At 44.5% G+C, this 72,089-nt stretch overlaps 3 protein-coding genes and 1 non-coding gene across 4 annotated transcripts; 2 read left to right on the top strand and 2 right to left on the bottom strand.

Annotated features, from left to right (window-relative positions):
* Positions 1-16,462: 16,462 nt before the first annotated feature.
* LOC123401020 (dolichyl-diphosphooligosaccharide--protein glycosyltransferase subunit 4C-like) lies at positions 16,463-16,675 on the bottom strand. The gene has a single exon (XM_045094735.1). The coding sequence runs from the start codon at positions 16,606-16,608 to the stop codon at positions 16,498-16,500; it is 111 nt and encodes a 36-aa protein (XP_044950670.1). The 5' UTR covers positions 16,609-16,675; the 3' UTR covers positions 16,463-16,497.
* A 1,379-nt stretch (positions 16,676-18,054) lies between these two features.
* On the bottom strand, positions 18,055-49,952 carry LOC123405597. The gene is made up of 5 exons (XM_045099229.1): positions 49,773-49,952; positions 19,875-20,190; positions 18,889-19,193; positions 18,735-18,807; positions 18,055-18,635 (listed from the first exon to the last, which is right to left on the bottom strand). The coding sequence occupies exons 1-5, from the start codon at positions 49,950-49,952 to the stop codon at positions 18,055-18,057; spliced, it is 1,455 nt and encodes a 484-aa protein (XP_044955164.1).
* Positions 49,953-52,905: 2,953 nt separating this feature from the next.
* On the top strand, positions 52,906-60,129 carry LOC123401725 (DNA topoisomerase 2). Its single transcript, XM_045095581.1, has 21 exons — positions 52,906-53,560; positions 54,116-54,405; positions 54,495-54,561; positions 54,644-54,914; positions 55,007-55,206; positions 55,287-55,496; positions 55,581-55,694; positions 55,863-55,970; positions 56,082-56,249; positions 56,329-56,514; positions 56,589-56,744; positions 56,832-56,965; positions 57,061-57,229; positions 57,336-57,605; positions 57,819-58,005; positions 58,091-58,140; positions 58,216-58,629; positions 58,735-58,857; positions 58,951-59,037; positions 59,122-59,218; positions 59,307-60,129. Exons 1-21 carry the CDS (start codon positions 52,994-52,996, stop codon positions 59,888-59,890), a joined length of 4,452 nt encoding a protein of 1,483 aa, XP_044951516.1. The 5' UTR covers positions 52,906-52,993; the 3' UTR covers positions 59,891-60,129.
* An 8,180-nt stretch (positions 60,130-68,309) lies between these two features.
* LOC123406431 lies at positions 68,310-68,471 on the top strand. The gene has a single exon (XR_006612136.1). It is a non-coding gene; the product is annotated as a U1 spliceosomal RNA (small nuclear RNA).
* The last annotated feature ends 3,618 nt before the right edge of the window (positions 68,472-72,089 follow it).

Here is a 72,089-nt window from a genome sequence, read left to right as displayed (position 1 = left end):
TCTGCACATGCTAGGCTCGTCAAGTTTAACCCGAGTGTTCCGCGTATGCAACTGTTTTGCACCTGTTGTATGTGAACGTTGAGTCTATCACACCCGATCATCACGTGGTGTCTCGAAACAACAAATTGTCGCAATGGTGCACAGTCGGGGAGAACACAATTTCATCTTGAAATTTTAGTTAGGGATCACCTTATAATGCTACCGTTGTTCTAAGCAAGATAAGGTGCATAAAAGGATTAACATCACATGCGATTCATAAGTGACATGATATGGCAATGATCTTGTGCTTCTTGATCTCCATCACCAAAGCACCGGCATGATCTTCATTGTCACCGGAGCCACACCATGATCCCCATCATCATGATCTCCATCATCGTGCCGCCATCGAGGTTGTCTTGTTATTTATGCTATTACTACTAAAGCTACAACCTAGCAATATAGTAAACGCATGTGCAAACACAAACGTTAGTTTGAAGAAAACCATATGGCTCCTGTCGGTTGCCGTAGCATCGACGTGCAAGTCGATATTAACTATTACAACATGATCATCTCATACATCCATTATATCACATCATGTCTTTGGCCATATCATATCACAAGCATACCCTGCAAAAACAAGTTAGACGTCCTCTAATTTGTTGTTGCATGTTTTACGTGGCTGCTATGGGTATCTAGTATGATTGCATCTTACTTACGCAAAAACCATAACGGAGATGTGCAAATTGCTATTTAACCTCTCTCCAAGGACCACCTCGGTCAAATCCAGTTCAACTAAAGTTGAAGAAACTGACACCCGCTAGTCATCTTTATGCAACGAGTTGCATGTTGGTCGATGAAACCAGTCTCTCGTAAGCGTACGAGTAATGTCGGTCCAGGCCGCTTCAATCCAACAATACCGCCGAATCGAGAAAATACTAAGGAGGGCAGCAAATCAAACATCAACACCCACAAAAACTTTTGTGTTCTACTCGAGATAACATCTACGCATGAACCTAGCTCAGGATGCCACTGTTGGGGAACGTTGCATGGGAAACAAAAACTTTCCTACGCACACGAAGACCTATCATGGTGATGTTCATCTACGAGAGGGAGATTAGATCCACATACCCTTGTAGATCACTAAGCGGGAAGCGTTAATAAACATGGTTGATGTAGTGGTACAGCTTCGTGGTTCAAATCACCGTCGTCCCACGATCCGTCCCATGGTCCGTTCTGATCTAGCGCCGAACGGACAACACCTCCGTGTTCAGCACACATACAGCTCGATGACGATCTCTGCCTTCTTGATCCAGCAAGAGAGATGGGGAAGTGGATGAGTTCTCTGGCAGCGTGACGTCGCGCCGGTGGTGGTGATGATCTACTCCTGCAGGGCTCCGCCCGAGCTCCGCGAAAATCTGATCTAGAGGAAGAATTACGTGGTATAGGTTTGAGTTGCACGTGGCAAAGTTGTGTCTCAAAAGCCCTAAAACCACCAATATATATAGGAGGAGGGGAGGGGCTAGCCTTGGGGATCAAGGGAGCCCCAAGGGCGCCGGCCGATGGGAGGAGGTGGACTCCCACCCCAATTCGATTTGGGGGGAGGAGTCCACTCCTTCTTTCCAACCTCCCTTTTTCCTTGTTTTTTCTTTTCCTTTGGCTTTTTCTGCTTGTGGCGCCATAGCCCACTTGGGCTTGAGCTTGCGTTGGTTTCTCCCTTGAAGAGGAAAGGGTGATGCAACAAAGTAGAGATAAGTATTTCCCTCAGTTTGAGAACCAAGGTATCAATCCAGTAGGAGTATCAAGATGAGGCACCAATGAACCTGCGCAAAAACAAACAAACTTGCACCCAACGCGATAAAGGGGTTGCCAATCCCTTTACAATTACTTGCAAGGTGAGATCTGATTGTGATGAAAGGTAAATAGATAAAAGTGCAGCAAGGTATTTTTGGTATTTTCGTATGTAGATCTAAATATATGATGTGTAAAATAGACCCGGGGGCATAGTGTTCACTAGAGGCTTCTCTCATGATAGCAAGTATTACGGTGGGTGAACGAATTACTATCGAGCAATTGATAGAATCACGCAAACTCATGACGGTATCTAAGGCAATGATCATACATATAGGCATCACGTCCGAGACAAGTAGACCGATACTTTCTGCATTTACTACTATTACTCCACACATCGACCGCTATCCAGCATGCATCTAGTGTATTAAGTTCATAACAAACGGAGTAACGCCTTAAGCAAGATGACATGATGTAGAGGGATAAATTAATGCAATATGATATAAACCCCATCTTTTTACCCTTGATGGCCACAACACGGTATGAACCCAAAACCAAGCACTTCTCCCATTGCAAGAATTATAGATCAACTTGGCAAAATGAAACCAATAACTCTAAGAGATTACAAGGATACGAAATCATGCATATAAGAAATCAGAGGAGACTCATATAATATTCATAGATAATCTAATCATAAATCCACAATTCATCGGATCTCGACAAACACACCGCAAAAGAAAGTTACATCGGATAGATCTCCATGAAGATCATGGAGAACTTTGTATTGAAGATCCAAGAGAGAGAAGAAGCCATCTAGCTACTAACTATGAACCCGAAGGTCTGTGGTGAACTACTCACGCATCATCGGAGAGGCAATGTTGTTGATGAAGAAGCCCTCCGTGTCCGAATCCCCCTCCGGCAGGGCACCAGAACGGTCCCGAGATGGGATCTCGCAGAGACAGAAGCTTGCAACGGCGGAAAAGTATTTTTGTGGCTCTCTTTGGAGGTTTTGGGATTTTTGGAATTTATAGGCTAAAGAAGTAGGACAGAGGAGGCAAGGGGGGCCCACGAGCCTGCTAGGTGCCCCCCTAGGGCGTGCCTAGGGGGCTCGTGACCTCCCACGAGACCTCCTGCCTTGGTTGTCAAGTCCTCTGCGTATCTTCTGTTATGGAAAAAATCATCCCGCAGGTTTTATTCCATTTGGACTCCGTTTAATATTCTTTTCTGAAAAAGGTCAAAAACACGGAAAAAAGAAACTGGCACTAGGCACTGAGTTAATAGGTTAGTCCCAAAAATGATATAAAATGGCATATAAATGCATATAAGTCATCCCAAGTTGATAATATAATAGCATGGAACAATCAAAAATTATAGATACGTTGGAGACGTATCAAGCATCCCCAAGCTTAACTCCTGCTCGTCCTCGAGTAGGGAAGTGATAAAGACCAAATTTTTGATGTGGAATGCTACCTAACATATTTGTTGTTTGTAACTTCTTCATTGTGGCTTGAATGTTCAGATCCATAAGATTCAAAACAATAGTTTAATATTGACATGAAAACAATAATACTTCAAGCATACTAGCAAAGTAATCATGAACTTTTGAAATAACAAGGCCAAAGAAAGTTATCCCTACAAAATCATATAGTCTGGCTATGCTCCATCATCCCCACACAATGAATTTAAATCATGCACAACCCCGGTATTGGCCAAGTAATTGTTTTCGCGCTCTTACTTTCTCAAGTTTTTCAACTCTCACGCAATACATGAGCGTGAGTCATGGATATAGTACTATGGGTGGAATAGAGTGTGGTGGAGGTTCTGAGGCAAAAAAGGAGGAGATGGTCACATCGACTCGGCGTATCAATGGGCTATGGAAATGCACATCAATAGATATCAATGTGAATGAGTAGGGATGGCCATGCAACGGATGCACTAGAGCTATAAGTGTATGAAAGCTCAAAAATAAAACTAGTGGGTGTGCACCCAACTTGCTTGCTCATGAAGACTTAGGGCAATTTTGAGGAAGCCCAACATTGGAATATACAAGCCAAGTTATATAATGAAAATTCCCACTAGTATATGAAAGTGACAAAACAAGAGACTCTCTATCGTGAAAAACATGGTGCTATTTTCAAGCACAAGTGTGGTAAAAGATAGTAGCATTGTCCCTTCTCTCTTTTTCTCTCATCATTTATTTGTTTGGGCTCTTTGGCCTCTCTTTTATTTTATTTTATTTTTTGGTGGGCATCTTTGGCCTCTTTTTTTTTATTTACTCACATGGGACAATGCTCTAATAATGATGATCATCACACTTATATTTACTTACAACTCGAAACTTAGAACAATAATGACTCTATATGAAATGCCTCCGGCCGTGTACCGGGATGTGCAACGATCTAGCTTAGCGTATGACGTTGAAACATATAGCTAGCTATCTTACGATCATGCAATGGCAATATGAAAGTGATGGCACATGTCATGAGACGGCACGGTGGAAGTTGTATGGCAATATATCTCGGAATGGCTATGAAAATGCCATAATATGTGGGTATGGTGGCTGTTTTGAGGAAGGTATATGGTGGGTTTGTGCACCGGCGAAAGTTGTGCGGCGCTAGAGAGGCTAGCAAAGGTGGAAAGTGAGAGTGCATCTATACCATGGACTCACATTAGTCATGAAGAACTCATATACTTATTGTGAAAGTTTTAATAGTAATCGAAACAAAGTGCTAAACGCATACTCCTAGGGGAAGGGTTGGTAGGTGTTAACTATCGCGCGATCCCGACCGCCACACAAAGGATGACAATCAATAAATCAATTATGCTCCGACTTCCTAACGTAGCGGTTCACCATACGTGCATGCTACGGGAATCACTAACCTCAACACAAGTATTTCTAGATTCACGACACTCTACTAACATAACTCTAATATTACCATATCTATATCTCAAAACTAATTGTGAGGAATCAAACTTCTCTTACTAATAAATGCACTTGAATATCAAAGTTTTATTATATCCTCTTTGGATGCGTATCATATTTAGGACTAATTTCATAGCACACGCCAATTACCAAGTTACTTAGAGAGAGCTCTCTCAAAATGATATAAGTGAAGATCGAGAGTTTTTATTTCCACAAAATATGACACCGCCGTGCTCTAAAAAGATTTAAGTGAAGCACTAGAGCAAAATTATCTAGCTCAAAAGATATAAGTGAAGCTCATGGGAGCTAAATTGCCTAGCTCAAAAGATATAAGTGAAGCTCATTGAGTATTCTAACAAATTCATGATGAGTGCATGTCCCTCTCAAAAAGGTGTGCAGCAAGGATGATTGTGGTAAAACAAAAAGCAAAGCCTCCTATAATACACGACGCTCCAAGAAAAACATATATCATGTGGTGAATCAAAATATAGCTCCAAGTAACGTTACCGATGGATTGAAGACGAAAGAGGGGATGCCTTCCCGGGGCATCCCCAAGCTTATGCTTTTTGGTTTCCTTGGATTTGGCTTGGGATGACTTGGGCATCCCCAAGATTAAGCTCTTTCCACTCTTTATTCCATTGTCCATAAGAACATCACCCAAAACTTGAAAACTTCACAACACAAAACTTAAACAGAAACTCGTGATATCATTAGCATAAGAAAACAAACTACCAACTTTTTAGGTACTGTAGAAAACTTGATTTCTATTTATATTAATGTTATATTACTGTATTCTCACTTTTCCATGGCTCATACCCCCCCGATACTAACCATAGTTTCATCAAAATACGTAATCAACACAACAGAAACAGAATCTGTCAAAAACAGAACAGTCTGTAGTAATCTGTATATTTCGTATACCTCTGGTTTCCCAAAAATTCTGAAAAATTATGACAATTAGGAAAATTTGCATATCAATCAAAAGAAAAAAGAATCACCTCAAAAACTCTGTCTGGATAGGAATTAAAAATAATTTCGTGAGCACAAAGTTTCTGTCTTTTTCACCATGATTAAGCAACTATCACCAAAACTAATCATAAAGGTTCTACTTGGCATAAGCGCTAATTAAAACATAAAAACACAGTCATAACAGAATCATGATGGTGTGGACTCAACAAAACAGAAAGTGAAAAGCAAAAATAAATTTATTCATTGGGTTGCCTCCCAACAAGCGTTATCGTTTAACGCCCTTAGCTAGACATAAGGCAATAGAATCAAGTATCGTCATCCTTAGTGCTCAAACCATAAGTAGCTCTCATCATGGATTCATAAGGCAATCTTATTTTCTTTCTAGGAAAGTGTTCCATGCCCTTATTTAATGGAAAATAAATCTAATATTCCCTTCCTTCGTATCAATAACAGCACCAATAGTCCTAAGGAAAGGTCTACCAAGAATAATGGGACATGTAGGATTGCAATCAATATCAAGCACAATGAAATCTATGGGCACATAGTTCCTATTTTCAATAATAAGAACATCATTGATCCTTCCCATAGGTTTCTTAATAGTAGAATCTGCAAGATGCAAATTAAGAGAGCACTCATCAATCTCATTGAAACCTAGAACATCACATAAAGATTTTGGAATTGTGGAAACGCTAGCACCCAAATCACACAAAGCATGGCATTCATAACTTTTAATCTTGATTTTTATAGTAGGTTCCCACTCATCACGAAGTTTTCTAAGAATAGATATCTCCAACTCAAGTTTCTCTTCAAGAGACTTCATCATAGCATCAACGATATGATCGGTAAAAGCCTTATTTTCGCTATAAGCATGTGGAGAGTTTAGCATGGATTGCATCAAGGAAATACATTCAATCAAAGAGCAACTATCATAATTAAATTCCTTGAAATCCAAAGTAGTAATTTCATCACTATTCAAAGCTTTGATATCCCCTACTCCACTTTCAGTATTTTTAGCATCAAGATAAGTAGACTCCGAATCATTGGGGCGTTTCTCAACCAAAGTGGATTCACATCTAGCCCCATAATCATTAGGATTGACATTAGAAAACAAGGATTCAATAGGAGTCACACTAAGCACTTAAAATCTTCGTGATTCTCATCACGTATTTCAGGTTTAGCAGCCATTTTATTGACTAAGGTAGCTTCTTTATCAGAAATCTGGCCTACCAATTTTTCAAGGAGAGAAAATTGAGAATTTAACGCAAGGAATTCTTTGGCAATATCATCAACCTCTTTATTCATATAAGCCATAAAAGAATTTTGCTCCCTTAGTTCTCTACGAAAGTAACTATTATGATCAAATTGTGTAGACATGAAGCTTTTAGCACTAGTTTCAATCTCTTCCGACCTTTTATAGTAAGCATCATAATCATTTGGTTGGGACATGAGGACTTAGCAAGCAGACAAACACACAAGAAAACAGAAAGCAAGCGAAAGAAAAGGGCGAACGAAAAAGGAAAATATTTTTGTAAATTTTGTTTTTTTAGAAGTGGGGGAAAGGAAAACGAGAGGCAAAAGGCAAAGAATGTAAATGCAAGAGATGAGTTTGCGATAGGTACCTGGTAGATATGCTTCACTTGAATACTCCCCGACAACGGTGCTAGAAATTCTTCGTGCTACTTCTTGAGCTTGCGTTGGTTTTTCCCTTGAAGATGAAAGGGTGATGCAGCAAAGTAGAGATAAGTATTTCCCTCAGTTTGAGAATCAAGGTATCAATCCAGTAGGAGTATCAAGATGAGGCACCAATGAACCTGCGCAAAAACAAACAAACTTGCACCCAACGCGATAAAGGGGTTGTCAATCCCTTTACGATTACTTGCAAGGTGAGATCTGATAGTGATGAAAGGTAAATAGATAAAACTGCAGCAAGGTATTTTTGGTATTTTTGTATGTACATCTGAATTATGATGTGTAAAATAGACCCGGGGGTGCATAGTGTTCACTAGAGGCTTCTCTCATGATAGCAAGTATTACGGTGGGTGAACGAATTACCGTCGAGCAATTGATAGAATCGCGCAAAGTCATGACGATATCTAAGGCAATGATCATACATATAGGCATCACGTACGAGACAAGTAGACTGATACTTTATGCATCTACTACTCTTACTCCACACATCGACCGCTATCCAGCATGCATCTAGTGTATTAAGTTCATAACAAACGGAGTAACGCCTTAAGCAAGATGACATGATGTAGAGGGATAAATTCATGCAATATGATATAAACCCCATCTTTTTACCCTTGATGGCAACAGCATGATGCGTGCCTTGCTACCCTTCTGTCACTAGGTGAGGACACCGCACGGTATCAACCCAAAACCAAGCACTTCTCCCATTGCAAGAATTGTAGATCAAGTTGGCCAAACGAAACCAATAACTCGAAGAGAATTACAAGGATACGGAATCATGCATATAAGAAATCAGAGGAGACTCAAATAATATTCATAGATAATCTGATCATAAATCCACAATTCATCGGATCTCGACAAACACACCGCAAAAGAAAGTTACATCGGATAGATCTCCATGAAGATCATGGAGAACTTTGTATTGAAGATCCAAGAGAGAGAAGAAGCCATCTAGCTACTAGCTATGAACCCGAAGGTCTGTGGTGAACTACTCACGCATCATCGGAGATGCAATGGTGTTGATGAAGAAGCCCTCCGTGTCTGAATCCCCCTTCGGCAGGGCACCAGAACGGTCCCCACATGGGATCTCGCGGAGACAGAAGCTTGAGGCGGCGGAAAAGTATTTTCGTGGCTCTCTCTCGAGGTTTCGGGATTTTTGGGAATTTATAGGCGAAAGAGGTAGGGCAGAGGAGGCAAGGGGGGCCCACGAGACCTCCTGCCTTGGTTCTCAAGTCCTCTGCATATCTTCTGTTATGGAAAAAATCATCCCGCAGGTTTTATTCTGTTTGGACTCCGTTTAATATTCTTTTATGAAAATGGTCAAAAACACGGGAAAAACAGAAACTGGCACTAGGCATTGAGTTAATAGGTTAGTCCCAAAAATGATATAAAATGGAATATAAATGCATATAAGACATCCCAAGTTGATAATATAATAGCATGGAACAATAAAAAATTATAGATACGTTGGAGACGTATCACCTCACCAGCCCACTAAGTACTGGTGCGCCCCCCTAGTGCTACTCGGCTCACTCCCGGGTGGGTGGGCCCCTCCCGGTGAATACCCGGAACCCATTCGTCACTCCCGGTACACTACCGGTAATGCCCGAAATCTTTCCGGTGACCAAATGAAACCATCCTATATATCAATCTTCGTTTCCGGACCATTCCGGAAACCCTCATGACGTTCGTGATCTCATCCGAGACTCTGAACAACCTTCGGTCACCAACACATATAACTCAACTATATTAAAACATCATCGAACCTTAAGTGTGCAGACCCTGCGGGTTCGAGAACTATGCAGACATGACCCGAGACACTCCTCGGTCAATATCCAATAGCGGGGCCTGGATATCTATATTGTATCCTACATATTCTACGAAGATCTTATCGGTTGAACCTCTGTGCCAAGGATTCGTATAATCCCGTATAAGATTCCCTTTGTCCTTCGGTATGTTACTTGCCCGAGATTTGATCGTCGGTATCCCTATACCTATTTCAATCTCGTTACCGGCAAGTCTCTTTACTCGTTCCGTAATACAAGATCCCGTGACTTACACTTGAGTCACATTGCTTGCAAGGCTTGTATGTGATGTTGTATTACCGAGTGGGCCCCAAGATACCTCTCCGTCACACGGAGTGACAAATCCCAATCTTGATACATGCTAACTCAACGCAAACCTTTGGAGGTACCTGTAGAGCACCTTTATAGCCACCCAGTAACGTTGTGACGTTTGATACACACAAGGTATTCCTCCGGTGTCAGTGAGTTACATGATCTCATGGTCATAGGAATGAATACTTGACACGCAGAAAACAATAGCAACAAAATGACACGATCACATGCTACGTTCATAGTTTGGGTCTTGTCCATCACATGATTCTCCTAATGATGTGATCCAATTATCAAGTGACAACACTTGCATATGGTGAGAAAACCTTAACCATCCTTGATCAACTGGCTAGCCAACTAGAGGCTTACTAGGGACACTGTTTTGTCTATATATCCACACATGTATCTATGCTTTCATTCAATACAATTATAGCATGGATAATAAACGATTATCTTGAAACAGGAAATATAATAATAACTATTTTATCATTGCCTCTAGGGCATATTTCCAACAGTTGTGATGTTGTATTACCGAGTGGGCCTGAGATACCTCTCCATCACACGGTGTGACAAATCACAGTCTTGAATCACGCCAACCCAAGAGACACCTTCGGAGATACATGTAGAGCACCTTTATAGTCACCCATTTACATTGCGACATTGATACACACAAGGTATTCCTCCGGTGTCTGGGAGTTACATGATCTCATGGTCATAGGAACAGATACATTGACATGCAGAAAATAGTAGCAATAAACCGACCCGATCATATGCTACGTTCATAGTTTGGGTCTTGTCCATCACATCATTCTACTAATGATGTGATCCCGTTATCAAGTGACGACACCAGTCTATGGTTAGGAAACCTTGACCATCTTTGATTAACGAGCTAGTCATCTAGAGGCTCACTAGGGACAGTGTGTTGTCTATGTATCCACACATGTATTTGAGTTTCCAATCAATACAATTCTAGCATGGATAATAAACGATTATCATGAACAAGGAAATATAATAATAACCAAATTATCATTGTATCTAGGGCATATTTCCAATAGTCTCCCACTTGCACTAGAGACAATAATCCAGTTCACATCACTATGTGATTGTAATGAATCTAACATCCATATAGTTCTGGGGTTCGATCATGTCTTGCTTGTGAGAGAGTTTTTTTAGTAAACGGGTGTGAATCTTTTAGATCCGTGTGTGCTTTACAAATCTCTATGTCATCCTATACATGATGCTACCACACGCCATTTTGAACTATTCCAAATGACTGCTCCAGTATACGAATCCGGTTTACTACTCAGAGTTATCTAGATTAGTGTCAAAACTTGCATCGATGTAACCCTTTACGACGAACTATTTTATCACCTCTATAATCGAGAAAAATTCCTTAGTCCACCAGTCACTAAGGATAACTTTGACCGCTGTCCAATGATCCATTCCTGGATCACTCTAGTACCCCTTGACAGATTCATGGCAAGGCACACACCACGTGCGGTACACAACATAGCATACAATAGAGCCTATGACTAAGGCATAGGGGATGTCCTTCATCCTTTCTCTTTCTTATGCCATGGTCGAGTTTTGAGTCTTACTCAATATTCACACCTTACAACACAGCCAAGAACTCCTTCTTTGCCGATCTATTTTGTACTCCTTCAAAAACTTTTCAAGGCATGCATTTCATTGTAAGTTTTATCAAGCGTCTTGATCTATCTCTATAGATCTTGACGCTCAATGCTCAAGTAGCTTACTCTAGGTTTTGCTTTGAAAAACACTTTTCAAACGACCCTATATACTCCAGAAATTCTACATCATTTTCGATCAAAAATATGTCAATCACATATACTAATTAGAAATTCTATAGTGCTCCCACTCGATTCTTTGGAAATACAAGTTTCTCATAAACCTTGTATAAACCCAAAAGCTTTGATCATCTCATCAAAGCGTATATTCCAACTCCGAGATGCTTGCTCTAGTCCATAGATGGATCGTTGGAGCTTGCACACTTGTTAGCATCCTTAGGATCGACAAAACCTTCTGGTTGTATCACATACAACCTTTCCTCAAGGAAACCGTCGAGGAAACAATGTTTTGACATCCTATCTGCAAGATTTCATAAATAATGCAGCAACTACTAACATAATTCCAACAAACTTTTAGCATAGCTACGAGTGATAAAGTCTCATCATAGTCAACTCTTTGAACTTGTTGGAAACATCATTGCGACAAGTCGATCATCGTCTGACTTCCTTTTAAAGATCCATTTGTACTTAACAGTCTTACGACCATCAAGTAGTTCGTCCGAAGTCCACACTTTGTTTTCATACATGGATCCTCTCTCGGATTTCATGGCCTCCAGCCATTTGTCGGAATCTGGGCCCACCATCGCTTCTCCATAGCTTGTAGGTTCATTGTTGTCTAACAACATGACCTCGAAGACAGGGTTACCGTACTACTCTAGAGCATTACATGACCTTGTCGGCCTATGAGGTTTGTAGTAACTTGATCCGAAGCTTCATGGTCACTATCAATAGCTACCAGTTCAATTGGTGTAGGCGCCACAGGAACAACTTCGTGTGCCCTGCTACACACTGGTTGAAGTGACGGTTCAATAACCTCATCAAGTTTCCACCATCCTCCCACTCAATTCTTTTGAGAGAAACTTTTTCTCGAGAAAGGACCCTTTTCTGGAAACAAACACTTTGCTTTCGGGTCTGAGGTATAAGGTATTCCCAACTGTTTTGGGTATCCTATGAAGATGCACTTATCCGCTTTGGGTTCCAGGTTATCGGGCTGAAACTTTTTCACATAAGTGTCGCAGCCCCAAACTTTTAAGAAACGACAGCTTAGGTTTCTCCAAACCATAGTTCATACGGTGTCATCTCATCGAAATTACATGGTGCCCCTTTAAAGTGAGTGCGGTTGTCTCTAATGCCTAACTCAAAAACGATAGTGAAAATTTGATAAGAGACATCACAATATGCACCATATCCAATAGGGCGCGACTATGACGTTCAGACGCACCATCACACCATGGTGTTTTAGGTGGCATTCGTTGTGAAACAGTTTTCACATTGTCTTAAATGTGTACCAAACTCGCAACCCAGATATTCATCTATACGATCATATCGTAGACATTTTATCCTCTTGTCACGACGATCTTCAACTTCACTCTGAAATTATTTGAACCATTCAATAATTCAGACTTGTGTTTCATCAAATAAATATAACAATAATTACTCAAATCATCTGTGAAGTAAGAACACAACGTTATCCACTTCATGCCTCAGCACTCATTGGACCGCATACATCAAAATGTATCACTTCCAATAAGTTGCTTTGTTGTTCCATCTCACTGGAAAACGAGGCCTTCAGTCATCTTGCCCATGTGGCATGATTTGCATGTCTCAAGTGATTCAAAATCAAGTGAGTCCAAACGATCCATCTATATGGAGTTTCTTCATCTGTTTACACCAATAGACATGGTTCACATGTCTCAAACGTTTCAAAAATGAGTGAGTCCATAGATCCATCAGTATGGAGCTTGTTCATGCGTTTTATACCAATATGACTCAAGCGGTAGTGCCACAAATAAGTGGTACTATCATTACTACTTTGTATCTTTTGGCATCAAATATTATGAACATGTGTAATAGTACGATCAAGATTCAATAAACCATTCATATTAGGTGCATGACCATTGAAGGTATTATTCAAGTAAATAGAATAATCATTATTTTCTTTAAATAAATAATTGCATTTCAATAAACACAATCCAGTCATGTTTATGCTCAACGCAAACACCAAAAAACATTTAGGTTCAACACTAATCTCAAAAGTAGAGGGAGCGTGCGATGGTGATCACATCAACTTTGGAAATACTTCCAACACACATCGTCACCTCGCCTTGCTAGTATCCGTTTATTCCGTAGCTATAGTTTGGAGTTATTAACACTTAGCAAATGAACCGGTATCTAATACCCTGGTGCTACTAGGAGTACTAGTAAGGTACACATCAATATCATGTATATCAAATATACTTTCGGTGACTTTGCCAGCCTTCTCATGTACCAAGTATCAAGGGTAGTGTTGTTTCAGTGTCAGTTCCCCTCATATTAGAAGGAAGCACTTAGTCTCGGGTTCGGGTCCAACCTTGGGTTTCTTCACTAGAGCGGCAACTGGTTTGCCATTCATGAAGTATCCCTTCTTGCCCTTGCCCTTCTCGGAACTAGTGGTTTCACTAACCATCAACACTTGATGCTCCTACTTGATTTCTACCTTCGCGGTGTCAAACATCACGAATAGCTCAAGGATCATCTCTATCCCTGTCATGTTCTAGTTCATGAGAAGCTTTGTTGCTTGGTGGCAGTGATTTTGGAGAACTAAGTCAATCACTTTCTTATCTGGAAGATCAACTCCCACTCGATTCAAGCGATTGTAGTACCCAGACAATATGAGAACATGCTCAACGATCGAGCTTTTCTCCCTTACTTTGTAGACAAAGAATCTTGTCGGAGGTCTTATACCTCTCAACACGGGACGAGCCTGAAATCCCAATTTCATCTCTTGGAACATCTCATATGTCCCGTGACATTTGAAAACATCTTCGGTGCCTCAATTCTAATCCGTTTAAGCATTATGCACTGAACTATCATGTAGTCATCAAAAACGTGTATGTGAGATGTTCGCAACATCTACAGACGACGCTCGGGGTTTCGCACACCGAGCGGTGCATTAAGGACATAAGCCTTATGTGTAGCAATGAGGACAATCCTCAGTTTACGGACCTAGTACGCATAATTGCTACTATCATCTTTGAACTAAGTTTTCTCTAGAAACATATAAAAAACAGTAGAGCTATAGCGCAAGCTACAACATAATTTGTAAAGACTTTTTGACTAAGTTTATGATAATGAGTTCAATTAATCATATTACTTAAGAACTCCCACTCAAATTGACATCCCTCTAGTCATCCGAGTGTCACATGATCCAAATTCACTAACTCAAGTCCGATCATCACGTGAGTTGAGTTTAGCTTCAATGGTGAACATCTCCATGTTGATCATATCCACTATATGACTCATGCTCGACCTTTCGGTCTCTTGTGTTCTGAGGCCATGTCTGTACATGCTGGGCTCGTCAAGTTTAACCCGAGTGTTCCGCGTGCGCAACTGTTTTCACCCATTGTATGTGAACGTAGAGTCTATCACACCAGATCACCACGTGATGTCTCGAAACGACGAACTGTCGCAACGTTCCACAGTCGAGTAGAACACAATTTTATCTTGAAATTTTAGTGAGGGATCACCTTATAATGCTACCTCGTCCTAAGCAAAACAAGGTGCATAAAAGGATTAACATCACATGTAAATCATAAGTGACATCATATGGCTATGAACTTATGCTTCTTGATCTCCATCACCAAAGCATCGACATGATCTCCATCGTCATCGGCGTCACACCATGATATGTATCATCATGATCTCCATCATTGTGCTGCCATCAAGGTTGTCGTGCTAACTATGTTGTTACTACTAAAGCTACTACTAGCAATAAAGCAAAGCATCTCCAAGCGCAAAATAATTAAAGACAACCCTATGGCTCCTGCCGGTTGCCGTAGCATCGACGTGCAAGTCGATATTTAACTACTACAACATGATCATCTCATACATCCAATATATCATATCATGTCTTTGGCCATATCACATCACATGCATACCCTTCAAAAACAAGTTAGACGTCCTCTTTTTTGTTGTTGCAAATTTTACGTGGCTGCTATGGGTATCTAGTATGATCGCATCTTACTTATGCAAAAACACAACGGTGATATGCAAGTTGCTATTTAACCTTCTCCAAGGATCGCCTCGGTCAAATCCGATTCAACTAAAGTTAAATAAACAAGCACCCACGAGTCATCTTCATGCAACAAGTTGCATGTTAGTCGACGAAACCGGTCTCTCGTAAGCGTACGAGTAATGTTAGTCCGGGCCGCTTCAATCCAACAATACCGATGAATCAAGAAAAGACTAAGGAGGGCAGCAAATTGAACATCAACGGCCACAAACTCTTTTGTGTTCTACTCGAGATATCATTTATGCATGAACCTAGCTTTGATACCACTATTGGGGAACGTTGCATGGGAAACAAAAAATTTGCTACGCACACGCAGTATCTATCCATGGTGATGATCATCTACGAGAGGGGAGAATGAAGCTACATACCCTTATAGACCGCTAAGCGGAAGCATATATAACGCGGTTGATGTAGTGGAACATCTTCGCGATCCAAATTGCAGCCCGTCCCGCGATCCCATCCCGATCTAGTGCCGGACGGACGACACCTCCGCGTTTAGCACACATACATCTTGATGACGATAACCGCCTTCTTGATCTAGCAAGAGGGGCGGAGAGGTAGATGAGTTCTCCAGCACGACGGCGTGGTGGTGGTGGTGAGCTAATCCATTAGGGCTTCGCCAAGCTCTACGGAACTAATCTAGAGGAGAAAACGATCTAGAGAGAGAGAGGGCAGTCGTGGCTTATTAGGGTTGGGCCCGCCCTTAAATCCTCTAGTATATATAGGAGGGAGGGAGGGGAGGAGGCAGCCACAAAAACCCCTAAGGCTTCGTTCGGTTGTCCCAGGTAGAATCCACGTGTGGTTTCTAACCTCCCAGGGAATTGGTGATCCCGGTCTGTCACCCAATCCCCACAGTTCCCCTCCATATAAAATCCATGTGTGTATACCCTGTTCGGTTTGTTCCCTGGCTAGTTAATACACAAAGACCATTTCTTCTCTGCTAGTTAATACACAAAGACCAACACATAGACAGATAGTAAATCAGTCTTTTGAAGTCTCCACCATTCACCAACACATAGACAGATAGTAATTCAATAGATTAAACATGCATGATTCAAGTCACAATGCCAAATAACTGCACTTAAAAAGAACTGTCAAGCGCTCCGTCCACATTAACCAACATGTTTCCCTATTTTCTCTCAGTATAATACGGTCTCATTGCTAAACAAAAGGAGATCAATTCTCGTACTTTGGGTCTACCATCACAAAGTGGTACGCGATGACCAACACGAATATGAAGATGCCTAGGAAGTTGGTGAAGAAACCCAAGTCTTGGTCGTCAAACATCTGCACAAAACATTGCAAACAAAGGATAGTCAAGATGTGAAAACAGGCAATCCATTATGATAATCAAATGTACTGATTGACACTTGTCAGAAATTCCTGATGTGCGTGTAGTGTCAAATAGGAGGACAAGAAGCCTACAAGATAGTGTATATTAGCATTCATTGATGGCATGCAAGAGGACCTTAAATTCATCCAAAAGGGCATCAACAAAGGCAAATATGTTGTCAACGCAGAGAGAGACAGAGGCAAACAGACAGACAAAGAGACAAACAGAGAGAAAGAGAGAGAGAGAGAAAGAGATAGAGAGAGAGAGAGAGATCATATCATGTGCCATCTCTACATATTAGTTTCCATCATCAGGCAAGACACTTTAGAAGGCATTATTATGTTTCTAACCACCAAACCTGTAGTTTTTGTACAAAGCCACAAGTTTACTATTCTGATCTTAACTGGGATGTAACATGAGGTTAAACTGGCAAGGATACAGAAGGAAAAACAGTAAACATATAAAGACGTTTGGTCACTAAATCTGTAGCAAAAGCATGCCATATTTGCTACAAAAGAGCCAACCAGCCTTCAAGAATGGTAAATGATGACACATGAGTACATGACACAAAATAAAGTAAAAGAAACAGAATAAAAAATATGAAACCACGAAAATGGTCCTGTGTTTGACTGGTAACATTTGTCACAGCGTGATCCTATGCCATGATATCTTAACACATGTGTCGAAAACAGGCAGGCAGTGCGTGCATATGGCTGGAAGGTGTCACACACATTGTGAGATGGCATTCCATCCCACCATTGCACACTACACAACAGTATAACACAATGTGCACAAGTTGTAGTCTTACAGTGTGACTACGCAAATGAGTTTGATTCACACGAAATACCGAGAATTCTTAACCTGACTCTGGACTAAACTTTGTTTACGAAACAAGTTTATAAACACCACAAAGGAGCACAACAAGTAAGCATGCATCTTGTTCTCAAGCCTACAGCCTAAAACTCATGGGATAAGTTAAAACCCTTTTATTTGAAATGGGCTGCTCCTGCTATTAATACTGAGGAAGCATTGTCTGCAAATTATTTTTCTATAGCAATGAAGAGATCAAGAAATCAAATGAAGAAACTGGATTAGAACATGCAGAGCTGAGAGCATTACTTCCAAGAATCAGAGCCCAAATAAACCCAACTTGCATGGAACAACATGTCATGAGCGACGACACCCTTTGGTCGATTCAGACAGGGGAGGGTGATACATTGAAATTAATAATATAATATGATTCTTTCTTTAAATTTTATAATATCATTCAAACACGGGACGATGAACAACTCAATTCCTTGGCTTCCGCTTGAGCACAATAATTTAGGGCTACTAATATCTAGCGGAAGTTTCAAATGAAAGCAAGAGAGAAAGCTAGTGGATTCATGTGAGTACCTGAGTTATTCCATTTCTGTTCTTAGCCACATAAGAGCAGTCTCTGGTCTGGCACTCATGAAAATCTCTCGGTTCTCGAGGATCTTGAACACTCGGAAAGCCTTGACTTCTTCCTCGGGTGTGATATCCATTGTTTTCAGCAGATCGATGCAATTTTTGATAGAGTACTCGTCCACAACCCTTGGCTTGTTCCTCTCATCTTCCACCTGCTTCGCCCTTATTTCCAAGTACTTCTCCATCATTGCAGCCACATTGCTATTCGCCCCCCTCCGCCTCTTTGGTTCTTTTTCTTGTCCATTTCTTGAGGGTGTTGTAGCCAAACTTGGTTGTGTTTGATGGGGCTCCACAGCAATATTTTCTTGCACGAACACCTCCTCAACATCTTCATCAATCCTCACCCTTTCTCCTCCAAGATTCTCACCATTGGCTGATGGTTCTCCTCCAATATTATCACCATGGTATGATGTTTCTCCATGATTCTCGCGAAGATACTCACCAGCTCCTCCCAGATTCTCGAGTTGTGCTTGGGTTGAGTACTGTGATGACTCGATAGATGTGAAGTTGTATGTCCCTTCAGCAGTTTGGCCTACAAGAAATGAAGGATAAATTGAATATAAGATTTCAAAATAAAAGACTGAACAAACATAACTTTTCATCATGCAATTGAATGAAGTTGACAACTGACCATCATGCAATTCTCCCAAAGCGTCAAAAAGAGGGAAACCTTTTGTCTTGAACTTTCCAGCTTTAGGGTGTGACTACATAGTTGACAAAAACAATGAGATTAGAGCATACAACAAAGCAATGAAATGTTTAGGGAATAACAATGACATTCTTACTATGATAATGTTTTTCCAAAGTGGTGGATCTGCTAGAATCTTGCACTGCTGGTCATCCCATGAAACACCGCTTTGCTTTCTTATCTCTTTAATCATCCTATAATCTGTTTTCAACTCTTTCTCCTTTTCTTGGATCTTCTTCTTCTCGTACCTAGCATATGGATTCTTCTGGTGGAATTTCTTCACTATCTTATTCCATGCTTCAGAGCTCCATCCATTTTGACCCCTGTGTTCAGGTGTAGCATGCTCACGAAGCAAGTCCACGAGATCTTTCTCCAGGCTTGCATTCCATTGTGCTCTATCTTCTGCATTCCATGTAACATGTTAATGTACCTTTTTCTATCTTAACTATTTTCACATAGCTAGAGAAATATTTAAGATTGTACAAGAGCTAGTTTATTACCTTTTGGAGACCCTCTCCTCCTCTTTTCCACACCCCCTGTAGGGGGCGACGATCTATGCCTTTCGGCAACTTCTTTTAGGAGGTTCAACCTTGGTGATCCTCGAGCAGTCATCATAATGATTTCTGGACAAAACAAGTATCCAAGTGACTATTTATAACATGAGATGAAAGTAAAACAAGTTTCAAAGTGACAAATTATTACAAAGATTTATTGTTCCCTAAGGTTGCCGCTGATAATATGCCCACATTTGATGAGCAATTGCATCCCTAAGGTTATCGCCTTCATGGTTGACTTGATGATTTTGAGGATTGTAACCATCAGGAAGATCCACAAAATTCATGGGAGATATGTTGTTTGGTTGATTATCTAACCAACGCTCATGTCCTTGGTGAGATCGAATGATGTTATGTAAGATTGTCGCTGTTGCTGGAAGCTTGACTTGATTCTCTATTTGATGATGTGTACCCACTTTCAGAATTGGGAACCGCTTCTTTAAGACTCCCAATGCCCGTTCAATATGATTTCGTAACACGGCATGCCGATGATTAAAGAGCTCCCTATGATTTTGGGGTCGACGGCGACCGCGTGCAAACTCCTTGAGATGGTACCGAACACCACGGTACGGTGCCAGGAAGTAAGGAGTGTTGGCATAACCGCCATCAACCAGATAAAACTTGCCCGGAGGTACTTGAAACCCATTGTTAAGTGCCGAGTGAAGAAATCTAGCATCAGTCGCGGATCCCTCCCAACCACAAGAAATGAAGGTGAAGTTTAAGTCGAAGTCACACACAACCATAATATTATGGCTATGGGTCCCTTTCCTATTTCTGAATGGTGCGGCCTTTTCTCCTGAAATTGTTATGGGAACATGTGTCCCATCAATGGCCCCGATGCAGTTCTACAACAAAATAGTACAAGTTAGCATCTAAAACATGAAGAGTAAGATCTCAATGTGGATGGACGATGTGGATGGAAGTTGACGAAGCAAAAACCTGAAAATAAGGAAAGAATCTCGTGCTCGATTTAATCTTTGGATGTACTTGATCAGGATTTGGAGGCTTCAAGAAATGCTTAGATAGAGTAGGGATGATGTTGAAGAAATTCTTCATGTGCCAATGGAAAGTATCCCCGCTGTGACCAAAGCGAACTTGAAGATCTTCGAAGGAAGAATCGTGGGATAACATCCACAAAAACGATGCTAGTTTCTCTTCGACTTTAATTCTAGTGTCAGACACCAAATTGTCGCGTCGAAGATAACCAACCAAAGATCTGAAAATATTGTTGGGGAACGTCGCATGGGAAACAAAAAATTTCCTACGCGCACGAAGACCTATCATGGTGATGTCCATCTACGAGAGGGGATATTCGATCTACGTACCCTTGTAGATCGCGCAGCAGAAGCGTTAAGAAACGCGGCTGATGTAGTGGAACGTCCTCACGTCCCTCGATCCGCCCCGCGAACCGTCCCGCGATCAGTCCCACGATCTAGTGCTGAACGGACGGCACCTCCGCGTTCAGCACACGTACAGCTCGACGATGATCTCGGCCTTCTTGATCCAGCAAGAGAGACGGAGAGGTAGATGAGTTCTCCGGCAGCGTGACGGCGCTCCGGAGGTTGGTGGTGATCTAATCTGAGCAGGGCTCCGCCCGAGCTCCGCAGAAACGCGATCTAGAGTTAAAACGTGGAGATATGTGGTCGGGCTGCCGTGGCAAAGTTGTCTCAAATCAGCCCTAAAACCTCCGTATATATAGGGGGGAGAGGGGGAGCCTTGCCTTGGGGTCCAAGGACCCCCAAGGGGTTCGTACGAGCCAAGGGGGGAGTCCTCCCCTTCCAAACCAAATCCAACTAGGTTTGGAAGGAGGAGTCCTTCCCCCTTTTCCCACCTCCTCTTTTTTTTTCTTTTCTCTTTGATTTTCTTCCTATGGCGCATAGGGCCTTCTTGGGCTGTCCCACCAGCCCACTAAGGGCTGGTGCGCCATCCCCAAGGCCTATGGGCTTCCCCGGGGTGGGTTGCCCCCCCCCCCCCCGGTGAACACCCGGAACCCATTCGTCATTCCCGGTAACTCCGAAAACCTTCCGGTAATCAAATGAGGTCATCCTATATATCAATCTTCGTTTCCGGACCATTTCGGAAACCCTCGTGACGTCCATGATCTCATCCGGGACTCCGAACAACATTCAGTAACCAACCATATAACTCAAATACGCATAAAACAACGTCGAACCTTAAGTGTGCAGACCCTGCGGGTTCGAGAACTATGTAGACATGACCCGAGTGACTCCTCGGTCAATATCCAATAGCGGGACCTGGATGCCCATATTGGATCCTACATATTCTACGAAGATCTTATCGTTTGAACCTCAGTGCCAAGGATTCATATAATCCCGTATGTCATTCCCTTTGTCCTTCGGTATGTTACTTGCCCGAGATTCGATCGTCAGTATCCACATACCTATTTCAATCTCGTTTACCGGCAAGTCTCTTTACTCGTTCCGTAATACAAGATCCCGCAACTTACACTAAGTCACATTGCTTGCAAGGCTTGTGTGTGATGTTGTATTACCGAGTGGGCCCCGAGATACCTCTACGTCACACGGAGTGACAAATCCCAGTCTCGATCCATACTAACTCAACGAACACCTTCGGAGATACCTGTAGAGCATCTTTATAGTCACCCAGTTACGTTGCGACGTTTGATACACACAAAGCATTCCTCCGGTGTCAGTGAGTTATATGATCTCATGGTCATAGGAACAAATACTTGACACGCAGAAAACAGTAGCAACAAAATGACACGATCAATATGCTACGTCTATTAGTTTGGGTCTAGTCCATCACGTGATTCTCCTAATGACGTGATCCGGTTATCAAGCAACAACACCTTGTTCATAATCAGAAGACCCTGACTATCTTTGATCAACTGGCTAGCCAACTAGAGGCTTGCTAGGGACAGTGTTTTGTCTATGTATCCACACATGTATATAAGTCTTCATTCAATACAATTATAGCATGGATAATAAACGATTATCTTGATACAGGAATTATAATAATAACTATATTTATTATTGCCTCTAGGGCATAATTCCAACAGTCTCCCACTTGCACTAGAGTCAATAATCTAGCCCTCACATCATCATGCGAATTATATTGTAATAAATCTAACACCCATACAGTTCTGGTGTTGATCATGCTTTGCCCGTGGAAGAGGTTTAGTCAGTGGGTCTGCTACATTCAGATCTAGGTGCACTTTGCATATATTTACGTTCTCCCCTTCGACGTAGTCGCGGATGAGGTTGAATCGTCGTTTGATGTGTGTGGTCTTCTTGTGAAACCGTGGTTCCTTTGCTAAGGCAATGGCACCCGTGTTGTCACAGAACAAGGTTATTGGATTCAGTGCGCTTGGCACCACTCCAAGATCCGTCATGAACTGCTTCATCCAGACACCCTCCTTAGCCGCCTCCGAGGCAGCCATATACTCCGCTTCACATGTAGAATCTGCTACGACGCTTTGCTTGGAACTGCACCAGCTTACCGCACCCCCATTAAGAATAAATACGTATTCGGTCTGCGACTTAGAGTCGTCCGGATCTGTGTCAAAGCTTGCATCGTTGTAACCTTTTACGGCGAGCTCTTCGTCACCTCCATACACGAGAAACATCTCCTTAGTCCTTTTCAGGTACTTCAGGATATTCTTGACCGCCGTCCAGTGATCCACTCCTGGATTACTCTGGAACCTACCTGCCATACTTATGGCCAGGCTAACGTCCGGTCTAGTGCACACATTGCATACATGATAGAACCTATGGCTGAAGCATAGGGGGCGGTGCTCATATGCTCTCTATCCTCATCAGTTGTTGGGCACTGAGTCTTACTCAATCTCGTACCTTGTAAAACTGGCAAGAACCCTTTCTTGGAATATTCCATTTTGAACCTCTTCAAAACTTTATCAAGGTATGTGCTTTGTGAAAGTCCTATCAGGCGTTTCGATCTATCCTTGTAGATCTTAATGCCTAGAATGTAAGTAGCTTCTCCTAGGTCCTTCATAGAGAAACTTTTATTCAAGTAATCCTTTATGCTCTCCAAAAACTCTACGTTGTTTCCAATCAGCAATATGTCATCCACATATAATATTAGAAACGCCACAGAGCTCCCACTCACTTTCTTGTAAATACAAGATTCTCCAACCACTTGTATAAACCCAAATGCTTTGATCACCTCATCAAAGCGTTTGTTCCAACTCCGAGATGCTTGCACCAGTCCATAAATGGATCGCTGGAGCTTGCACACCTTGTTAGCATTTTTAGGATCGACAAAACCTTCGGGTTGCATCATATACAACTCTTCCTTAAGGAAACCGTTAAGGAACGCCGTTTTGACATCCATCTGCTAGATTTCATAATCGAAAAATGCAGCTATTGCTAACATGATTCTGACGGACTTAAGCATCGCTACGGGTGAGAATGTCTCATCGTAGTCAACTCCTTGAACTTGTGAAAAACCCTTTGCCACAAGTCGAGCTTTATAAACGGTCACATTGTCGTCAGCGTCCGTCTTCTTCTTAAAGATCCATTTGTGTTGAATAGCCTTGCGGCCCTCAGGCAGTACTTCCAAAGTCCACACTTTGTTTTCATACATGGATCCTATCTCGGACTTCATGGCCTCTAGCCATTTGTTGGAATCTGGGCCCACCATTTCTTCTTCATAATTTGCAGGTTCATTATTGTCTAACAACATGATTGACATGACGGGATTACTGTACCACTCTGGAGCAGCACGGGGTCTCGTCGACCTGCGTGGTTCGACAGGAACTTGAACCGGAGTTTCATGATCATCATCATTAACTTCCTCCTCAACCGGCGTCACAACGACAGAGGTTTCCCCTTGCCCTGTGCCACCATCTAGAGGGATGAGAGGTTCGACAACCTCATCAAGTTCTATCTTCCTCCCACTCAATTCTCTCGAGAGAAACTCCTTCTCGAGAAAAGCTCCGTTTTTAGCAACAAACACTTTGCCCTCGGATTTGAGATAGAAGGTGTACCCAACTGTCTCTTTTGGGTAACCTATGAAGATGCACTTTTCCGCTTTGGGTTCCAGCTTTTCAGGTTGAAGCTTTTTGACATAAGCATCACATCCCCAAACTTTAAGAAACGACAACTTTGGCCTTTTGCCATACCACAGTTCGTATGGTGTCGTCTCAACGGATTTTGATGGTGCCCTATTTAAAGTGAATGCAGCTGTGTCTAATGCATAACCCCAAAACGATAACGGCAAATCGGTAAGAGACATCATAGATCGCACCATCTCTAATAAAGTACGATTACGACGTTCGGACACACCATTACGCTGTGGTGTTCCAGGCGGTGTCAACTGTGAAACAATTCCACATTGTCTTAAGTGAGCACTAAACTCGAAACTCAGATATTCACCCCCATGATCAGACCGTAGGAACTTGATCTTCTTGTTACGATGATTTTCAACTTCACTCTGAAATTGCTTGAACTTTTCAAATGTTTCAGACTTGTGCTTCATTAAGTAGACATAACCATATCTACTCAAATCGTCAGTGAAGGTGAGAAAATAACGATATCCGCCGCGTACCTCTACGCTCATCGGACCGCACACATCGGTATGTATGATTTCCAACAAGTCACTGGCACGTTCCATTGTTCCGGAGAACGGAGTTTTAGTCATCTTTCCCATGAGGCATGGTTCGCACGTGTCAAGTGAATCAAAGTCAAGTGACTCCAAAAGTCCATCGGCATGGAGTTTCTTCATGCGCTTTATACCAATATGACCTAAGCGGCAGTGCCACAAAAATATGGCGCTATCATTGTTAACTCTAACTCTTTTGGTCTCAATGTTATGTATGTGTGTATCACTATCAAGATTCAACATGAACAATCCTCTCACATTGGGTGCATGACCATAAAAGATGTTACTCATAGAAATAGAACAACCATTATTCTCTGACTTAAAAGAGTAAACGTCTCGCAATAAACAAGATCCAGATATAATGTTCATGCTCAACGCAGGCACTAAATAACAATGATTCAAGTTCATAACTAATCCTGATGGTAACTGAAGTGAAACTGTGCCGACGGCGATTGCATCAACCTTGGAACCATTTCCTACGCGCATCATCACTTCATCTTTCGCTAGCCTTCGTCTATTCCGCAGTTCCTGTTTCAAGTTGCAAATATGAGCAACAAAACCGGTATCGAATACCCACGCACTACTACGAGAGCCGGTTAAGTACACATCAATAACATGTATATCAAATATACCTGATTTTTCTTTGGCCGCCTTCTTATCAGCCAGATACTTGGGGCAGTTGCACTTCCAGTGACCCATGTTGGGAACGTCGCATGGGAAACAAAAAATTTCCTATGCGCATGAAGACCTATCATGGTGATGTCCATCTACGAGAGGGGATGAGTGATCTACGTACCCTTGTAGACCGTACAGCACAAGCGTTAGAGAACGCGGTTGATGTAGTGGAACGTCCTCACGTCCCTCGATCCGCCCCGCGAACAATCCCGCGATCAGTCCCACGATCTAGTACCGAACGGACGGCACCTCCGCGTTCAGCACACGTACAACTCGACGATGATCTTGGCCTTCTTGATCCAGCAAGAGAGACAGAGAGGTAGAAGAGTTCTTCGGCAGCGTGACGGCGCTCCGGAGGTTGGTGATGACCTCGTCTCAGCAGGGCTCCGCCCGAGCTCCGCAGAAACGCGATCTAGAGGAAAAACCGTGGAGGTATGTGGTCGGGTTGCCGTGGAAAAGTCGTCTCAAATCAGCCCTAAAACCTCCGTATATATAGGTGGGAGGGAGGGGACCTTTCCTTGGGGCTCAAGGAGCCCCAAGGGGGTCGGCCGAGTCCAAGGGGGAGGACTCTCCCCCCCCCCAAACCGAGTTGGACTTGGTTTGGTGGGAGGGAGTCCCCCTTCCTTCCCACCTCCTCCTTTTTTTTTCTTTCTCTCTTGATTTTCTTCTCTTTGGCGCATAGAGCCTTTTGGGCTGTCCCACCAGCCCACTAAGGGCTGGTGTGCCACCCTCAAGGCCTATGGGCTTCCCCGGGGTGGGTTGCCCCCCCCCCCCGGTGAACTCCCGGAACCCATTCGTCATTCCCGGTACATTCCCGGTAACTCCGAAAACCTTCCGGTAATCAAATGAGGTCATCATATATATCAATCTTCGTTTCCGGACCATTCCGGAAACCCTCGTGACGTCCGTGATCTCATCCGGGACTCCGAACAACATTCGGTAACCAACCATATAACTCAAATACGCATAAAACAACGTCGAACCTTAAGTGTGCAGACCCTGCGGGTTCGAGAACTATGTAGACATGACCCGAGAGACTCCTCGGTCAATATCCAATAGCGGGACCTCGATTCCCATATTGGATCCTACATATTCTACGAAGATCTTATCGTTTGAACCTCAGTGCCAAGGATTCATATAATCCCGTATGTCATTCCCTTTGTCCTTCGGTATGTTACTTGCCCGAGATTCGATCGTCAGTATCCGGATACCTATTTCAATCTCGTTTACCGGCAAGTCTCTTTACTCGTTGCGTAATACAAGATCCCACAACTTACATTAAGTTACATTGCTTGCAAGGCTTGTGTGTGATGTTGTATTACCGAGTGGGCCCCGAGATACCTCTCCATCACACGGAGTGACAAATCCCAGTCTTGATCCATACTAACTCAACGAACACCTTCGGAGATACATGTAGAGCATCTTTATAGTCACCCAGTTACGTTGCGACGTTTGATACACACAAAGCATTCCTCCGGTGTCCGTGAGTTATATGATCTCATGGTCACAGGAACAAATACTTGACACGCAGAAAACAGTAGCAACAAAATGACACGATCAACATGCTACGTCTATTAGTTTGGGTCTAGTCCATCACATGATTCTCCTAATGATGTGATCCCGTTATTAAGTGACAACACTTGCCTATGGTCAGGAAACCTTGACCATCTTTGATCAACGAGCTAGTCAACTAGAGGCTTACTAGGGACAGTGTTTTGTCTATGTATCCACACATGCACTGTGTTTCCAATCAATACAATTATAGCATGGATAATAAACGATTATCATGAACAAAGAAATATAATGATAACTAATTTATTATTGCCTCTAGGGCATATTTCCAACAGTCTCCCACTTGCACTAGAGTCAATAATCTAGTTCACATCACCATGTGATTCCAACGAATCCAACACCCATATAGTTATGGGGTCTGATCACGTCTTGCTCGTGAGAGAGGTTTTAGTCAACGGTTCTGAAACTTTCAGATCCGTGTGTCCTTTACAAATCTTTATGTCATCTTATAGATGCTGCTACTACGTGCTATTCGGAAATGCTCCAAATATCTACTCTACTATACGAATCCGTTTCACTACTCATAGTTATTCGGATTAGTGTTAAAGCTTGCATCGACGTAACCCTTTACGACGAACTCTTTAACCACATCCATAATCGAGAAAAATTCCTTAGTCCATTAGTTACTAAGGATAAATTTTGACCCCTGCTAGTGATTCAATCATGGATCACTCTCTGTACCTCTCAACATACTTTGAGTCAAGGCACACATCAGGTGCGGTACACAGCATGGCATACTTTAGATTCTACGGCTAAGGCATAGAAGACAACCTTCGTCTATTCTCTTTATTCTGCCGGGGTCGGGTTTTGAGTCTTACTCAAATTCACACCTCACAACGCAACCAAGAACTCCTTCTTTGCTGATCTATTTTGAACTCTTTCAAAAACTTGTCAAGGCATGCATCTTGTTGAAACTTCTATTAAGCGCTTTCGATCTATCTCCATAGATCTTTGATGCTCAACGTTCAAGTAGCGTAATCCAGGTACTCCTTTGAAAACTTCTTTCAAACAACCTTGTATGCTTTACAGAAATTCTACATTACTTCTGATCCACAATATGTCAACCACATATTCCTATCAGAAATTCTATAGTGCTCCCACTCACTTCTTTGGAAATACAAGTTTCTCATAAACCTTGTGCACACCCAAAATCTTTGATCATCTCATCAAAGTGTATATTCCAACTCCGAGATGCTTGCACCAGTCCATTGAAGGATCACTGGAGCTTGCATACTTGCTAGTATCTTTAGGATCGACAAAACCTTCTGGTTGTATCACATACAATGTTTTCTCAAGGAAACCATCGAGAAATAAATGTTTTGACATCCTACGTGCAATATTTCATAAATAATGCATCAACAACTAACATAATTCTAACAGACCTTTAGCTTCGCTACGAGTGAGAAAGTCTCATCATAGTCAACTGTTTGATCTTGTCGAAAACATCTTTGCGACAAGTCGAGCTTTTCTTAATAGTGACTTATCACCATCATCGTCTACCTTCTTTTAAAGATCCATTTTTACTCAATAGTCCTATGACCATCAAGCAGTTCTACCAAAGTCACACTTTGTTTTCACACATGGATCCTCTCTCGGATTTCATGGCTTCCAGCCATTTGTCGGAATCTGGGCCCACCATCGCTTTCTCCATAACTCGTAGGTTCACTGTTGCTCAACAACACGACCTTCAAGACAGGGTTACCGTACTACTCTGCAGCAGTACGCGACCTTGTCGACCTACGAGGTTTGTAGCAACTTGATTCGAAGCTCAATGATCACCATCATCAGCTTCCACTTCAATTGGTGTAGGCGCCACAGGAACAACTTCCTGCGCCCTGCTACACACTGGTTGAAGTGATGGTTCAATAACCTCATCAAGTTCTACTACCCTCCCACTCAATTCTTTCGAGAGAAACCTTTCCTCGAGAAAGGATCCGTTTCTAGAAACAAACACTTTGCTTTCGGATCTGAGATAGGAGATGCACCCAACTGTTTTGGATATCCTATGAAGATGCATTTATCCGCTTTGGGATCGAGCTTATCAGACTGAAACTTTTTCACATAAGTTTCGAAACCCCAAACTTTCAAGAAACGACAGTTTAGATTTATCTAAACCTCAGTCTATACTGTGTCATCTCAACGGAAATACGTGGTGCCCTATTTAAAGTGAATGCGGTTGTCTTTAATGCATAACCCATAAACGATAGTGGTAATTTGATAAGAGACATCACAGCATGCACCATACCAAATAGTGCGTGGCTATGACGTTTAGACACATCATCACACTATGATGTTCCAGGTGGCATGAACTGCGAAACAAGTTCCACATTGTCTTAACTGTGTACCAAAACTCGTAACTCAGATATTCATTTCCATGATCATATCGTAGACAGTTTGTCCTCTTGTTACGACGAACTTCACTCTGAAACGGAATTGAACTTTTCAACATTTCAGACTTGTGATTCATTAAGTAAATACTCATGTATCTACTCAAATCGTCAGTGAAGTAAGAACATAATGATATTCACTGCGTGTCTCAGCACCCATTGGACTGCATACATCAAAATGTATCACTTCCAACAAGTTACTATCTTATTTCATCTCGATGAAAACAAGGCCTTGCTCATGTGGTATGATTTGCATGTCACTAGTGATTCGAAATCAGGTGAGTACAAAGATCCATCAGCATGGAGCCTCCTCATGCAATTTATACTAACATGACTCAAGCGGCAGTGCCACAAGTAAGTGGTACTATCATCATCAACTCGTATCTTTTGGCACCAATATCATGAACATGTGTAACACTACGATCGAGATTCAATAAACCATTGAAGGTGATTATTCAAGAAAATAGAGTAACCATTATTCTCTTTAAATGAATAATCGTATTGCAATAAACACGATCCAATCATGTTCATGCTTAACGCAAGCACCAAATAACAATTATTTAGGTTTAACACCAATCCCAATGGTAGAGGGAGCATGCGACGTTTGATCATATCAACCTTGGAAACACTTCCAACACGTATCGTCACCTCGCCTTTAGCTAGTCTCCGTTTATGCCGTAGCTTACATTTCGTGTTACTAATCACTTAGCAACCGAACCGGTATCCAATACCCTCATGCTACTAGGAGTACTAGTAAAGTACACATCAACATCATGTATATCAAATACACTTCTTTCGACTTTTGCCAGCCTTCTTATCTACCAAGTATCTTAGAGTTGCTCTGCCTCAGTGACTGTTCCCCTCATTACAGAAGCACTTAGTCTCGGGTTTGGGTTTAATCTTGGGTCTCTTCATTAGTGCAGCAACTGTTTTGCCATTTCACGAAGTATCCCTTCTAGCCCTTGCCTTTCTTGAAACTTAGTGGTTTTACAAACCATCAACTATTGATGCTCCTTCTTGATTTCTACTTTCGCAGTGTCAAACATCGCGAATCGCTCAAGGATCATTGTATGTATCCTTGATATGTTATAGTTCATCACGAAGCTCTCACAGCTTGGTGGCAGTGACTTTGGAGAACTATCACTATCTCATCTGGAAGATTAACTCCCACTTGATTCAAGCGATGGTCGCACTCAGACAATCTGAGCACATGCTCAACAATTGAGCCTTTCTCCTTTACTTTGTGGACAAAGAATCTTGTCGGAGGTCTCATACCTCTTAACAAGGGCACAAGCATGAAATCACAATTTCATCTCTTTAGAACATCACTTATGTTCCGTGACGTTTTACAACGTTTTCGGCGCCTTGCTTCTAAGCCATTAAGTATTTTTGTACTGAACTATCGTGTAGTCATCAGAAATGTGTATGTCGGATGTTCACAGCATCCACAGACGACGCTCGAGGTGCAGCACACCGAGTGGTGCATTAAGGACATAAGCCTTCTGTGCAGCAACGAGGACAATCCTCGGTTTTACAGACTCAGTCTGCAAAGTTTGCTACTATCAACTTTCAACTAAATTTTCTCTAGGAACATATAAAAACAGTAGAGCTATAGCGCAAGCTACATCATAATTCGCAAAGACCATTAGACTATGTTCATGACAATTAGTTCAATTAATCATATTACTTAAGAACTCCCACTCAAAAAGTACATCTCTCTAGTCATTTGAGTGGTACATGATCCAAATCCACTATCTCAAGTCCGATCATCACGTGAGTCGAGAATAGTTTCAGTGGTAAGCATCTCTATGCTAATCATATCAACTATACGATTCATGCTTGACCTTTCGGTCTCATGTGTTCCGAGGCCATGTCTGCACATGCTAGGCTCGTCAAGCTTAACCCGAGTGTTCCGCGTGCGCAACTGTTTTGCACCCGTTGTATGTGAACGTTGAGTCTATCACACCCGATCATCACGTGGTGTCTCGAAACGACGAACTGTAGCAACGGTGCACAGTCGGGGAGAACACAATTTCGTCTTCAAATTTTAGTGAGAGATCACCTCATAATGCTACCGTCATTCTAAGCAAGATAAGGTGCAAAAAGGATTAACATCACATGCAATTCATAAGTGACATGATATGGCCATCATCACGTGCTTCTTGATCTCCATCACCAAAGCACCGCCACAATCTTCTTGTCAACAGCGTCACACCATGATCTCCATCATCATGATCTCCATCAACGTGTCGCCATCGGGGTTGTCGTGCTACTCATGCTATTACTACCAAAGCTACGTCCTAGAAAAATAGTAAACGCATCTGCAAGCACAAACGTTAGTTATAAAGACAACCCTATGGCTCCTGCCGGTTGCCGTACCATCGACGTGCAAGTCGATATTAACTATTACAACATGATCATCTCATACATCCAATATATCACATCACATCATTGGCCATATCACATCACAAGCATACCCTGCAAAAACAAGTTAGACGTCCTCTAATTTTGTTGTTGCATGTTTTAGGTGGTGACCATGGGTATCTAGTAGGATCGCATCTTACTTACGCAAACACCACAACGGAGATATATGAATTGCTATTTAACCTCATCCAAGGACCTCCTCGGTCAATTCCGATTCAACTAAAGTTGGAGAAACTGACACCCGCCAGTCATCTTTGAGCAACGGAGTTACTCGTAGCGATGAAACCAGTCTCTCGTAAGCGTACGAGTAATGTCGGTCCGAGCCGCTTCGATCCAACAATATCGCGGAATCAAGAAAAGACTAAGGAGGGCAGCAAAACGCACATCACCGCCCACAAAAACTTTTGTGTTCTACTCGAGAAGACATCTACGCATGAACCTAGCTTTGATACCACTGTTGGGGAACGTCGCATGGGAAACAAAAAATTTCCTACGCGCACGAAGACCTATCATGGTCATGTCCATCTACGAGAGGGGATGAGTGATCTACGTACCCTTGTAGATCATACAGCAGAAGCGTTAGTGAACGCGGTTGATGTAGTGGAACGTCCTCACGTCCCTCGATCCGCCCCGCGAACAATCCCGCGATCAGTCCCACGATCTAGTACCGAACGGACGGCACCTCCGCGTTCAACACACGTACAGCTCGACGATGATCTCGGCCTTCTTGATCCAGCAAGAGAGACGGAGAGGTAGAAGAGTTCTCCGGCAGCGTGATGGCGCTCCGGAGGTTGGTGATGACCTTGTCTCAGCAGGGCTCCGCCCGAGCTCCGCAGAAACGCGATCTAAAGGAAAAACCGTGGAGGTATGTGGTCGGGCTGTCGTGGAAAAGTCGTCTCAAATCAGCCCTAAAACCTCCGTATATATAGGTGGGAGGGAGGGGACCTTGCCTTGGGGCTCAAGGAGCCCCAAGGGGGTCGGCCGAGTCCAAGGGGGAGGACTCTCCCCCCCAAACCGAGTTGGACTTGGTTTGGTGGGAGGGAGTCCCCCTTCCTTCCCACCTCCTCTTTTTTTTCTTTTCTCTTTGATTTTCTTCCTATGGCGCATAGGGCCTTCTTGGGCTGTCCCACCAGCCCACTAAGGGCTGGTGCGCCACCCCCAAGGCCTATGGGCTTCCCCGGGGTGGTTTCCCCCCCGGTGAACACGCGGAACCCATTCGTCATTCCCGGTACATTCCCGGTAACTCCGAAAACCTTCCGGTAATCAAATGAGGTCATCCAATATATCAATCTTCATTTTCGGACCATTTCGGAAACCCTCGTGACGTCCGTGATCTCATCCGGGACTCCGAACAACATTCAGTAACCAACCATATAACTCAAATACGCATAAAACAATGTTGAACCTTAAGTGTGCAGACCCTGCGGGTTCGAGAACTATGTAGACATGACCCAAGAGACTCCTCGGTCAATATCCAATAGCGGGACATGGATGCCCATATTGGATCCTACATATTCTACGAAGATCTTATCGTTTGAACCTCAGTGCCAAGGATTCATATAATCACGTATGTCATTCCCTTTGTCCTTCGGTATGTTACTTGCCCGAGATTCGATCGTCAGTATCCGCATACCTATTTCAATCTCGTTTATCGGCAAGTCTCTTTACTCGTTCCGTAATACAAGATCCCGCAACTTACATTAAGTTACATTGCTTGCAAGGCTTGTGTGTGATGTTGTATTACCGAGTGGGCCCCGAGATACCTCTCCGTCACACGGAGTGACAAATCCCAGTCTTGATCCATACTAACTCAACGAACACCTTCGGAGATACCTGTAGAGCATCTTTATAGTCACCCAGTTACGTTGCGACGTTTGATACACACAAAGCATTCCTCCGGTGTCCGTGAGTTATATGATCTCATGGTCAGAGGAACAAATACTTGACACGCAGAAAACAGTAGCAACAAAATGACACGATCAACATGCTACATCTATTAGTTTGGGTCTAGTCCATCACATGATTCTCCTAATGATGTGATCCTGTTATTAAGTGACAACACTTGCCTATGGTCAGGAAACCTTGACCATCTTTGATCAACGAGCTAGTCAACTAGAGGCTTACTAGGGACAGTGTTTTGTCTATGTATCCACACATGCACTGTGTTTCCAATCAATACAATTATAGCATGGATAATAAACGATTATCATGAACAAAGAAATATAATGATAACTAATTTATTATTGCCTCTAGGGCATATTTCCAACAACCCATACCCTTGCAATAGTAACACTCTGTTTCAGGCTTAGGTCCAGCTTTGGGTTTCTTCGTCGGGTTGGCAACAGGCTTGCCGCTCTTCTTTGAATTACCCTTCTTGCCTTTGCCGTTTCTCTTGAAACTAGTGGTCTTATTCACCATCAACACTTGATGCTCTTTACGGAGTTCAGACTCTGCGACTTTCAGCATCGCAAACAACTCGCCGGGTGACTTGTTCATCCCTTGCATGTTGTAGTTCAACACAAAGCCTTTATAGCTTGGCGGCAGTGATTGAAGGATTATGTCAGTGATAGCCTCTTGCGGGAGTTCAATCCCCAGCTCAGCTAGACGGTTTGAGTACCTAGACATTTTGAGCACATGTTTACTGGCAGACGAATTCTCCTCCATCTTGCAAGCATAGAATTTATCGGAGGTCTCATACCTCTCGATCCGGGCGTTCTTCTGAAAGATGAACTTCAACTCCTGGAACATCTCAAATGCTCCATGACGCTCAAAGCGACATTGAAGTCCCGGTTCTAAGCCATACAAGACTGCACATTGAACTACTGAGTAGTCCTCCTTACGTGTTAACCAAGCGTTCTTAACATCCTGGTCAGCCGTAGCGGGTGGCTCATCTCCTAGCGCAGCATTAAGGACATAATCCTTCTTCCCAGCTTGTAAGATTAGCTTAAGATTACGAGCCCAGTCTACAAAGTTGCTTCCATCATCTTTCAACTTAGCTTTCTCTAGGAACGTATTAAAATTCAGGGTGACTGTCGCGTGAGCCATGATCTACAACACAAATATATTCAAAGTGGACTTAGACTATGTTCAAGATAATTAGAGTTTAACTTAATCAAATTACTTGCTAAACTCCCACTCAAAAAGTACATCTCTCTAGTCATTTGAGTGGTTCATGATCCACTTACACTAGCTCAAGTCCGATCATCACGTGAGTTGAGTATAGTTTCAGTGGTAAGCATCCCTATGCTAATCATATCATCTATATGATTCATGATCGACCTTTCAGTCTCATGTGTTTCGAGGCCATGTCTGCACATGCTAGGCTCGTCAAGCTTAACCCGAGTGTTCCGCGTGTGCAACTGTTTTGCACCCGTTGTATGTGAACGTTGAGTCTATCACACCCGATCATCACGTGGTGTCTCGAAACGACGAACTGTAGCAACGGTGCACAGTCGGGGAGAACGCAATTTCGTCTTGAAATTTTAGTGAGAGATCACCTCATAATGCTACCGTCGTTCTAAGCAAAATAAGGTGCATAAAAGGATTAACATCACATGCAATTCATAAGTGACATGATATGGCCATCATCACGTGCTCCTTGATCTCCATCACCAAAGCACCGGCACGATCTTCTTGTCACTGGCGCGACACCATGATCTCCATCAACGTGTCGCCATCGGGGTTGTCGTGCTACTCATGCTATTACTACTAAAGCTACATCCTAGCAAAATAGTAAACGCATCTGCAAGCACAAACGTTAGTTTAAAGACAACCCTATGGCTCCTGCCGGTTGTCGTACCATCGACGTGCAAGTCGATATTATCTATTACAACATGATCATCTCATACATCCAATATATCACATCACATCGTTGGCCATATCACTGTTGGAAATATGCCCTAGAGGCAATAATAAATTAGTTATTATTATATTTCTTAGTTCATGATAATCGTTTATTATCCATGCTATAATTGTATTGATTGGAAACACAATACTTGTGTGGATACATAGACAAAACACTGTCCCTAGTAAGCCTCTAGTTGACTAGCTCGTTGATCAAAGATGGTCAAGGTTTCCTGGCCATAGGCAAGTGTTGTCACTTGATAACGGGATCACATCATTAGGAGAATCATGTGATGGACCAGACCCAAACTAATAGACGTAGCATATTGATCGTGTCATTTTGTTGCTACTGTTTTCTGCGTCTCAAGTATTTATTCCTATGACCATGAGATCATATAACTCACTGACACCGGAGGAATGCTTTGTGTGTATCAAACGTCGCAACGTAACTGGGTGACTATAAAGATGCTCTACAGGTATCTCCGAAGGTGTTAGTTGAGTTAGTATGGATCAAGACTGGGATTTGTCACTCCGTGTGAACGGAGAGGTATCTCGGGGCCCACTCGGTAATACAACATCACACACAAGCCTTGCAAGCAATGTGACTTAGTGTAAGTTGCGGGATCTTGTATTACGGAACGAGTAAAGAGACTTGGCGGTAAACGAGATTGAAATAGGTATGCGGATACTGACGGTCGAATCTCGGGCAAGTAACATACCGAAGGACAAAGGGAATGACATACGGGATTATATGAATCCTTGGCACTGAGGTTCAAACGATAAGATCTTCGTAGAATATGTAGGATCCAATATGGGCATCCAGGTCCCGCTATTGGATATTGACCGAGGAGTCTCTCGGGTCATCTCTACATAGTTCTCGAACCTGCAGGGTTTGCACACTTAAGGTTCAATGTTGTTTTATGCGTATTTGAGTTATATGGTTGGTTACCGAATGTTGTTCGGAGTCCCGGATGAGATCACAGACGTCACGAGGGTTTCCGGAATAGTCCGGAAACGAAGATTGATATATAGGATGACCTCATTTGATTACCGGAAGGTTTTCGGAGTTACCGGGAATGTACCGGGAATGACGAATGGGTTCCGGGAGTTCACCGGGGGGGGGCAACCCACCCCGGGGAAGCCCATAGGCCTTGAGGGTGGCACACCAGCCCTTAGTGGGCTGGTGGGACAGCCCAAAAGGGCTCTATGCGCCAAGAAGAGAAAATCAAGAGAAAAAAAGGAGGAGGTGGGAAGGAAAGGGGACTCCCTCCCACCAAACCAAGTCCAACTCGGTTTGGGGGGGAGTCCTCCCCCCTTGGACTCGGCCGACCCCCTTGGGTCTCCTTGAGCCCCAAGGCAAGGTCCCCTCCATCCCACCTATATATACGGAGGTTTTAGGGCTGATTTGAGACGACTTTTCCACGGCAGCCCGACCACATACCTCCACGGTTTTTCCTCTAGATCGCGTTTCTGCGGAGCTCGGGCGGAGCCCTGCTGAGACAAGGTCATCACCAACCTCCGGAGCGTCGTCACGCTGCCGGAGAACTCTTCTACCTCTCCGTCTCTCTTGCTGGATCAAGAAGGCCGAGATCATCGTCGAGCTGTACGTGTGTTGAACGCGGAGGTGCCGTCCGTTCGGTACTAGATCGTGGGACTGATCGCGGGATTGTTCGCGGGGCGGATCGAGGGACGTGAGGACGTTCCACTACATCAACCGCGTTCACTAACGCTTATGCTGTATGATCTACAAGGGTACGTAGATCACTCATCCCCTCTCGTAGATGGACATCACCATGATAGGTCTTCGTGCGCGCAGGAAATTTTTTGTTTCCCATGCGACGTTCCCCAAAAGTGGCATCATGAGCTAGGTTCATGCGTAGATGTCTTCTCGAGTAGAACACAAAAGTTTTTGTGGGCGGTGATGTGCGTTTTGCTGCCCTCCTTAGCCTTTTCTTGATTCCGCGGTATTGTTGGATTGAAGCGGCTTGGACCGACATTACTCGTACGCTTACGAGAGACTGGTTTCATCGTTACGAGTAACTCCGTTGCTCAAAGATGACTGGAAAGTGTTTGTTTCTCCAACTTTAGTTGAATCGGATTTGACCGAGGAGGTCCTTGGATGAGGTTAAATAGCAACTCATATATCTCCGTTGTGGTGTTTGCGTAAGTAAGATGCGATCCTACTAGATACCCATGGTCACCACGTAAAACATGCAACAACAAAATTAGAGGACGTCTAACTTGTATTTGCAGGGTATGCTTGTGATGTGATATGGCCAACAATGTGATGTGATATATTGGATGTATGAGATGATCATGTTGTAATAGTTAATATCGACTTGCACGTCGATGGTACGGGAACCGGCAGGAGCCATAGGGTTGTCTTTATACTAACGTTTGTGCTTGCAGATGCGTTTACTATTTTGCTAGGATGTAGCTTTAGTAGTAATAGCATGAGTAGAACGACAACCCCGATGGCGACACGTTGATGGAGATCATGATGATGGAGATCATGGTGTGACGCCGGTAACAAGAAGATCGTGTCGGTGCTTTCGTGATGGAGATCAAGAAGCACGTGATGATGGCCATATCATGTCACTTATGAATTGCCTGTGATGTTAATCCTTTAATGCACCTTATTTTGCTTAGAACGACGGTAGCATTATGAGGTGATCTCTCACTCAAATTTCAAGACGAAATTGTGTTCTCCCCGACTGTGCACTGTTGCTACAGTTCGTCGTTTCGAGACACCAGGTGATGATCGGGTGTGATAGACTCAACGTTCACATACAACGGGTGCAAAACAGTTGCGCACGCGGAACACTCGGGTTAAGCTTGACGAGCCTAGCATGTGCAGACATGGCCTCGGAACACATGAGACCGAAAGGTCGAGCATGAATCGTATAGTTGATATGATTAGCATAGAAGATGCTTAGCACTGAAACTATTCTCGACTCACGTGATGATCGGACTTGAGATAGTGGATTTGGATCATGTACCACTCAAATGACTAGAAAGATGTACTTTTTGAGTGGGAGTTCTTAAGTAATATGATTAATTGAACTAATTGTCATGAACATAGTCTAATGGTCTTTGCGAATTACGATGTAGCTTGCGCTATAGCTCTACTGTTTTTATATGTTCCTAGAGAAAATTTAGTTGAAAGTTGATAGTAGCAAACTTTGAAGAGGATTGTCCTCGTTGTTGCGCAGAAGGCTTATGTCCTTAATGCACCACTCGGTGTGCTGCACCTCGAGCGTCGTCTATGGATGCTGTGAACATCCGACATACACGTTTCTGATGACTACACGATAGTTCAGGGCAAAATACTTAATGGCTTAGAAGCAAGGCACCGAAGACGTTTTGAAACGTCACGGAACATAAGTGATGTTCTAAAGAGATGAAATTGTGATTTCATGCTCGTGCCCTTGTTGAGAGGTACGAGACCTCCGACAAGATTCTTTGTCCACAAAGTAAAGGAGAAAAGCTCAATCGTTGAGCGTGTGCTCAGATTGTCTAAGTACGACAATCACTTGAATCAAGTGGGAGTTAATCTTCCAGATGAGATAGTGATGGTTCTCCAAAGTCACTACCACCAAGCTGTGAGAGCTTCGTGATGAACTATAACATATCAAGGATAGATACAATGATCCTTGAGCGATTCGCGATGTTTGACACTGCGAAAGTAGAAATCAAGAAGGAGCGTCAACAGTTGATGGTTTGTAAAACCACTAAGTTTCAAGAAAGGCAAGGGCTAGAAGGGATACTTCGTGAAACGGCAAAACAGTTGCTGCACTAATGAAGAGACCCAAGATTAAACCCAAACCCGAGACTAAGTGCTTCTGTAATGAGGGGAACAGTCACTGAGGCGGAGCAACTCTAGATACTTGGTAGATAAGAAGGCTGGCAAAAGTCAAGAGAAGTATATTAGATATACATGATGTTGATGTGTACTTTACTAGTACTCCTAGTAGCATGAGGGTATTGGATACCGGTTCGGTTGCTAAGTGATTAGTAACACGAAATGAAAGCTACGGCATAAACGGAGACTAGCTAAAGGCAAGGTGATGATACGTGTTGGAAGTGTTTCCAAGGTTGATATGATCAAACGCCGCACGCTCCCTCTACCATCGGGATTGGTGTTAAACCTAAATAATTGTTATTTGGTGCTTGCGTTAAGCATGAACATGATTGGATCGTGTTTATTGCAATACGATTATTCATTTAAAGAGAATAATGGTTACTCTATTTTCTTGAATAATCACCTTCAATGGTTTATTGAATCTCGATCATAGTGTTACACATGTTCATAATATTGGTGCCAAAAGGATACGAGTTAATGATGATAGTACCACTTACTTGTGGCACTGCCGCTTGAGTCATGTTAGTATAAATTGCATGAATAGGCTCCATGCTAATGGATCTTTGTACTCACGTGATTTTGAATCACTAGTGACATGCAAACCATACCACATGAGCAAGGCCTTGTTTTCATTGAGATGAAATAAGATAGTAACTTGTTGGAAGTGATACATTTTGATGCATGCAGTCCAATGGGTACTGAGGCACGCAGTGGATATCATTATGTTCTTACTTCACTGACGATTTGAGTAGATACATGAGTATTTACTTAATGAATCACAAGTCTGAAATGTTGAACAGTTCAAATCCGTTTCAGAGTGAAGTTCGTCGTAACAAGAGGATAAACTGTCTACGATATGATCATAGAAATGAATATCTGAGTTACGAGTTTTGGTACGCAGTTAAGACAATGTGGAAATTGTTTCGCGGTTCATGCCACCTGGAACATCATAGTGTGATGATGTGTCTGAACGTCATAGCCACGCACTATTTGGTATGGTGCATACTATGATGTCTCTTATCGAATTACCACTATCGTTTATGGGTTATGCATTAGAGACAACCGCACTCACTTTAAATAGGGCACCGCGTATTTCCGTTGAGATGACACAGTATAGACTGAGGTTTAGAGAAATCTAAACTGTCGTTTCTTGAAAGTTTGGGGTTTCGACACTTATGTGAAAAAGTTTCAGTCTGATAAGCTCGAACCCAAAGCGGATAAATGCTTCTTCATAGGGTATCCAAAACAGTTGGGTACATCTCCTATCTCAGATCCGAAAGCAAAGTGTTTGTTTCTAGAAACGGATCCTTTCTCGAGGAAAGGTTTCTCTCGAAAGAATTGAGTGGGAGGGTAGTAGAACCTGATGAGGTTATTGAACCATCACTTCAACCAGTGTGTAGCAGGGCGCAGGAAGTTGTTCCTGTGGCGCCTACACCAATTGAAGTGGAAGCTGATGATGGTGATCATTGAGCTTCGAATCAAGTTACTACAAACCTCGTAGGTCGACAAGGTCGCGTACTACTGCAGAGAAGTACGGTAACCCTGTCTTGGAGGTCATGTTGTTGAGCAACAGTGAACCTACGAGTTATGGAGAAAGCGATGGTGGGCCCAGATTCCGACAAATGGCTGGAAGCCATGAAATCCGAGAGAGGATCCATGGATGAAAACAAAGTGTAGACTTTGGAAGAATCACTTGATGGTCATAGGACTATTGAATAAAGATGGATCTTTAAAGGAAAACGGACGATGATGGTGATAAGTCACTATTAAGAAAAGCTCGACTTGTCGCAAAGATGTTTTCGACAAGATCAAACAGTTGACTATGATGAGACTTTCTCACTCGTAGCGATGCTAAAGGTCTGTTAGAATTATGTTAGTTGTTGATGCATTATTTATGAAATATTGCACGTAGGATGTCAAAACATTGTTTCCTCGACGGTTTCCTTGAGCAAACATTGTATGTGATACAACCAGGAGGTTTTGTCGATCCTAAAGATACTAGCATGTATGCAAGCTCCAGCGATCCTTCAATGGACTGGTGCAAGCATCTCGAAGTTGGAATATATATACTTTGATGAGATGATCAAAGATTTTGGGTTTGTACAAGGTTTATAAGAAACTTGTATTTCCAAAGAAGTGAGTGGGAGCACTATAGAATTTCTGATAAGTATATGTGGTTGACATATTGTGGATCAGAAGTAATGTAGAATTTCTGTAAAGCATACAAGGTTGTTTGAAAGGAGTTTTCAAAGGAATACCTGGATTGAGCTACTTGAACGTTGAGCATCAAAGATCTATGGAGATAGATCTAAAGCGCTTAATGGAAGTTTCAACAAGATGCATGCCTTGACAAATTTTTGAAGGAGTTCAAAATAAATCAGCAAAGAAGGAGTTCTTGGTTGCGTTGTGAGGTGTGAATTTGAGTAAGACTCAAAACCCGACCCCGGCAGAATAAAGAGAATAGACGAAGGTCGTCTTCTATGCCTTAGCCGTAGAATCTAAAGTATGCCATGTTGTGTACCGCACCTGATGTGTGACTTGACTCAAAGTATGTTGAGAGGTACAGAGAGTGATCCATGATTGAATCACTAGCAGCGGTCAAAATTTATCCTTAGTAACTAATGGACTAAGGAATTTTTCTCGATTATGGAGGTGGTTAAAGAGTTCGTCGTAAAGGGTTACGTCGATGCAAGCTTTGACACTAATCCGAATAACTATGAGTAGTGAAACGGATTCGTATAGTAGAGTAGATATTTGGAACATTTCCGAATAGCACGTAGTAGCAGCATCTATAAGATGACATAAATATTTGTAAAGAACACACGGATCTGAAAGTTTCAGAACCGTTGACTAAAACCTCTCTCACGAGCAAGACGTGATCAGACCCCATAACTATATGGGTGTTGGATTCGTTGGAATCACATGGTGATGTGAACTAGATTATTGACTCTAGTGCAAGTGGGAGACTGTTGGAAATATGCCCTGGAGGCAATAATAAATTAGTTATTATTATATTTCTTAGTTCATGATAATCGTTTATTATCCATGCTATAATTGTATTGATTGGAAACACAATACTTGTGTGGATACATAGACAAAACACTGTCCCTAGTAAGCCTCTAGTTGACTAGCTCGTTGATCAAAGATGGTCAAGGTTTCCTGGCCATAGGCAAGTGTTGTCACTTGATAACGGGATCACATCATTAGGAGAATCATGTGATGGAACAGACCCAAACTAATAGACGTAGCATGTTGATCGTGTCATTTTGTTGCTACTGTTTTCTGCGTGTCAAGTATTTATTCCTATGACCATGAGATCATATAACTCACTGACACCGGAGGAATGCTTTGTGTGTATCAAACGTCGCAACGTAACTGGGTGACTATAAAGATGCTCTACAGGTATCTCTGAAGGTGTTAGTTGAGTTAGTATGGATCAAGACTGGGATTTGTCACTCCGTGTGAACGGAGAGGTATCTCGGGGCCCACTCGGTAATACAACATCACACACAAGCCTTGCAAGCAATGTGACTTAGTGTAAGTTGCGGGATCTTGTATTATGGAACGAGTAAAGAGACTTGCCGGTAAACGAGATTAAAATAGGTATGCGGATACTGACGATCGAATCTCGGGCAAGTAACATACCGAAGGACAAAGGGAATGACATACGGGATTATATGAATCCTTGGCACTGAGGTTCAAACGATAAGATCTTCGTAGAATATGTAGGATCCAATATGGGCATCCAGGTCCCGCTATTGGATATTGACCGAGGAGTCTCTCGGGTCATGTCTACATAGTTCTCGAACCCGCAGGGTCTGCACACTTAAGGTTCGACGTTGTTTTATGCGTATTTGAGTTATATGGTTGGTTACCGAATGTTGTTCGGAGTCCCGGATGAGATCACGGACGTCACGAGGGTTTCTGGAATAGTCCGGAAACGAAGATTGATATATAGGATGACCTCATTTGATTACCGGAAGGTTTTCGGAGTTACCAGGAATGTACCGGGAATGACGAATGGGTTCCGGGAGTTCACCGGGGGGGCAACCCACCCCGGGGAAGCCCATAGGCCTTGAGGGTGGCACACCAGCCCTTAGTGGGCTGGTGGGACAGCCCAAAAGGTCTCTATGCGCCAAGAAGAGAAAATCAAGAGAAAAAAAAGGAGGAGGTGGGAAGGAAAGGGGACTCCCTCCCACCAAACCAAGTCCAACTCGGTTTGGGGGGAGTCCTCCCCCCTTGGACTCGGCCGACCCCCTTGGGGCTCCTTGAGCCCCAAGGCAAGGTCCCCTCCCTCCCACCTATATATACGGAGGTTTTAGGGCTGATTTGAGACGACTTTTCCACGGCAGCCCGACCACATACCTCCACAGTTTTTCCTTTAGATCGCGTTTCTGCGGAGCTCGGGCGGAGCCCTGCTGAGGCAAGGTCATCACCAACCTCCGGAGCGCCGTCACGCTGCCGGAGAACTCTTCTACCTCTCCGTCTCTCTTGCTGGATCAAGAAGGCCGAGATCATCGTCGAGCTGTACGTGTGTTGAACGCGGAGGTGCCGTCCGTTCGGTACTAGATCGTGGGATTGATCGCGGGATTGTTCGCGGGGTGGATCGAGGGACGTGAGGACGTTCCACTACATCAACCGCGTTCACTAACGCTTCTGCTGTACGATCTACAAGGGTACGTAGATCACTCATCCCCTCTCGTAAATGGACATCACCATGATAGGTCTTCGTGCGCGTAGGAAAATTTTTGTTTCCCATGCGACGTTCCCCAACAATCACATCACAAGCATACCCTGCAAAAACAAGTTAGACGTCCTCTAATTTTGTTGTTGCCTGTTTTACGTGGTGACCATGGGTATCTTGTAGGATCGCATCTTACTTACGCAAACACCACAACGGAGATATATGAATTGCTATTTAACCTTATACAAGGACCTCCTCGTTCAAATCCGATTCAACTAAAGTTGGAGAAACTGACACTTGCCAGTCATCTTTGAGCAATGGGGTTACTCGTAGCGATGAAACCAGTCTCTCGTAAGCGTACGAGTAATGTCGGTCCAAGCCGCTTCAATCCAACAATACTGCGGAATCAAGAAAGGACTAAGGAGGGCAGCAAAACGCACATCACCGCCCACAAAAACTTTTGTGTTCTACTCGAGAAGACATCTACGCATGAACCTAGCTCTGATACCACTGTTGGGGAACGTCGCATGGGAAACAAAAAATTTCCTACGCGCACGAAGACCTATCATGGTGATGTCCATCTACGAGAGGGGATATTCGATCTACGTATCCTTGTAGATCGCACAGCCGAAGCGTTAAGAAACACGGTTGATGTAGTGGAACGTCCTCACGTCCCTCGATCCGCCCCGCGAACCGTCCCGCGATCAGTCCCACGATCTAGTGCGGAACAGACGGCACCTCCGCGTTCAGCACACGTACAACTCGACGATGATCTCGGCCTTCTTGATCCAGCAAGAGAGACAGAGAGGTAGATGAGTTCTCCGACAGCGTGACGGTGCTCCGGAGGTTGGTGGTGATCTAATCTCAGCAGGGCTTCGCCCGAGCTCCGCAGAAACGCGATCTAGAGGTAAAACCGTGGAGATATGTGGTCGGGCTGCCATGGCAAAGTTGTCTCAAATAAGCCCTAAAACCTCCGTATATATAGGGGGAAGAGGGGGAGCCTTGCCTTGGGGTCCAAGGACCCCCAAGGGGTTTGGCCGAGCCAAGGGGGGAATCATCCCCTTCCAAACCGAATCCAACTAGGTTTGGAAGGAGGAGTCCTTCCCCCTTTTCCCACCTCCTCTTTTTTTTTCTTTTCTCTTTGATTTTCTTCCTATGGCGCATAGGGCCTTCTTGGGCTGTCCCACCAGCCCACTAAGGGCTAGTGCGCCACCCCCAAGGCCTATGGGCTTCCCCGGGGTGGGTTCCCCCCCGGTGAACACCCGGAACCCATTCGTCATTCCCGATACATTCCCGGTAACTCCGAAAACCTTCCGGTAATCAAATGAGGTCATCCAATATATCAATCTTCATTTCCGGACCATTTCGGAAACCCTCGTGACGTCCATGATCTCATCCGGGACTCCGAACAACATTCGGTAACCAACCATATAACTCAAATACGCATAAAACAATGTTGAACCTTAAGTGTGCAGACCCTGCGGGTTCGAGAACTATGTAGACATGACCCGAGTGACTCCTCGGTCAATATCCAATAGCGGGACCTGGATGCCCATATTGGATCCTACATATTCTACGAAGATCTTATCGTTTGAACCTCAGTGCCAAGGATTCATATAATCCCGTATGTCATTCCCTTTGTCCTTCGGTATGTTACTTGCCCGAGATTCGATCGTCAGTATCCACATACCTATTTCAATCTCGTTTACCGGCAAGTCTCTTTACTCGTTCCGTAGTACAAGATCCCGCAACTTACACTAAGTCACATTGCTTTCAGGGCTTGTGTGTGATGTTGTATTACCTTGTGGGCCCCGAGATACCTCTCCGTCACATGGAGTGACAAATCCCAGTCTCGATCCATACTAACTCAACGAACACCTTCGGAGATACCTGTAGAGCATCTTTATAGTCACCCAGTTACGTTGCGACGTTTGATACACACAAAGCATTCCTCCGGTGTTAGTGAGTTATATGATCTCATGGTCATAGGAACAAATACTTGACACGCAGAAAACAGTAGCAACAAAATGACACGATCAATATGCTACGTCTATTAGTTTGGGTCTAGTCACATGATTCTCCTAATGACGTGATCCAGTTATCAAGCAACAACACCTTGTTCATAATCAGAAGACCCTGACTATCTTTGATCAACTGGCTAGCCAACTAGAGGCTTGCTAGGGACAGTGTTTTGTCTATGTATCCACACATGTATATAAGTCTTCATTCAATACAATTATAGCATGGATAATAAACGATTATCTTGATACAGGAATTATAATAATAACTATATTTATTATTGCCTCTAGGGCATAATTACAACAAATATGAGGTTCCATCCTAAATGCTACCAGACAGTTTTTGATGTGTCCTTCGAATAACTCATTAACAAACATCTCGCCTGTTAGCAACGACGTATGACGCCGAATCCTCGGCTCCCTACTAGCAACTCCATCGATCTCCATCAAATGTAGTGCAGGGAAAACAAACAAGATCATTTCGTCATCCTCCTCCTCCCTCTTCCTAATGCAATCCCTCATATCTGAATCCATTTTATGACTAAAGAAGAAAAAAACCACTAGTTATCAATAGTGCAAGGTGTCCAAACATTGGTCCAGCATGCAAAGTTTGTGTGTACATAGAAGGCATACTCAAGTATAAAATCAGTCTGCCCTGCTTGAAGTATTTGTTTAAGCGACAAGATTAAAAGGGTGTCTGCATATGTACGTGTATATTCTAAATGATACTAGTACTACTGCTAATAGTGGAAGATTGGGCATGCCAGTTTTGAGCTGCCCAAAAGGAAGAGACACCTACAGACCTACGAAGTCTGGAACGCTAGATTAATTAAACAAGAGCAAAACTACTAAGCTAGCTAATGCACTCGTGCAGCGTGAGGCGCCATCGTCGGCGTCTGGACGGCAGCGTTGCTGCTGCACTGGTGGTATTTGTGAAGAAATTCAGGAGACTATGAGTCCGTCCCCTACAACCAGCCGTATCCTAGCTTGTACTAGTGTCTTTTTTCTGAAGACAACATTCATATTTCTGAAGACTATGCAAGACTATGCAGCTGCTTGCACTGGGTAGGTGCCTGCTACATTCAGATTTCTGTTTTTACCTGCTACATTCAGAAAATCGGTGTAATGTTCAAGGTGACATTTTTAGCTTCGTGTGGGCGTTGGCCTTGCAAGTTCAACTCCTCCCAGGTCGAGCCCTCACCTCCTCGCTTCAGCCGTATCCTCCCCTCCTCCTGGTCTCGTCCTCGTCCTCTCCTGGTCTCGGTCTCTGCACGGATTTGACAGAGAAACGCAGCCAGCGACAGCTCTGGTTGATTTAGGCACGAATCTGACCAAGAAACGCAAGCGAGGCGGAGCACGCACCTCTGGTAGATTCGTGGAGGACGAAGGGAGGAGCTCGCGGAAGGCTGGCGCTTCTTTGTTCCCGTCGATGTCGTGCCCTCTGTCCCCGTGGCCGGCACCTTCGCCACCGTCGTTGTCGCCTAGGGTTCGCCGGCACCTTCGCCGCCGTCGCTATCGCCTAGGGTTCGCGAGAGGAGAGACGTCTTCTGTTTTTTGGGAGAAGAGGTGTCGTCTGTTTGCGAGAGGATTGTTTCCACGGGAGGAGAGGTGGGGGTTGATTCCCTGCTGAAACCCGACAGTTTTGGACAGGATGTAACCCCGGTCGGGTTTAACCTAAGAAAGTTAACTGGTTCACAGGGATTTAATCACGGTCGAGGCAAAACCACGGGGTTTGACCGGGTTTCGGCTTCGATCCCGGCGGGGAAAGGCGGAACCGAACGAAGCCTAAGGGTTCGGCCGAAGTGGAAAGGAGGTGGAGGAGTCCACTTCCAATCCTACCCCTACTAGGATTCCATCTTATCTCTTCCTTCCCTTTTTCCCTTTTTCCCCTTATTTTGCTCCTTGGCCGAAATAGCCTTATTGGTCTAGCTGCACCAGCGCACTAAGGGTTGGTGCACCATCTTTAGGCCTATTAGGTTCTCTCCCGGGTGGGTGGCCCCTCCCGGTAAAACCCTGGAACCCATTCGTCACTCCCGGTACTTTACCGGTAATGCCCGAAAACTTTCCGGAAGCCAAATGCAACTTTCCTATATATAAATCTTTACCTACGGACCATCACATAGCTCCTCGTGACGTCCGCGATCTCATCGAGGACTCTGAACAATTTTCATTTACCAAACACACATAACTCAATTATATCGAAACGTCACCGAGCCTTAAGTGTGCAGACCCCGCAGGTTCGAGAACTATGTAGAGATGACCTGAGACACTCTCCGCTAAATAACCAATAGCGGGACCTGGATGCCCATATTGGCTCCTACATATTCTATGAAGATCTCTATTGGTTGAACCTTTATGTCAAGGATTCAGTTAATCCCGTATGATGTTCCCTTTGTCCTTCGGTATGTTACCTGCCCGAGGTTCAGTCGTCGGTATCTCTATACCTAGTTCAATCTCGTTACCGACAAGTCTCTTTACTCGTTTCATAATACAAGATCCCGTGACCAACTACTTAGTCACATTGCTTCTAGGGCTTGTTGTGATGTTGTATCACCGAGTGGGCCCTAGGATACCTCTCCGTCACACGGAGTGATAAATTTCAGTCTTGATTCACGCCAACCCAACAGACACCTTCGAAGATATCTATAGAGCACCTTTATAGTCACCTAGTTACGTTACACCATTGATACACACAAGGTATTCCTCCGGTGTTCGGGAGTTGCATGATCTCATAGTCATTGGAACAGATACATTGACATGCAGAAAACAATAGCAATAAACTGACACAATCATATGCTACGTTCATAGTTTGGGTCTTGTCCATCACATCATTCTCCTAATGATGTGATCCCGTTATCAAGTGACAACACTTGCCTATGGTCAGGAAACCTTGACCATCTTTAATTAACGAGCTAGTCAACTAGAGGCTCACTAGGGACATTGTGTTGTCTATATGTATCCACACATGTATTTGAGTTTCCAATCAATACAATTATAGCATGGATAATAAATGATTATCATGAAAAAGGAAATATAATAATAACCAATTTACCATTGCCTCTGGGGCATATTTCCAACAACCCTCCACTTCCCCCGAGCGCGGCGACAACAACGACTCTCCCCCTGAGCACGACGACAACGACATGTGGATCCAGTCCGACTGCAGCGGGTGGATCTAGTAGCCCGACGGGATCCCCTCCTCTATCTCCCCTAATAATAAAGCGCGGAGCGCTTCTGTCGTGCGTCACTGGTGGTTTTGCAAAAAAGTCCATCTGTTTTCTGGTATTCAACCCTCCGTCCAGATTTAAGTGGAGAAGAAAAACGTTTCAGTGATTAAAAAGAAAAAACACCCCCAGCTCACCTTATCCACCCCGTCCTCCACCGCGGGATCCTCTCTCCGATGATCCGCCACGCCACCCCTTGCCGTCGGCGTCCACGCCGCAGGAACAAAGAAATAGAAGGCGTCGCTGCGCCTCTTGCCGCCGGCGTCCGGCCGCAGCAGCCAAGCAAATGGCGAGGCGGTACGGACGACCTCCTCCATCTCAGTCTGTGTCCAACACATCTCGATTCGCGGGTGCAGGAGGATGAGGAAGCGCGGTCGAGGAGGGCGGCGTGCAGGTGCGTGAGGATGTCGGCCGCCGGTCGCCCTAACAAGGGCAAGGTACATGCGTACCTTTTGCTTGCTTCAATTCAAGAAAAGAAGCACCCAACCAAAAACACAGGAGGCCGACTGTTGACCCCGTCGCCACCAATTCACCATCGTCGTTGCCGCCACCAATTTACCACCGTCGTCGTCATCGCCGCCGCCGCCGGGGCTCCCTTCTACTGCTCCCCGCTACCTACCTCCCTGCCCTTAGGTAGCAACCTTACGCTCCCCATCTCCCAGTGCATCTCCCTCGTCTTTTCTTGATCCATTCCCCTTCCATTTTGATCGATTTTCTCACCTGCATCTAATTCTCAGGCAGAGGTTGAATGCATGTGTTTGGTTGAACAACAATTGAATTTCAAGCCTGCAGAGCCGAGCTGAGCCCTCTTCTTCTGGCTCGTGATTAGGTCCTGAATCCTTACGCACGTCGAGATCTGGATGAAATGTAAAACTAATCTGTACCTGATATTTATCTGTCGCCTGGATCGGTTTGCTTGGTTTTTGGTTGCAGGCATTGCCTCTGGATCCTGGGCAATGCAACGATGCTGAGCGACAGCGGCTCGATCTGGGGAGAGCTGGTCCAGGACGCCATGGAGCGTCAGTGCTTCTTCGACTCGGACGATGGTGGCACGAGTGCTTTAGCTTTTGACACGCAGCTGGTGGGGTGTGAAGAAGAATCTAAAACTGAATGGTGGTCGAACCTATTTAATTTAATTTATTTAATTCAATTTTCATCGAGGTGTTTTCTCGGGCTTTCTACATGCCTTAGGTACGTGCATCCGAACTCTCCTTATTATTCAGTTCAACTCGAGATTAGAGAAAAGAAATCAACCAATTTGCAATGTGATAAAACATTAGGAGGTAAAAGGTTAACTGCTGAGGCTGGAAAAAGTAAATAACATGAGAATTAACAACCGGTTCTCCATCGTCTTTCAAAGAATAATCATGAGTCTTCTTTCCTCTTCTTTCTCTGTTTACAGAATATCAAGTGAGGACATCAACACTTTAGTCACAATCCTCAGGCCTCTTGTCTGTAAGAACAAAAGCCACAAGTCAGCAGAGACAAGTAGTAGCTACAAACAATACATCAATAATGCCAATGGTAACATATATATGTCACAGTTGACCATAGCTCTTTCACATGAGTGTAAGGCTCCAGGAAAAATATGAGTCGTTCTTTGTTTGAGCCAGTGGACAAGATATATAGATCATTTTCAGACTTGATGTAGGGACAATTAGAAATAAGACGAATTACAGAATGGAAGACAAAATGTAGCTTGGTTATTCATTTTCTTATCCGAATTCCCGGTACACCCTTTAACCCCATCTTCCAGGCGGTTTTCCTATATAGCGTCGGAGGCTTTTTCATGCCGATAGAGACGCCGAACCTACTTGCCAGGTCAGTAAGCATGACTTTGTCTCTGCTAACATCAGCTCTCGAGTTATAGTAACCAAGCCATGCATGGTATGCGGCTTCCTTGATGCTCATGTCAACAATCTTGATCGAATCATCAACCATCAGTAACAGAAAATTCAGACGAGAATGTATGCATATAACACTGAAATACAAAATATGAACAAGTATGCCAGGCCAAACCTTTTGTTGAAGATGAGGAGAACGTTTTTTTTAGAAGAAGATGAGCAAAGTGTTCCGGAGGACGCGCTTTGTGTCTCGTGCGGAGGCTTGGTGTCTATGCTCAGAGTAGCTCACTCGCAAGAGTTTAGCAAGTTGTGCAAAAAACAATTTAAAATATATATTATTCAATTTATTTTTTGAAAATATGTTGTACACAAAAATGCTATTACCCATCAAAAAACAAAACATCATTACCACTCAATAAAAATGATAATTATTATTAAAAAAGTAATCCAATTTTTATGTAAGCATTACATTATAATTTAAAACTTTTAAAAAAACTTCTTTCGTCTAAAAATAGATGTCTTACATTTAATATTATAATTTACATTTAACATTTAATGACAAAACAAATGGGCTCTGCACTTTTTTTTAGCCCGGTGCAACGCACGGGCATTTGTACTAGTCTCTATCTATGGGAGCAAAAAGGGCATACCTCGGCCCAATGGTGCAGCACGACGACGTGCTCACGATGGTGACACTCCTCTTCGTGGTCTTTGCAGGAAGGAGAAAGTGGCCTTCGGTTGAGCTTTGGATAACGGGTTTACGTCGTCGAGTACCATTTAGACGATATGCAACCCTTCTTCCAGCCATGGACGACGTCGAGTACCATTTAGACGATATGCACATTTAGACGCCCGTTTAGACGAGGTGTTGGACGTTGGTTTTTGGATCATATCGTCTAAAACCGGTACACACATCCGTTTAAACGTGTTACTGAAGATGCTGTGACACGGAGATCCGGGACTCTTGTATCCTTACGTCATCGAACCGGCGGACGGAGGATGAAGGAGTCCGCGGACTCGCCGGCGATCGACAGTGGGATTGGATGCACCCTGTTCTCTCCTGTGTTTTTTTTTCTGAGGTAACCGTCAAGTTTTTTCTTTTTAGGTCCGAGGTAACCGGGAATAGCTTGAGTTTGTTTTACTTGACACTCTGGCCCGGCCCATTTTACGGGCGCTGCAGCGAGTGAAGGGAAGGGAACGGCTCGAGGATGTTCCATGTCTTAAAAAAGAAAAAGAAAAAGAAGGCTCGAGTATGTTCGACTCCCGTCCCGTCGCTCACCCGCCGTCTCCAAAATCCCCATCCGACCGGGACCCGCTGGCCGCACACGCGCAGCGTCGCCCGCTCCCCCAAATTCAAATTTCGAATTGCCCCTCCGCTCCCAGCCCGTCCACTTTAAACCCCACCCCATTCCCCTCCCCTCCCCTCCCCCAGATCCCCAATTCCACCCCCCGCCTCGCATTTCCACCCCCACCACCAAAACCCTAGCGCGGCCACACAACCTCTGTGTGCCGCCATGGCGCCCGCCGCGAAGAAGCCGCCGCTCAAGTCCAGCTCCTCGCACAACTCCGCCGCGGGGGATGCCGCCGGGAAGACCATCGAGGAGATGTACCAGAAGAAGACGCAGCTGGAGCACATCCTGCTGCGCCCGGACACCTACGTCGGCTCCATCGAGAAGCACACGGCGGCGCTCTGGGTCTACGAGAACCGCGCCATGGTGAACCGGCAGGTCACCTACGTCCCCGGCCTCTACAAGATCTTCGACGAGATCCTCGTCAACGCCGCCGACAACAAGCAGCGCGACCCCTCCATGGACTCCCTCAAGGTCGACATCGACGTCGCGGGGTGCTGCATCTCCGTCTTCAACAACGGAGACGGCGTGCCCGTCGAGATCCACCAGGAGGAGGGCATCTACGTGCCGGAGCTCATCTTCGGCCATCTCCTCACCAGCAGTAACTACGACGACAACGAGCGGAAGACCACCGGCGGGAGGAACGGCTACGGCGCCAAACTCGCCAACATCTTCTCCACGGAGTTCGTCATCGAGACCGCTGACGGGCGCCGCCAGAAGAGGTACAGGCAGGTGAGACAATCATGGACCCCGTGAGCGTTCTACGGTTGATATTCTGGTTTTCGGGTCGCTGTTTGGGCCTGGATTAGTTAGAACTGCACGCATCTGAAGAATCGATGTGCCATGTGACTGTACTGAGGCGCGGTTGGTTGTGACCACACCAGAGTTGATAATAATCTGTTAATATTGGAGTGCGAGACTGTACTTCTTATTATTTTTCTTACTGTGAACGAGATTTTGATATTAGAGTGGAGCATTTGCGTTGTTTAATCCGGCAAACGGCTAGAAATTTTGCAGGGTTGGTTCAAATTTTTTCGTCTGTTGAACCTACCTGAACAAGGTTTTCTTAATTATTCTATACTAAGAATTCGAATATTGTTTCCTTTGATAGTTGCAAGCATTGGCCGGTATGAGGAACCTAGCCGCATAAGGTTTCCTTAATGTAGGATTGGTACACACAGTAGGAGTATATATTAACTAATGTCTCCTGTACGTTCGTTAGGCACAGCCACCCAAATCACCAAGCACATGATACATTGTGACATTCCTCCTTGAATGCATGTGCAGGTTTTCTCTGAGAACATGGGGAAGAAGTCGGAGCCTGAGATTAAGAAGTGCAAGCAATCAGAGAACTGGACCAAAGTGACCTTCAAGCCTGACCTTGCAAAGTTCAACATGACCGAGCTCGAAGCTGATGTCGTGGCACTCATGATGAAGCGAGTAGTTGACATGGCGGGCACCCTTGGCAAAACCGTGAAGGTTGAGTTGAATGGCGAGAAGGTGGCAGTAAAAAGCTTCTCAGATTACGTGCAACTGTATATTGACTCCGCTTCCAAAGAAGGAATCGACCTACCAAGGTTTGCCATACTTTTTTGCTTGCCAGTTTGAGATGTCCACGAAAATCTCTGACAACTATTCTGATGTTCAAATTTGCCTTCTCTTCCAGAATTTACCAAAAGGTAAATGATCGTTGGGAGGTCTGTGTGAGTCTAAGTGAAGGCCAGTTCCAGCAGGTAAGCGCCGGCTAGTTTCCTGTGAAGCTCCATTACAGTGTGTTGTTATAGTTATACCTCAGACAATCTGTTTGGATTGCAGGTCAGTTTTGTAAATGGAATTGCAACCATAAAAGGTGGAACACACGTTGACTACGTTGCAAACCAAATTGCCAGCCATGTGATGGGCGTTGTGAACAAGAAGAACAAGCAGGCTAACATGAAGTCGCATGTAGTGAAGGGCTACCTATGGGTATTTGTTAATGCGCTCATTGACAACCCTGCATTTGATTCACAGACCAAAGAGACCTTGACGACTCGTCAAGGAAGCTTTGGGTCCAAGTGCGAGCTCCCTGATGATTTTCTTAAGAAGGGTATGTGATGACTGATGAGTTAACTTTGCTATCTTTGATTTGTCTATTGTGGCTGCACCACTAATGGTAATGTTTTCTTCTTACAATTGCAGTCTCTAGCTCGGGAGTTGTCAACAGTCTCCTTTCTTGGGCCGAGTTCAAGCTAAGCAAGGAACTTAAGAAGACTGATGGAACCAAGAAGACGAGTATTGTTGGCATCCCTAAACTGGAGGATGCAAATGATGCTGGTGGGAAGAACTCTGACAAGTGCACCTTGATCCTCACTGAAGGAGATTCGGCAAAGGCTCTAGCTGTGGGTAACACAAACCTATTAAATGCCATAGTATGCGATTTCACTGTCATACTGAAGAGCTCAGCCTGTTTTCTTTGCAGATGGCTGGGATAGGTGTAGTAGGAAGGGACCACTATGGCGTGTTTCCACTCAGGGGTAAATTATTAAATGTGAGAGAAGCAAGCCATAAGCAGTTAATGGAGAATGCGGAGATCCAAAATATAAAGAAAATATTAGGTCTGCAGCATGAAAAAAATTATGATAGCACAAAAGGCTTGAGATATGGCCACCTCATGATAATGACAGATCAGGTTTGCCTGACAACTTCTCCAGTCTATCCCAACTAGTTGAATTGAAGTTGTTTCTTGGCTTAGAGTGAATTGATGACATTTCAGGACCATGATGGTTCCCACATCAAAGGGTTGCTGATCAATTTCATTCACAAAGAGTGGCCGTCTCTCCTCAAAGTTCCTTCTTTCTTGGTCGAGTTCATCACTCCAATTATCAAGGTAGGCAAATCTTTGGGTCATTTGTCAGATGTATTTTTGTGTGTGAAGATACATAGTAATCCATATCAAATCCTAATATTTACCATTTAATTTTTTCTATATCTCTCTGTCAGACCAAATCGATATTATAACCCCAGTGAAAAACAATGCTTTTGTCTATTTGTCCAGGCAACTAAGGGCAAAACTGTTGAGCCATTTTACTCGATGCCAGACTATGAAGCATGGAAAGAGTCCTTAGGAACAAGTGCAAGTTCGTGGACTATAAAGTACTACAAGGTGTGCCTTTTGCGCCCCTTATTCAGTTTTTGCATTGTAGTTTTGCAAAATGATCTATAATGAAGATGTCTGTAGTTATGTTTGGTCTTAAAAGAGTTCTGACTGGTACAGGGGCTGGGAACCAGCACAGCTGAAGAAGGTCGGGATTACTTTGAACAAATTACCCGTCACAAGAAGGATTTTGTCTGGGCGGATGACAAAGAAGATGGTGACGCTATTGAGTTAGCGTTCAGCAAGAAAAAGATTGCTGAGAGGAAGGATTGGCTGACCAACTATCAGGTTAAATATTTGCATCCTTTCCCAGTTTGATAGAAGTTCCTTATTCTGTATCAATAGTAACACACATACCTTATTGCAGCCTGGTACTTGTCTTGACCAACGTGAGAAACGCATCAAGTACAGCGATTTTATCAACAAAGAGCTGATACTCTTCTCGATGGCAGACCTTGAACGGTCAATACCTTCAATGGTTGATGGCTTTAAACCAGGACAGAGGAAGATTTTGTTTTGCTCGTTCAAGAAGAATTTGATTAAAGAATCTAAGGTTTGCAAAAGAGCTTTTGAATTTGTATTGGAATAATCATGCATATTACTAAATCTGTTACCTTTATTGGCTAGGTGGCACAATTTATTGGCTATGTGTCAGAACACTCAGCATACCACCATGGTGAGCAGAGTCTAGCAAGCACAATTGTAGGAATGGCTCAGGATTTTGTCGGCAGCAATAATATTAATCTTTTGGAGCCCCGTGGCCAGTTTGGTACCAGAAATGCGGTGGGTTAGCTTTGCTGAAGCCAAGTACTAGATGACTCTGTTTGTATTGGGTTCTCATTCTTCTTTGCTTGTTTACATTCATTTCAGGGTGGCAAAGATGCTGCTAGTGCTAGGTACATCTTCACCAGATTAAATCCTATCACCCGCTTAATTTTTCCGAAAGATGATGATGTTCTTCTGAACTATTTGAATGAAGATGGGCAGTCAATTGAACCCACCTGGTAATATATATTATCTCTTTGAACATTCATCCTGCCAATTATGATTGTGATTGGATTTATTTTTGTGAACCTAAAATGTGCCATGTTATGTTCAGGTATATGCCAATCATTCCCATGGTTTTGGTCAATGGAAGTGAAGGCATTGGCACTGGATGGAGCACCTATGTCCCGAACTACAATCCAAGAGATATTATTGCTAATCTGAAAAGGTTGCTTAATGGGGAGGCTATTGTACCAATGGTTCCTTGGTACAGGGGGTTCAAGGTTGGTGCAATGCTTTTACTAGCATAATATTTCTGTTAGACTGAAAGTTTGGCTGCTTAATTCTGCAATTGATATTTATGCAATTTGTTTTTCCATCACCTGACAGGGTTCTTTGAAGGAGACAAGTTCAAAGGCAACTGGTGTGACATATACCATCACTGGTGTTATAGAGGAAGTTGCTGACACCAAGCTTAAAATAACTGAGCTTCCTGTCCGCCGCTGGACTACAGATTACAAAGAGTTTCTTGAATCCATGTGTCCTATTCCTATCAAGGAAAAGGAAAAGAGCAAGGACAAGAACAAGGAAAAGAAGAAGGACAAGGACAAGGACAAGGACAAGGAAAAGGAAAAGAGCAAGGAACCACCATTGTTAGAGGTACTCCATCGGGTCACTGTTATAAGATGTTTTAGATATTTTAACATGGACTGAAATGATGAACTAACACTCTAAATGTGCCCACATAGATCCCATTCAGAAAAAAGTTAGAACGTCTTGTAATATTGAAGGAGGGAATAGTTAATAGTACAAATAGTTCATTCTCTTGGGTTCCAGATGTTTTGACTTTCTTGAACCGCAACCGATTTACAGGAAATAAGGTCGCAGTGTGATCATGCGGATGTGGAATTTGAACTTATACTGAGTGAGCAAAACATGAATATAGCTAAGCAAGAAGGCCTTGAGAAGAAATTCAAGCTGACTACCACAATAGGAACAACAAACATGCATTTGTTTGATTCACATGGTAAAATCAAAAAATATGACAACCCAGAGGATGGTGAGTATCCCTAACACGGGCCTGTATTATAGCAACAAATCCTTTTACTTGTGGTTTTGGCACTGACATTATGTTAACTTTCCAGTACTTCAAGAATTCTTTGATTTGAGGTTCAAATTCTATGTCAACCGGAAGGTACATGTTGATATTTTCCTTTAGTCGTTCATCCGCAAACTACTGCATTATTATCTAACAATGTATGTTGTGCAGAAAGTAATGATGGAAAACATGGGGAATGAGTTGCTGAAGTATCAGAACAGAGTTAGGTTTATTCTTGCTGTTATTTCCGAGGACATCATAGTCAATAACAGGAAGAGGGCAGACCTATTCCTGGAGCTGAAGCAGAAGAACTATACACCTTTCCCAAAGAAAAAACCCACGTCTGGGCCAGTTGCTGTAGGATCTACAGAAGCAGAGGAAGATAATGATCAGAGTCCTGCTGAAGCTGCAGCAAGTGATTATGAGTATCTTCTTGCAATGTCGATTGGTACCTTGACTTTGGAGAAGGTGAACGAGCTCATTGCGCAGCAGGATAAGTTAAAGGCTGATCTTGAAATGCTGCGTAATACAGAGCCACAAACTCTTTGGCTGAGAGACCTTGACGCTCTTGAGAAGGAACTGGATGTAAGCAGTGTTTCTCTCTGTTCTTATGTATTTTTTCTTTCACTTCAGCAGTTTTTTCTTGATGTTATGTGTTTCACTGCTCTTCTCACATTCATTTTCATACAGGTGTGTGATGCAAAACTTGAAGCTGAGCAGCAGAACAGATCAAGCAAGCGCGCTAAAAATTCTGAAAAGGCGAAGGATTCTAAGGCAGCACCCAAGAGGGCAGTGGCAGCTAAGAAGGCGAAGGTACAGACTAACACAAGTGATACATTTCTTGAGTTGCAGCGGACTAGGTAGTACTTGTTGCTCTTTACTGATAAATCAATCAAACTTTTAAAGGCGAATTCGGCTGGGAGTGATGATGATGATTATGAAGCAGCAATTCCAAAACGTGCAGCACAAAAGAAGAAACCACCACCCAAAAAGGTTGGTTCCTCAATCAAGCCTTTTCTTATTGTGCTTGTCATAGTTTATTTGCTGCCTTAACAAGTCAATTTAACAATTTCATAGGCAAGTGCACCGGTGAAAGATGAAGAGGAGGAAGTGGCTGATCTGAAAGACCGCCTGGCTGCTTACAATATTAATGACTCCTCTCCAGAACCCAGTGGTAATTGCCATTGGCATAATGTTGTGTTTGTGAACATAAAATATGCATCTCTTACAAGTTTGAGCTGATGGTGTAACCACGTGTGCAGCCATGGAAACAGAAGAACAGCAGAAAGGAAAGAAAGGGGGGAACGGACCAAGCAAAAGAGGTGCAGCAAAGAAGGCCATGTCATCCTTAGCTGAGATTTCTGATGAAGACATAGCAGAGCCCCAGCATGAGAGCGAGGATGAGGGGTCTTCCATGGAAGTTGAGAAGAAGACTAAAGGAAAACAGCCTGCTGCTGCGAAGCCAAAGACTGCTGCCATCAGGAAGAGAGCGCCAGCTCAGAGCAAAGGCATGAGGCAGAAAGTGATGGAAGAAATATTCAAGCCTACTGATGACAGCAACCTCAGTGCTCCTTCTCCTGAGAAGAAGGTGCGAAGGATCAGGGACTCCCCCTTCAACAAGAAGAGCGGCTCGGTTCTGCACAGAATGGCGAGCACTTCAACAGGGGTAGAAGATGATGAGGCTCCTCCCTCCGGCAGCTCTGCTGAGCCAGTTGCACCTAGAAGGACAACAAGGGAGAGGAAGGCGGCGGTAGTCTACGTCGCTTCCGGGAGTGAAGATGATGAGTCTGAGGATGAAGATGTGTCGGAACCAAGTGACGATGATGACTTCTCTGAAGATGACTAGACTCCTTGGCTCAACCGCTCAAACATTGCAGTGGCTAGTGTCTAGAGACATTTGGTTGGCTAATCTGATGTATTGGTGCTTTGCTCAGGTGCATCTCTTGTGCGTCGTATGTTATGTTTGGTTGCTGAGACATTCTGTGAGCTAATCGGTTTGAGACTTGTGCCTATCACCATCTCTAGTTCTGTTTTATTCATGCCTGAGACATGTTGCTTAGCTTAAAGTGTGGATTTTAATCTCTAGTTCTATGCTCTGTATTTCTGTATTCTGTTCATATGCTTTGATGTGCTATTGCTGTCTTGGTCTTGGCGGCAGTTATATCTTGGTTGTCAGTTAGTTCTGCTATTTAAAACAGGGTGCCGATGCAGGCAAATTCTTTGTCTATTAGAGTGTTTGGATACAAGATTGGATGTCCAGTTGTCATATCCAGCTATGCGCATGATTTCTCTGAACTGAAGTTATTGGTGAATGGTGTCATACTCCCCCTCCTGGGTACCAAGTTAAAGCTCAATTTATCCTCCTTGAAACTAAATATTAGGATAAACTCATTTTATCTTTTTGAAAGACCTAGCCTCAGGCTGGCATATATTGATTCAAAGGAGGTAGCATGATGGAAAACAAAGATCGCAGGGGATATGATCCGAGTGATCAAGGAAAAAAGAAAAGAAAGGGAAAAACAAGATTAAGGGGGGGGGGGGGGGTATGTTTTCACGGAGGATCCCAGAACGGGTGCTTCAAAACTGTGGTTCCGGCTTGTCTTCATAGCTCTACGGTGTTATTGATAGCATATTTCATGCCATGGAGGTCCGCAACTTTGTTCCTGAAGGTCCACGCATTCCTCTCTTTCCAAATTTCTGACACGATCAAAATGCTGATTCTCTTGACTGCTTTCTTGTGTTTTGGTAAAGTAGAGTTGATCATCGTGGCTAAGATGTCGGATGATTTTTTCCTTGTCCTCCCATGCTCCCGGGTGCAGTGTCACACAACCATGATGCAATGCCGCGTGTGTCCATATTTGGAGGGACATCCGGCATTGCCAGAACAGGTGCTTCGCTGATTCGAGGTTCCGATGACATAGTTGGCAAAAGTAGCCGTTTGGCCACCCTCTGCGTTGAAGTCGGTCGTTGCACCAAAGTCTGTTTTTTAGGAGCAGCCAGAGGAAGAACTGTAGTCATCCCGGTGCCGAGGTTGCCCAAATCATCTTTTTGTACTCCGATGTGAGGTGTCCTTGGAACTGGGCCTTGTATGCCGAACTCGCAGAATATACACCTGAAGCTTCGAGATTCCAATTGATTGTGTCTTGTCTCCCTTCTTGCAAATGAACCTGCGTGTCTCGGATCCATTTGAGTAACCTAATTGCCTCTTCCCACATCTGCACCATGTTCCCATGGGCGAGGTCTGCTATCCATGTGCTGTTAGCAAGTGCATCGCGAAGTGATCTGTTCTTTCGCCTGGAGTGTGCAAAGAGGTTTGGGAAGGACGTCTTTAGGTTTCCGGAGCCCGTCCAAGAGCAGTGCCAAAATGATGTCGTTGCGCCGTCTCCTAGGGTGACCGTCGTAGATGCATGGAAGAGGGCCCTATCGGCCTCGTCACATGGTAGAACCATGCCATGCCATGGTCTCTCTTGGCTAGTCCAGGATAGCCAGAGCCATCGTAGCCTAAGAGCTCTACTGAAGCGATTTAACTCGAGGATTCCTAAACCTCCGTTTTCCACAGGGGAGCAAACTGTCGGCCAGTTTACTTTGCATTTTCCTCCATTAGGTTCATCATCCTGTGCCCATAGGAACCGTCGCCTAACTTTGTCTACCTCGGCAAGGAATTTTTTTGGCATCCTAAGGACTGATAACGCGAAGGTTGGTAGGGCGGTTAGGACGCTGCGGACGAGGACGCGTCTGCCGGCGATGTTTAGGAGTCTACCCTTCCATCGTGCTAGCCTTGCCCTAATTCTGTCTAGAATGAATTGTATGTGGACTAGACGAAGTCTTGCTAGGGTGAATTGCAAACCTAAGTATTTTAACGGGAAACCCTTAGTTTCCCCCCCCCCCCGAAGTTAACCAGGATCTCTTGTAGGTTAATTCCGTCGCAGCGGATGGCCGACGCGGTTGACTTCGCCGGGTTGATGCGAAGGCCCGAGGCGTGTCCAAAATCTCGGAGAATCATCATCAAGTTGTCGATCTCTGCTTTGCTTGGGTTAGCAAAAATTACGGCGTCGTCGGCATAGAGGCTAATCCGGAGGGGGATGTTCCTTCCCGACAATGGGGCTAGCAGGCGCATTTCCGTTGCTTTCTCGAGCAGGCGGTGGAGTGTATCTATTGCGATGATGAAAAGTAGCGGTGAAAGGGAGTCCCCTTGTCTAAGTCCTCTTTGATGGCCGAAAGAGCGGCGGACGGAGCCATTCAGCATGATCGAGGACGATGCCGTGCTAAAAAGGAGTGCCATCCAGTCGCGCCAATGTGCTGGGAACCCTAGCTGTTGCAGCACTTCTAACAAATATTCCCATGAGACATTGTCGAAAGCCCTCGCTATATCTAATTTAAGTAGCAGAGCCGGTACTTTCTTCTTGTGTAGCGTTCTTACTACGTTTTGCACATATAGGAAGCTGTCTTGAGTAGACTTGGAGCGCAAGAAAGCTGATTGAGCCGGGGAGATGATGGTGTTAATCTCCATGGCTAGACGTCTGGAAAGAACCTTGGTGATCAGTTTCGCTACTGAGTGGATTAGGCTGATCGGTCGAAAATCCTCTACCCTTGTGGCGCCCTCTTTTTTTGGAAGAAGGATTACCCTAGCTGTGTTGAGCGTGCCAAAATCTCCCCTTGATAAGTTGTAGAAGCTACTGAAAACACTCATGATGTCCTCTTTTATTATTGACCGGCAAGACCTGAGGAAGGTCCCTGTGAAGCCGTCTGGTCCTGGTGCTTTTTCTGCCGGTGTTTCCTTTATCGCTTCCCAAACCTCCTCCTGAGAGAAAGGGTTATCTAGTCCCCTATTTTGTACTGATGGAAGCTCGAGACTCGTCCAGTCAATCGATAGTGGTCTATCCGCCCTAGTACCCCAATTCTGCTCGAAGTGGCTAAAGATGGCTTCTTCCTTTTGCTCGTGTGAGGATGCTACTCCAGTTCCTACTTGCAGGCAGTGGATGAATTTTTTTCGTTTTCGGGCTGATGCCTTGGCATGAAAAAACTTCGTCCCCGCATCTCCGAGTCTGATCCAAATAAGGCGTGATGCCTGTCGTCGACGCGCTCGTTCTAGTGCCACCAGCCCTAGTAGCCGTAGCTTGAGTAGTTTGCGCAAGGCGGAATTCTGCGTCTAAGAGTGTACGATCCTCCTGCGCTACATCTAGGCGAAGCACTACTTCCGCAGCCAGATGAAATTGCAGTTTTGCGTGGCTGAAAAAACCCTCACTCCATGTCTTCAAATCGCATGCCGTCCTTAACAATTTTATGCCAAGTCTATGAAAAGCACAAGTGGATTGTACTGGTCTATTCCATGCTCTCTGTACCGTGACGTGGAAGCGTGGGAAACTCGGCCAAAAAATTTCAAATTTGAAACTGGTCGGGCGAGGGGCAGCTGTGGTGTCCAGAAGAACTAGCGGACAGTGATCCGACATTGCCGTTGATGCGGCATGCAGGGATACCATGGGGAAGCAGCTTTCCCAAGGGATGTTGCAGAAAAACTTGTCAATACTAACTAGGGTGGGATCCCGGTGCTCATTACTCCAAGTGTATCTGTGATTTGTGCATCTTATCTCTTTCAGTCCCGCCGAGTCGATTGCCGATCTAAACCTACCCATCAGCCTGCGGTTGAGGATTAGGTTGTTCTTGTCTCGTGCTTCGTAGATGAGATTAAAATCCCCGTTGATGGGGCATGGTTCAGACATCGGCGGTGCAGAGGAGGTAATTTTCCGTAGGAAATCTTCCTTTCTAGCATCATCCGTCGGGCCGTAGACAGAAGATAGCCAAAAACTATGGTTCTGCCCTGCTAGGGTGACCCTAGCCGTGATGGCAAAGATTCCTATTGCGTGGGAGGTGACGGTGGCGAGGTCTTTATCCCATAGGATAGCTGCCCCCCACAAGTGCCGATTACCGGTAGCGCTATGCATCCGGTGAGGTTCGCTCCCCCAATTTCTCTAACTAGCTCTGGCGACCATGCTGAGATCTTGGTCTCTTGGAGACAAAGAATGGCAGCCCGATGTGCGTTTGCCATCTCCCCGACAGCTGCCCTCTTAGCCGGGCTGTTTAAACCGCGGACATTCCAGCACATAATAGGTGGGAAGTTGACACTCATTTGGAACACTTGTTTAACTTCGAAGTTAGAAAACTAAACGGCCTCATGCCCATGACACACACTGCCATCTTACTACTGGAGAACCGGTGCCCATCAACAGGCCCCAAGACGCGCCGGCTAATAGTTGTCATCCCTCTGCCCGAAAGAACCTTACATAATACTAACTTAAACTTAAACCGAGCTAGACTCGGTTGTCTTCGGAGTGGAATAGAAAGGTTGATTAACATGATCAGACCATGGCCTCCTCGGCAGCTCCTTAGGGCCAATCATGCTAGCCATGACCCGCAGTGCGTCGCTGTTGAAGCGAGTTAGCTTGGCAATCACTGCTAGATCACTGTCGGACAGTGGTTCGTCGAAACGCTGCAGGAGTGCTCTCGCCACCTCATCAGTCATCTTGTCACGGGGGCCAGCAGTCACAGCTCCTTCACGAGACGCAGTGAGGCGCGCTGTGCTACTGGCACCGTCGAGCCGCTTGCCGCCTGCCTGGCGTTGTGTCTAGTCGGGGTCGAGGAAGCTCTAGTCTTGGGTGGTGCAGCTGGGCGTCTAGCAGGTGCCGGTGCAGGGGCAGCCGCGATGCGAGGTTGTTTGCTGGCTCGGTACAGGCCTTGTGTCTCCTGCCGGTCGGCGGCGGATGCTCCTAGCTGCAGCTTGCTGACTCTGCCTGTGACTGCTCCCAGCTACAGCTGCATCGTACATGCCGGCGTTGGGGTCGTCCTGTTGTACTGGCCCATGTCCGACGCCGTGACGGACATCGTGGGGCTGAAAGCGTCGAGCCGCACCGCCTCTTTAGGGTCGTTGAGCAGCAGTGCCGCGTCGAACTCCAGCGGCGAGTTGATCGCCGCCTCTGCAGCCGCGTGGACGTCGGCCGCCATGCTGTCGACGGCAGCGGAGGTGATGGATGGCTTCGATGCCGACTTGAAAAAGTCTTCGACAGGGTCTTTTCCTGTGCGCCCCAGGTCGGGGTCAGTCACCCTCCTGCTGCCAAGGGTCTCGTGGGCGTCCCTCCCGACAGAGGGAGGCGGAGGAGGGGGACGCGGCCGCTGTTGTTGGGGCTGCAGTCGTGCCCTCGAGCGGTCTCTCCCCGCCCCCTGTCGTCTCCCAGTCACGTCGTTGGACCTACAACGGGACTGCGGGGAGCGGCTACGGTGGCGCGGTGCAGGGGCAGCCCTGGGAGGGGCCTGGGAGTGTCCACGGCGAAGGATGACATCTCTCCAGGACCTGTGGCCACCTCCCCCCGAACCCCCCTCGTCGTCCTGATCCCTCGTGCGGCTACCCGACGGCCTGCCGTGGCAACCCAAGTCTGCCACCGGCGCACGAGCCGGGCGCTGGTTGCGCCCCGACGCATGCCTATCCTCAACCCCCATCTTCCAGGTTGCTGGAGCCACCACCCGGAAAGGGGTGGAGTCATCGTCGCTGCCTCACGAAGGGAGGCCGCTCTGGCCCGAGTGAGATGAGCGTGGAGATGGCGGCGTCCAATCTTCGATCCTATCGACATGGATTAGCATGGTGTAGTCCGTCGTGGCTCGCGGTGGCGCGACACGCCTGTCGGGAGGGGAGAACCCCTCCATCTCTTCCACCCTGCCCGCACCGCGCGGTAGCACCGCCATGGTATGCGAGGTAGGGATGTTTGCGATGTCGCACGTCCACACCCAGCAGGCAAATTTTTTGGTGTGGCTGCGTTTGAGGGTCCGACTGTCGAGCCGATCCACTCGAACTCTCTTCCCCAGAATCTCCTTCGCCCCCTCACCTGACCAAAACTGCATTGGCATCATCTCCACGACGACGCGGACATGCAGGAGCAGGGAGTCGAATACGGCGTGGTCATGCTCATGCCAGGATGCGATGTTGAAGGAGGCACCCTCGACACGGATGGAGCCGCGGCGTACCGCGTTGACTTGGTGTGCAGGCTGTGTGAAAAGGACCAAGAAATGCTCTGGATGGTGTGCTGTGACGCGTAGAGAATGCACTGGCACCGAAACCAGCCCCTCGAGTGCTCTGCCCACTGCCATGGGTGAGGTGGCGTTGACCCCGTCTGCCGCCGTGAGTGTGACGGCGTGGCTACGGAGGAAGAAGACCGTCTGGTCAATGGCCGCGGAGGGGATGGTGACGGAGCGGGTGGCCCTGGGCCGGCGCGCGTGGTCAAGGTGGCGAAGCATGGCCGGGGAGAGCTGCGACATAGTGGAGGTCGCCGGTGGTGGGAAGCGAATGTGGTGATGCTGAGGTTGAGCCGGGGGGGGGGGGACCTAGCCTATCTCTCACAGGGCCTCCCCGACCTCGGACAAGGTGGTCCTGAGGGCAGCGTTTTGCTATGTAGCCGGCCCTCCTATAGGTGATGCAGTGTATTAGATCCCAACAGTCGACAAGACGATGGCGCTTGCTGAGGCATCGGAAGCAACGGCCGCGGAAGAAATATATGGGAGGTGCGTACCGGCATTCAAAGCCTGCAGGCGGGCGGGCCGCTGCAGCGCCCGACGTTCCCGAGGGACCGAAGGGTCGAACGGTGGACGGCCAGCCTTCCAGCCTGGGTCCGTCCCCGAAGAAGAAAGCCTACAACCCGGGGAAGGCGCGACGACGATCGATTTGATGCGTGGCACAGGCTGGGGTGCTGTCACTGTCCCCTCGGCGGTCGACGGCGAGACGCGCGCAGTCTCCTCCGAGCCCGAAGGTGAAATCAAATGCCGCGGATCCCGCAGCTGCAGTAATGGTGCCAGCTCCACCGACGGTCCGGCAGGGGATGTCAAGCACCCGCCGTGCCGCAAGATTCGCGACGCCGGGTCTGGATCTGACGCAGACCGAGGGGGGATGGTGAACGCGCGCCTCTGGTCGGTCCGCGGGGCAAGCAGCCGCGCCGGTCAACAGGAGGCGACCTCCGCGAGGGACTAGTGGATCTGTCGGAGCTCGCCATGAATGGAGGGGCGGTGGCCGCCGCGGCCTGAGTGGCCCGCGGCACGGGTGGAGGGGTGGGCTGGCTCTCGCTCACGCGAAGCGTGATTGCGCGAAGAATATGCCGGTGTACTCTTTGCAACCCAAATCAGACAACAATCTGAGATGCAGTCGTTTTTGTATTGCCCCTGATATTCTTCCATGCCTGTTAAGAGCTAGTACTCCCGTTCATTTGTCCGCCAAATTTTCCAATGATGGTATCCAATGTCAAAGTCAAACATAGGTCAAATTTCCACTCATCATACTAAGGATTCATATTTTAAACTTTTTCTTTGTACCAGTAGAGATTTTTTTTCTTTACTTATTAACATGATCTGGTCAGTTCTCCCACATCATCTGGCCACCAAAGTTTCTGTAGATCAAGCACCACCAAAGTTTCTTTGGATTACTCCTGAAAACTTTTAGCCCGTCCAACTGATCAGGTGCTAATTTAAAACTTTATGCAAGTTGTTTGAAACTGATTTGCTACAATAACTCAAACTCAGTACGTGCTGTGTCACTAGAACTACCGTGTCACAAACAGGATCGTACATTTTCTTATGCTGAATACTGTGATCTGGTCACAAATCTGTTTTTTTTAAGTGATCTCTTCATTCAAGTTCATGCTTACGGTTTCTCTATCTAATAGCAGTACCACAATAAGATATGATGGTACACTGAATTTGACTGCTTACGTGTTCGGCTACTACAGAACCTGAAGGAATCATACTAACAGAAATTCTGAGATGGATCCGTGTGCCGTGTCACATTTTCGAGCCAACTTGTTGTCTCGAGAAGCCATGCCGCATTCAACTATGGGCTGGAAGCCATACTGCATTCTTGTTTGGCACTGATAATAACAACTATTGACAACAATTTGCTAGGTCTTCCCTAAAAAAACAATTTGCTAGGGCGTCAATACTATTTTTTTGTCTTTTTTTTTTTGAGAAACTGAGAGTGGGATTACTCGTACGGTCCATTGAAAGGCCAGCGTCAGACTCCACATCTCATGGGCTTCCAGTCCAAACCATTAGAAACAGCCCGGTTGGGATCAACAGGCCTATACACGCTGTCTTTCCTATTCGAATACCTCGTCCCGGGAAGCTGCAGCAAGCACCAGGCGAGGCATACTTTCGTTTAGTACCACATCGCCCGGCCAAGGAGGTAGCGGAGGCAGCGCAGCATATATAAGCAGGGCATAGGGCAACCTTGAAACATACTTACCTGGACGGGGTCTATGGCTGATCAAGAAGAGCCATGGCCTAGGCTAGTGGCCAACATTGCACTTTGTGGGCGTGCTGGCTTACCATCTCCCCTTTGAGGGAGAGTGGATGTCATAATTTGTGATAGAGGGGGTACGCGTTCGCGCGGCCCCTGCCAAATATCAGTTTAAGCATGGTTCTTTTTGATTTGTGGTTTGGTCTTTATTTGCAACTTTGAATTCTTTTGTAGTTTTTACATAATCTCTTTCTTTCTATACCAGTTGTGAAAATATATATTTCTTATTAACATCATCTTACTACCAACTTTCTTTTAATTACAGCAACGGGCCATATCACCTGAAACTTTTAGCCCATCTAACTGAGCAGTTCCTGATTTAAAACTTCATGTACTCAAATTCAGTGTGCTGTGTCACTAGAACTATGACGCGTCACAAACAGGAATGTACATTTTCTTATGCTATATCATGTCTGGTCACATATCTGTGTTTTAAGTGATCTCTTTATTCAAATTCATTATTATGGTTTCTCCATCTAATATTACTACAGTAATATATGATGGTACTCTGAATTTGGCTGTTTACACGTTCAGATACCACAGGACCTGAATGAATCATACTAACACAATTTCTGAGATGGATCTGTGTTACATCATTTGCGAGCCAACTTGTGGACTCGAGAAGCCATACTACATTTTTCTTTGTCCTTTTTGAGAATCCATTCTGCATTCTTGTTTTGCACTGATTGTTATTCTAGAGCCAAGTTCCCAAGTCGTTTTGTATATGTAGGCGTGAACATGATGTGAAGCTGATAGGCAAGAACTATCAACGACAATTTGCTAGGTCAGCAAAACTATTTTTTATGTCTTGTTTTTCACGTCTATATAAGGTGATTAAGCGTATATCTTTTTCGGGCTATAAATGTAAGATATGCAGCTGATGTCAAAACATCATGCTAGCACCTTCATTGTTGGTACCGACAAACAAGTATTTTCGCTGCCTAATTTGAACGCCATTGTTCTTTTGCTACCAACAGTAGCACCAAGAATCAAAGAAATTCATCTGATTATTTTTTAGTTGTAAATAATGGGCACTATCTTAGAATGCACTCGGGAAAGTTGAGCTTATATGATTATCACGGGCTTTTTGTAACCTGCTAGTTAGAAGCTTATATTTTCTGCTTGCCATTGTGAACAAAAGACTGGTATTAATTCATGGCCTTGCTCTGTTTCCATGGATGTTCATGCCATGCCACCAAATGTTAGGTCACACACACGAGTCCTGACGCTTGACTGAGCTTCTTTACTTTAGGGTTCAGAGAGTTCAGACTTCTCTCATGGCTTTTGCAACCTGACTGCAAGTCGTAGGTGAACTGGAATGCGTATGACTTGAGAGCTGGAATCACCATTCAGCAAGCTGCATACAGTTGGTGGTCCTCGGGGTCGGGGGCTTGCATATCTCCAGCTCAAAAATTCGAACACAGTGGTGCAGTCTTGGGCATACATTGACTGACAATTAATGAAGATACTTTTTTTCCTGAAACGCACCAACAGTTTCCAATCTTTATCTTTACTCTTTATTATTATATATATATATATATATAGAAACTCTATTCATCACTCAGGGTGTAGAATAGTTTATTCTTCACCCAGGGTTTTTCGGCTTATTTTTTTCCCTTATTTGTTTACTTTCTCTTCTATCAGGCTGATTTAAATAATATTCGTATAAAATCAAATAGTCCCACATTGCTACGTTCAAACCAAACTTCGTAATTTAATAAGATCTTCGAGTTTCCTGGGTATTAAGGAGCAGTTTCAGGAATTATAATAAGGAAGGAAATAAATTGTTTGAATAAGGAAGGAAAACAGGGGGAAATAAGGACGGAAAGAGGGATTTCAAGTCTGTGACAGATAATCAAGGCGAGGCAGAAGGCGGGGGCGTCGGCAGAGACGAGCGAAAAGGACATCGAGGATAAGGCAAAGGAAGAGGCAATCATGTCCCTCTCAACTGTGATGCCCTTCGTGATGCCGCTGGTGTGGCTATTTCAGGAAAGGCCAGGATGATGATGACGATATTCGAAGACTGGATGAAGGAGTGTTCGAAAAGACATACCGACACGAGGGAGAGAAGTCTATGCCGTTCCAAGTGTTCAAGGATACCGTCAAGTGGATCAAATCACAGCCCCCATCCATCGAGGAGAAGTTGCTTTCACCTAACTGTTTTGCAGACTTGACAAGGGATGAGCGCCCGTGCAGCCAGTCCTGTATTTCTCGCTGAGAATCAGGAAGGTATCTTCTTTTGCAACTTTTTTTATCCTTACATATACATGATGCACTTGTTGGCTTTAATTATGATGATTTTCCCCTGTTGCTATGGATGTAAAAAAAAAGTTAGTGACAGATAAAAAAAGGAAAAAATGGATAGGTAAATAAGGAAGCAAATCCAAAGAAGGAAAAAAGATGTCTGGCCAGCTTTTCAGCAAATGCAAATAAGGAAAAAAGATGTCTTTCTTTAGGATGAGAATACGCACACATGAAAGGAAGGCGATCCAATGCTTCACGTCGCATGAGGAGCAAGCTGGTTGTTCAAATGATAGCAGTGTCATAGCCGAAAATTGGTTCAATTTCACATGTGGCATAAAAAAAAAGACAAATACATATTTTTCAATGGGCTTCTTCTTGTTTTTTTGTTATTGGGCCAAATTTTGTGTTATTTTTGTACAGCTTACAAATTACATTTTTTCAAAATGAATTTTCACTAATTCGTGATTAATACATAGAATTTTCCATAGTTTTTTTTTGAATTTTTTGGAAACTTATAAGTATGTTTTTTGATTTTCCTTAAAAAAGGGCACCAAGGTGCCCGAGCACTACAACTTCTCTCTACACTAGTGATATATATTCATCTATACTTATTACATTGGTCTGGTCTTATTTTCTGACCCAATCTGGTTTGCATGTGTGACGATTGATGAGCAAGCTGGCCATTCAGACTCATTACATCGGTATTGTTTTGTTTCGTGGTAGAGGATAAGAACGGACAACCATACACGAGGGACTCGATCTGGTTGAGCCTAGAAAAACTGATCAGTCACGGAGTATGAATTCATAAATCAAATCTTGGAAATAATCATGACAAGAATTTTGATGTTGAATTGATGCTTCGAAAGAGAAGTTTGACAGTGAAAAGCATCTATCGTCAGGCAACGATGCAAACATTTGCAAGGAGATGAACGAATAAGAAGTAAAACCCATAGTACAAGCAGGAACAAATTTTTTCGTCGACTCTTTTTTTATAACAAGATTTTCATGCAACTTAAATCTTTGATAGTTTATCTTTCCAGTCTTTCTCGTGGCACCTTTTCTTTCAACTTAACTTACAACTAATTTATTTATTTTTCGTTGCAACACACGGGCCCTTTTGCTTAGTTACTATTAATGTTTTCAGCCTGCTAATTAAGGAAGATATTTTTTTCCTGAAACTCACGGGTAAACTTATTAGTGATAAGCGATAGAGGATCACGCAGCCGTGACAAGTTTGACCTGCTCGGTTTGCACCTACAGTTTTTTTTTTTGAGTAAACCGTTTGCACCTACGTAACCTACCGTGCACACGGCCCACAGGATGACAGCATCGACCCGTCTGACTCTTTTCCAATGTGCCAATCATCTGGCCCATTCATGGTGTCCTGTTCGAATTCCTCGTCCAGGAAAGCAGTAGCAAACACCACGCGAGGCAGGTTTTCTTTCGTTTAGTACCACATCGCTTCTCCAAGGAG

The sequence above is a fragment of the Hordeum vulgare genome, chromosome 6H (genome assembly GCF_904849725.1).
Source record: "Hordeum vulgare subsp. vulgare chromosome 6H, MorexV3_pseudomolecules_assembly, whole genome shotgun sequence".
NCBI lineage: Eukaryota > Viridiplantae > Streptophyta > Magnoliopsida > Poales > Poaceae > Hordeum > Hordeum vulgare.
The sequence above is the reverse complement of the archived record's forward strand: the minus strand, read 5'-3'. Positions and strand labels throughout refer to the sequence as shown.

Bases quoted from the DNA above. Each gene is read 5' to 3' on its own strand.
- LOC123401020 (XM_045094735.1), bottom strand. From the start codon at position 16,608: ATGTTTGACGACCAAGACTTGGGTTTCTTCACCAACTTCCTAGGCATC.
- LOC123405597 (XM_045099229.1), bottom strand. From the start codon at position 49,952: ATGGAGGAGGTCGTCCGTACCGCCTCGCCATTTGCTTGGCTGCTGCGG. The intron at 19,194-19,874 runs GTCGCCGTCGAC...CATGGAATGCAG, and splicing joins TCTCAAGGAGTTTGCACGCG to AAGATAGAGCACAATGGAAT. The intron at 18,808-18,888 runs GTAAGAATGTCA...TCAACTATGTAG, and splicing joins TTTGGAAAAACATTATCATA to TCACACCCTAAAGCTGGAAA.
- LOC123401725 (XM_045095581.1), top strand. From the start codon at position 52,994: ATGGCGCCCGCCGCGAAGAAGCCGCCGCTCAAGTCCAGCTCCTCGCAC. The intron at 54,915-55,006 runs GTATGTGATGAC...TTACAATTGCAG, and splicing joins TGATGATTTTCTTAAGAAGG to TCTCTAGCTCGGGAGTTGTC. The intron at 55,497-55,580 runs GTTTGCCTGACA...ATGACATTTCAG, and splicing joins TCATGATAATGACAGATCAG to GACCATGATGGTTCCCACAT.